The 55,041-nt window shown below is 51.8% G+C and overlaps 2 long non-coding RNA genes across 2 annotated transcripts; both read left to right on the top strand.

Annotated features, from left to right (window-relative positions):
• The first annotated feature begins 19,411 nt into the window (after window positions 1-19,411).
• Window positions 19,412-27,121, top strand: LOC142028403 (uncharacterized). Its single transcript, XR_012649577.1, has 3 exons — window positions 19,412-19,625; window positions 20,649-20,790; window positions 25,769-27,121. It is a non-coding gene; the product is annotated as an uncharacterized LOC142028403 (long non-coding RNA).
• A 13,151-nt stretch (window positions 27,122-40,272) lies between these two features.
• Window positions 40,273-48,245, top strand: LOC142028402 (uncharacterized). The gene is made up of 3 exons (XR_012649576.1): window positions 40,273-40,485; window positions 41,773-41,914; window positions 46,893-48,245. It is a non-coding gene; the product is annotated as an uncharacterized LOC142028402 (long non-coding RNA).
• The last annotated feature ends 6,796 nt before the right edge of the window (window positions 48,246-55,041 follow it).

Below are 55,041 nucleotides of genomic sequence, written 5' to 3'. Positions count from 1 at the left end.
AGTCAACTCCAAGCTAAATGTTTTCCGTTATTAAGAGGGGACCAAAGATCATGTAAAATATTATTATACTTTCTACAAACACATCCCCATCCGAGAGCTTTAGCTACTAGAGAAAGTCGTTGGAGTTTGGGGTCAGAGGAGCTGCAAGTATAAACCTTCATTCAGCTCTGTTTAGGATGTGTGATTTTTCTCTGGTTGTCTAAACCAGTCTGAATTTCCATAGATGGTCCTGACTCTGGGTGGATGGCTCTAACAAGGATCCTGGAACTCCAGGAAATTCTAAACATCGTTTTATATTTTAAATATGATCCCAAGTTCCTTCCTGCACTTGTCTCTACGGTTTTGGCAACTGACAGCCCCAACGGGTGCCTGTACAAGTTTCTCCCGACGGGCGAGTAAATTAATTCTTTTGTCCATGAGGTGGATGGTTTGGTAATGTTATAATTCACAACGCTCTAATTCCTTCTTTCAAATTTAAAAAAAATAATTGCCTTTTAAATCCATCCCATTTAATTTGCTAAAATGATTCTCATTGTTCTGCATCTTTTCTCAAGTTTTGGTTAAATTCAATGTCAGTATTCTCCACGGAACTAGATTTTCATCTGACTTTGGAATCGAAAGGCAGGCTGTTACTGAGGTTCAATTTTGTGTCTTTACAAAACTTTGAATCAGTTACAAAACTAGATTTTTGTTTTTTTAAACCAAATTACAAAAACGGTTAATATCAAGATTAACACAGCTCAAACAATAATTGTTTCATTTTGTTTATCTCATGTTTGGAACCCCTCAAAAAAAAAATACATACACCCTGTAAACACACAAAAAGATTATTGCCCTCGACAATATTCCTAATAGCAACCCCAATATTATAAACTTTACACAACTGTTTTCCCAAATAGATAATGTGAAACTTACTTATAGATTTTCAGTTTTAAAGGGCCAGTTTCTTTAGACTTCCAATTTCCTGTTGGTGCTTTCTTTATTCTTGAATAATGAAGTCAAGGTTCTTCTCCCAGACCTTTACCGCTATAAGGGTTGTTAAAATGACTCGATACGGTCCTTTCCACTTCTCCGTGATTTTATATATATTCAATCTAATCTCCTGGTCGGAAGGGATGCGCTGCTACGTCCAATTCTAAGGGTCCAGCTGTGGAGACATACTGACAAAGTTCCTGAAAAGAATTGCTTAAAGAAATCATAACACCTTTTAAAAACCTATCTCCAAAGGCACTCAAGATGCTCAGAACATAGGACTCTTGATATGGTCTTTCATACAACATTTCATAATGACTTAAATTTTCTTTCTCTTCTGGCTGTACTCTGATTCTTAATAGAGCCACGGGTAATGCTTTAACCCATGTGAGGAGTGAGGTTTCCTGACAAATTTTACTCGACTGTTGCTTAAGGGTATAGTTCATTCTCCCTCTCTCTCTTTTTTTTTTTTTTTTCCCCACTTGCTTGTGGTCTATGTGGGGTGTGATAGTCTCATACTATAGATAATACTTTGCTCAGCTTGTCTCATAATCTTTGCTATAAAATGAGGGCCATTGTCAGATGACATTCTTACAGGCACCCCACATTTTGGTATTATCTCTTTGAGCAAGACTTTGAGTACTTCCCTTGCTTTCTCGGTGCGACAAGGGAAAGCCTCGGGCCACCCAGTAAAGATATCAACTAAAACTAGGATAGATCCTTCTTTTCAAGGCAATTCTATAAAGTCAATTTGCTAATATTCTCCTAAAAAATTTCCTTATTTCATAATCCCAAAGATGATCTTATTACTGATTGGGGGACATTTTTATATATAAATTTCACATCCGCTTCTAATTGTTTAAACAATCTTTGTCGTATTTCACTTTCTGTTCCCCGATATACTTTGTGATGTTCAGCTCGGGCAATTTCTCTTATTATTGTGGGTGGGACTATTATTTGACCTGTCGGTGTTACAGCCTAGCCTGTTTCATTTTGTTAGCCTGCAATCTAATAATTAATTCTTCATCTTTTTCGTTATAATTTGGAGTTTCTTTAGGCAATTTTATACTTTTCTCTGGAACTAGTGCTAGGATGCCTTTTTCCGCAGCCTCTTTAGCAGCTTTATCGGCCAGTCGGTTACCTGCGTTCGGACCGGTCTTACGTAACTGATGTGCTTTACAGTGCATTATCGTGACTGCTGTTGGTTTTTGAATGGTTTCTAACAATTTCAGTATTTGTTCTGCGTGCTGAATGGTGGTTCCTTGCGCAGATAACGGTCCTCTTTCTCTCCGTATCGCTCCATGCGCACGTGCTACTCCAAAAGCATACTTTGAGTCTGTCCAAGTGTTGACTCGCTTTCCTTGACTTAGTTCCAGAGCTCGAATGAGAGCTATCAATTCAGCCTTTTGGGCAGATATCGTCGAAGGCAAAGTTGGCAACACAATTACCTCCTCAGTAGTTATTGTCTATCTTGATAAACGTTTTCCTTCACAGATGGAACCGCTTCCGTCGGCATGTAGTTCCCAATCTGTTTCTTCTAGCGGCACATCTCAGAGATCCAGTCAGCTGGAGTAAACTCTTTCGATTGTCTGCAAGCAGTCACGTTCCAGTTCTCCTCCTTTAACTTGGTCAGTTGTTGAAAACGCAACAGGGTTAGCGGTGGTAGTAGTGTTTAGGTAAACATCATCTTGTTCCAGCAACACCACTTGGTATTTCAGCATCCTGCTAGGGGATACCCAATGCCCCCCTTTCTGTTTTAGCACAACAGTCATCATATGGGAAACGTACAGTAATCCTTTGTCCTCTAATCCTTTGTCCTCAGGTGAACTTACGAGCTTCCTGGATCAGTAGCACAGTTGCAGCGACGGCTCTCGGACGACCAGAGCATCCCAGACTCACATTACCTAATCGCTTCGAGAAGTAGGCCACAGCTCGCCCACTTGGCCCTACATATTGGGCCAGGATACCCAGAGCTATACCTCTTCTTTCACGAGCAAAAAGTTCAAGTGTCTTCTTTGTGAGATCTGGCAGGCCTAGGGCTGGCACCCCTATTACAGCCTGTTTCAGTTCTTGGAAAGTAGCTTTCTCGGCATCGGTCCAATCCGTTGTTTGAGGTTTTGAGCTGCTCCTATAAAGGTCGGGCCAGCAAGCCACAATTTATCATCTACAGGTGACACCACTCGACCATTCCCGGAAACGCTCGTCATTAATTTTTTTCGTCTTAGGTTCGGGGAGACGACAAATTGCCTCTTTTCTCTCAGTTCCCCATTGTCTCTGTCCTTTTAGGATTTTAAAACTCATTTACATAAGTTTCTTCTTTCTGGGTTATTTGGGGTTTTTTTCTTTTGACACTCGATATCCACTGATTCCCCAAAAGTTCAAAAAGTTAATAGTTAACTTTGTGCATTGTTCTTCCGTCTCAGCTACAATTAACAGATCATCCATATATTTCGGCAAGATTTCTTGATTATTTTCTTTCTTCCAAATCTCTAATTCTCGTGCCAATTGATTTCCAAAAATGGTAAGACTATTCTTAAAGCCTTGAGGCAAGACTGTCCACGTATATTGTGTTTTTCTCCCAGTCTCAGGATTTTCCCATTCCAAAGCAAAAACCTCTTGACTACCGGGATCCAAGGGAATACGGAAAAAAGCATCTTTTCGGTCTAACACTGTGAACCATTCTTGTTTCTCCGTTAGGGTTGCTAACAAAGTATAAGGATTTGCTAGTACCGGATGAATATCTTGTACTATTTGATTTATTGCTCTGAGGAGGTCTTGAACTAATCTACCATCTTTTTCATTAGCCTTTTAACAGGCAAGATCGGGGTGTTATATCTGGATTCACATTCTGTTAACAATTTGTATCTTAAAAACGTTTGTATTACCATTACTAACCCTTTCCGACTTTCCGGTCTTAGGGGGTATTGTTTAATTCTTACCGGATTCGATCCTGGCTTTAAATCAACTCTCACAGGTTCTGCTTTTTGGATTTACCGGGAACTTCCCAGTCCAGACGATTGGAATTACAGCATTAGACTTTGACTGGTATAATCTTCTGCTTTCGCTAACCATCCTGTTAACAACAAAGCCACTGCTTCGATACGTTTAGTTTCGTTTCTGGAATTGAAGTTTTAATCTCTCCATTTTTTAATTTAACTTCTGCCTCTAAGTTCTCAAATAGATCTCTCCTTAACAGGGTTTTAGGAGAATCTGGCACATACAAAAACTGCTGAGTGACCCATTGCTTTCCTAATTTCATTGTTAAAGATTTAAAGAAGGGTCTAGTTTCTCGTTCACTTGTTGCACCGACACGACCAATTTCTTCAAAACTTAACTCTCCCTCTAAGGTATTTAAAACTGAAAAGGTGACTCTAGTGTCAATTCAAATTCAGTTTTCTGTTCTCCCGGTTTAGCTGTAACCAGAGGTTCTGCTGGGAGACTCCCCTCCGGTCCCCGTCAGATACGTTCACTTAAAAAGAACAAATCTACCTATGGCACTTTATTCCATTTACTCTCTCTCCTACAAAACAACAGTAATTGCAATATAGTATTGTAACTCAAAGTTCTGTTTGTTTACCATTTTTCCTGCAATTCACCCCAATGTGCCAATAAATGTCCCAACGGTGATGGTTTTGGTAACTTTTCATCAGCGGTTCTATTTCCTGCACTCTTATTCTTAAACAATTTTGCTAATGCCTTTATACTTCTATACATTCAAATACCAAATACCAAACAAATGCAAATGACAGTTGTCCCAAATAATACACAAAGTCCAACCCAGCAATAGCTTTCGCTTATGACTTACGGGCAGACGCCTAGGCTTCCACTGCAGACGGGGACCCTCCAAGCCCCAACCCTGCGAAGCTTTCGCCGCGCCTCACGGGCAGGCTTTCCAAACAAATTCCAAAGAAGCGGCGCCTTACCTTTTTTTCCAGGGAACGCTGCGAGGAGCTTTGCGAGTCGAGGGTGACGGTTCTCCCCGAGAATACCTCGGTGCCGTCCGGAGTTCGATCGACACTCGATCTCGTCCAGTCTCACTCGCAAGGTCCCATCTGGGTCGCCAAAACCGTTCCCGAAATCCGGAATAAAACTCCTTAACACCAACCTGAAGTTAAGAAGCGGGCACTTTGTTTATCGCAGCGCTGGGGACGCGGGGGATCGCTCCTCCAAAGGCGTGTCCCGCTTAGTATCAAAATCCATCAGTTTTTGCAGACTTTTCCTGTCAGGTCATTGTTACCTAAGCTCCTTCCGTAAAAATGCATACTATGCTCGTTCTTAAATTTAACCTTTATAATGATCGGTCCTTTGATTATATAACCTTATCAATATTCTTATTTAAAAACAATCATTGGTCAGTTACACTTAGCTCTGCTGACTGGCATCTTCGATCCTCAAATCGAGATGGGAAGGGTAAGGGGGTTTCCAAGCAGCAAACTGGCGTCCACGACGGTTTCCTTAGTTTCCTGAAACAGAAGGTAGGAGAACCAGTAACTTCCTGGTGAGGTTTCTAGGGTTAGCTCTTTCAAACTTTAACAATATTAAGGTTCCTAGAGTCACGCGTAACACAGCTCCTCCTAAAGTTTCTATGGCTACGTTTCAAACTTAACGATCCTATACGTTATGCTTCACAATTTTACTTCTTAATCAAACCTAACTCTTCTATGTGATTAAATTTTGATTTCTTTACCGGAATATTTGCAACAGCTGGAGCCCAGCAGGAACAGGGGGGACACGGCCCGACCCCCCCAGCGCCTCACCTCCTCCTCCCCTGGGCTCCCTCACGGCCCCTCCACTCGTGCAAAGGGAGCGCAAACGCAGCCCGGAGGGCAAAGGGGACGGGCGGCCAGCGTTTATTCAGTCAGTCGCGTGCCTATCGAGTCCTGCCAGCGAGTCTGCTCCGGGGCTCGGGGCGCCCCCCGGCGCTCCCTCTGCCCCTCGGACACCTCTGGTAGCCTATTTCCATACATTCTGTATGGCACGTCTAAATATTGGGATGGTTTTAATATTTTGTACCAGCTGTGGAAACTGGTTTGCTGCTAGGTGACTGCAAAAGTGAGATTTGGTAAATAATTATTAGAAATCTTATACTAACACTACGATTGAAACAATAGACAAAAGTATAGCCAAGCAATTAACTAGCAGAGGTAGGTACTCCTAAGTTTTGCAGTTCTTTGCTCTTATGACTAGATGTTCCTGTACGCTGGATGAGAACAATGCTGAAACTGACCATGCGTGATTGAACCTGCGTTAAGCTTCAAGATCAAAGAACAAGGACAAGAATAAAGACTTCGAGGACAGCCAGCAAGAACTTCAGATGGGTCGGTGGCTGCAAAAGCAGCCCTTCGTCTCAAATGGATCCTTCATTGCACGTGATCGGACGTAGGCAGTACTCTGATAATCGGTTGCCGTCGTTTTTATGTATATGTATACTAATCTGATTAACATGCAATTAGTTATTCTGTATAACCTGTTTGTGCTAAAGCTGTGGCATGCACGCTAGGTGGAACTATCCCCCGTGCATCCAGCGCTGCAATGAAGAATGCCTGCTTTCTAAAACTCCAAAACGAGTCTTAGGGAGTTTCTTCGACTGGCTTTTCAGTATCAGGGGTACAAGGGAGGAAAGGAGAAAAAAAAAAAAAAAAAGGCAGCGGTGCGGGAAAGAGAGGGGACCAGGGGAAGGGGGAGGGAGGGACCAGAACGCGGAAGAGGGGAGACAGGGCCCCGAGGGCCCGGGGCTCACCGCAGCTCTTGGCACTGCCAGGAGAATTTGCCAGTTCAGACGCTTCTTTCTGCTCCTCTCCCGCTCCCCCCCTCTTCTGTAACTCCGGCGGCGCGGCCGTCCTCCCCCTAGGAGAACACGCGTCTCATAGGTCTTGCAAGACCTCCTAGGCACGGAGCCTCGCTCGCTCGCACGCTACGTGGCCGTACCGCACCGTCGGTGCTGCATCCGGACCCTGCGGTGCACCTCGGCGGTCTGACCTGCTGCGGACTACGAAGAGGGATCCTTCCACACGCGGAGAGGCAGGCTCTCTCTTGCCTGCAGCGGGAGGCAGCTGCCGGCCGGCCAGCCTTCCATTTCTTCTTCTCTACCTTTCTGTGGCCTCTCCAGCTTCAGCCGCAGCAGCTCCTGCCCGCAGCGGGTAAGCGCCCCGCCTGTCCCTTTGCGCTCCCGCGCCGCGAGGAGAGGGAGGCCGGGCAGAGACAGCCCGTGCGAGCTTTCCTTGCCGGCGGCGTTTCCTTACCGGGAGGAAGCAACGAGCGCGGCGGCACCTCCCGCCGGTGCCGCATTGCCGTTACCGTCGGACGGCACGTGCAGGACCGGGGCAGCCCCGCGCACTCGCAGCCTCCGAGCTGCAGTACCGAACATTGGTCGCGGGGTGGCAGCGGCGAGCGCTTGGCACAACGCGCCAGCGCGCATGGGCGGCACCCCAGCTGCAGTACCGAAGTCTGTTCAACAGGCGGCGGAAGAGAGCGCTGGCGAAACGCGCCGCCACCGCGCATGCGCGGCTCCGCGCTGCTGTACCGCGTTTCGGTTGCTAGGCAACAGCAGGAGGGCGGCAAAAGGCGCCACCGCGCATGCGCGGCTCCCGACAGCCAGGGCCCCGTTTTGGTTGCCAGGCAACAGCAGGAGCGCCGTCAACCGCGCCGCCGCGCATGCGCGGTTGCCGAGGCGCCGTGTCGTGCTTTCGTTGCCTGGCAACAGCGGCGAGCGCCGTAAAAGCCGCAGCGCGCATGCGCCCTTGCCGAGCTGCCGTAACGCGTTTCGGTTGCTAGGCAACAGGAGCGGGCCGTAAACCGCGCCGCCGCGCATGCGCGATAGCCGAGGCGTCGTGTCGCGCTCCGGTTGCCAGGCAACAGGGGCCAGCACCGTAAAAGCCGAACCGCGCATGCGCGGTTGCCGAGCAGCCGTAAAGCGCTCCGGTTGCTAGGCAACAGCAGGCGCGCCGTAAACCGCGCCGCCGCGCATGCGCGGTTGCCGAGGCGTCGCGTCGCGTCTTGGTTGCCAGGCAACAGCGGCGAGCGCCGTAAAAGCCGCAGCGCGCATGCGCCCTTGCCGAGCTGCCGTAACGCGTTTCGGCTGCTAGGCAACAGGAGCGGGCCGTAAACCGCGCCGCCGCGCATGCGCGATTGCCGAGGCGTCATGTCGCGGCTCGCTGCCAGGCAACAGGGGCCAGCACCGTAAAAGTCGAACCACGCATGCGCGGTTGCCGAGCAGCCGTAAAGCCCCTCCACCGCCCGGCAACGGCTGGACACACACACACACCCCCCCCCCCCCAACCGACGCACGCCACCGCGCATGCGCCCCTCCCCAACGCCACTTCCCACCTTCGGTCACCGGACAGCAGCATCCGCATCCCCGTAACGATCCTCTTCGGAGCATCAGCTGGATGAGGGACGACTGACAGCTCAGACCAGTAGAGACCAGACACAGGCGGCAACTACTTACTGGGGGCACAGGGCTTACGTTGCCCTGCCCTTTCCCCACTCGCAGCCCGGGCAGTCATCTTCAGCGCCTCCGTTCCAAAAAGCACCCGAGTGGCTGGAGCGTTTACAGCAGTCAAGTGCAAAGAACAGACCATTCGGGTGGTCGCTTCTGCCCCTGCCCTCCCCACCCCATTATCTAGAGAGGAGAAGCAGCACAGGGAACCTGCAAATGGGGGGGGAAGGGGGGGGGGGGCGTCCCCTGGAGCAAGCCCCAGGGACTGCTGTATCCCTCTGCATGTGGCATCAGGGTTGCGGGAGTGACAGCAGCCAGCCAACAGATGCTGGCGAGAGATTTAAAAAAAAAAATAACGCCTGGTTCCGGTGACAGCCTGAAGGCAGGCCACAAGAGACCCAAAGCTGCTCTGTGCCAGAGGGGCAGCTCTGTCCAGCAGGAAACGCCGCGTCCCAGCGCACCAGATGCCCACCTGCAAGCGAGCGATACCCTGGCGACCCTGGGGCTCGGTTGGGGTGGGCGCACCTTTCCTCACCTCTGAGCCATCAGAACTCTGCTCTCCCAATCCTGCACGCACGCAAGGCTTCTTGTGCGGGGCTCGTCTCTTATCGAAGAGACGCTGCACGGTGTTACTTACCGCCCCGCCCTCCGGCGTGCAAAGGAATCAGCCGTGAAGCAGGGATAGCAAAGAGGCCTGTCGGGATATTAGTAGTCCTCAGCAGATGACCGCAGAGCCCTCGAGGTTCCATCTTTGCTCCCTACAGGAGCGCGGCTCCGCACTCCTTGCCGCTCCCGCCGGCAAGCGACACAATTGCCCTTTGCTGCCTGCAACAGGCAGTACCTGCACGGCCCCAGTACTGCCGCTTACAGAGCGAGAGGCGCTCGCTAGAAAGCGGCAATGAAGAACAAGGACGGCCCGTCAAGATGGCAGGAGGAACATAGAGAGCCTCCAGCATTAGCCAGGCAGGGCTTGCAACTCACCTCGTGTCGTGGTTTAACGCCAGCCAGCAACAAAGCCCCACGCGACCGCTCACTCGCTCCCCCGCCCCCAGTGGGACGGGGCGACAATCGGAAGGGCGAAAGTGAGAAAACTCGTGGCTTGAAACGAAAACAGTCTAATCATTTAAAAGAAACAACAACAACAACAACAACTTGTAAGGAAAAGAAGAAAAAAAAATGACAGAGAATGGGGTGCAGGCAGCATGCCAGGGGTCTGGAGCCTGACGGATGATGGGGAGCGGGGGGTGGAATATGGAGGAGGGAAAGGAAGCGGGGGGGGGACGGGGGGGATGGGACAGGAGATAGAAGAGCAGGGGATGCGGGGGGAAACAACTCGCGTGGGTTAAAAACTCGAATGGGTGAAGGGGGAGGGCTGGAGCAGCAGGGGGCATATATGGGGGAGAAACACACGCCGGGGAGAGGGTAGGTGAGGGTACAGAGGTGCATGGGGGGACACGGGGGGGATGACCTACCCCAGGGAGTCCACCCAGGATGATCCACAGCAGGTAACTCACCTGGGATAACCCGCAACAGAGCATCCACACCAGATCATCCACACTGGGAGGACCCCCAGCAACGCCCCTCAAACTGCTTGTGCTTCACCCCCAATCTTCCCCAAACTGGGGAGTTTTTTGCTTTTTCAAAATACTCAGTTTGGGGTGTGTTTCAGTGCTTTTCCACAACATAAAAAGGGGTGATCTTTCGGTTGTGGGTTTGTGCATGAAAATGGGGTGGGTTTTTTGCTTTCCAGCTGCACCAATCCAGGCGGATTTGGCTTTCCCAGGAGTCCCAAAGTCGTTTGTTTTTTCCCGTTGCAGACCCAGAATCAGGGGGTTTGGGGTTGTCCTGGTTTCAGCTGGAATAAAGTTCATTTTCTGCCGAGTAGCTGGTACAGGGCCATTTTGGATTTAGGGCGAGAATAACGTTGACAACACCCCGATGCTGTAGTTGTTGCTAAGCAGTGTTTATACTAAGTCAGGGACCTTCCATCTCCTCATACCGCCCTGCCAGCAGAGGCTGGGGGCGCACAAGAAGAGTCGCTGAGCTAAAGCAGGATTCCAGGTAAACAGGTCAGCTCGAAATACACCGCCTCCTTTAAAAGTTAAGAGCGACTGGAACACTTAAGATCAGCATTTAGGCTAATCGATACCATTTTGAACACCTTCTTAGCATACAAGTAAACACTCTCGCCGGTGTTGGAAAACGTCTCCTCCCTTCCTTACAGCACCGCTGCAGGGAGATAACCCTGGGAGGCTGCGGGACGAGGTCGTACGCAATCAGAATCTACGCTTACGGATCCACCACAACAGCTACAGCCCTTGCGCTGCTGCTGCTGCTGCTTTGCATCTCGCTCGTTTGGTGAATAAAGCTGAAAGTGAAGTGGAAAACTCCAAAGACCAAAAGGAAAAATAAAGAATAAATCTCAATCATTCACTTTACACTAAAAAGGCGTGCCCATGTTTATATACGTCCAATAAAAATACTTATACTGTAAAAGTATTTGATTTTCCTTTCCCATTACCTTAACTTGCACAGCTCTGAATACATACCATTAAATTATCTCTCTCCAAAGTACACAGTTATAATGGGACTAGCGGTTTTTGTGCGTGTTACAGAACGCGGAGGGACACCTGGCCAGCTGAGCTGCCCAAGAGAGGTGCTACTGAACCGCCAGGGAAACGCACCATTGAAAGCCAGACAGAAAGAAAGTACTTCAGAGCACTCCGTCAAAACATCAGGAAAAAAAACCCATAACATTCAGTTGCCTCTCTTTTTAAACGTTTAGAAAAATACCTAACTGCTTACATACACCTAACAAATCATATACTACAGCTATTTGGCAGTTAGTTTAAACAATGCAAGTCAATTTGTAAAATCCCCAGTGCTGCAATACCTCAGACCACCAAAAAGGACTGGCGGGTTTCCTAATGCTTTTGGCAGTACTGAAGCATGCAGAGCAACACGTTTTCATGTTATCTCGACTGTTACAACTGAGAAACCAAAGACCAGTGATGCCATCAACTTTAGGAAGATGGGCTGTGCTTGGGTCTTTGGAAGGAAATTGACTTTTTTTTTTTTTTTCTTTTTTTAAAAGAGAGTGAAAAGTCTCGTTACTGATGACTTCTACTGTCAAGTCGATCACCTCTGAAGATCCACTCTGATGGGAAGTTCCTAAAACAAAATTTCTTTGAGAGAGAAAGACTTCCATTTTGGAAAATCTCTTTCCAACTGAAGTCAAAATTACACACTGTAGGTTAAAGGACAAAATACATTACTGAAGCAGTAACTCATCAAAAACACCTCAGGACTCACTGTCACTAGTTACAAGGCTGCTAACGCTTCCTGGGAAAGCCTGGAAAACACACAGATGCGACGCCCGTTTTGTCCTGTTTTGTCCACGTCTCTTCTTTGACCTTGATTGCTTTTAGTACAGATGCTAATTATCTCCGTAACGTTTTTGACTACTACTGTAAGATATTTAAAAAAAAATCATTGACTGTAAAAGCATAAAGCTTTTATCATGAAAACAAAGTCTGTTTCTTCTGAACAGCTGAACTCCTACGAACAGTTCCTTCCCTCTTTTAGGACAAAATTATTTTCACAGTATCATTTACTAGCAAGCACACAGCAACAGAAGATTATGCTTTCAGGAAGAGAAAATAAACTGCGGGAAGTAAACTTTGTATAGGTGTAACACGCTCCGGAACAGAACTTATTTTTAGTATTTCTGTTAAAATATTTCACGTAAAAAAAAGTAGAAGGAGAGTTGGCACACTCTCAACGTTAAAGTCCGTACCGCAAGTACCTTTGGAAAAATGCAGACACATATCGTAGGCGTACCTTGTACTTGCAGGCCACTACGGAATCTTTCCATCTGTCTCGTACCGTCACGGCAGAAGAAAGGGCAACCACGGCGAAACGGTGCCGGCTGGCATCCAGCTGAGAGAAGAAAAAAAAACATTAGCACAAAGCTGGGTAGGAACCCAAAGCTGCCCTTTTTTTTTTTTTGTGAAGGTTTGTGAAGACAGTACGACTGAGCGGAGGAAGAAGTATTTTTGCGTCATCTTCGGTACAGTTGTTGACGCAGGCCACTAGAGCTTTTGCATTTTTCAGACAAACGTGCCCTTTTTTTTTCCCTTTCTTTTTTGACTCATCGGCAACTTTACTTTCACTAGAACTCGCTTTCCTAGATACACGCAGGTGACAGACATGGAGACCTACCTACATTTTCTCAAGCCTTAGTATAGCCAAGGCTTCATCACCCTATACGTCCCAAGTTGAGTATTTTTGCTAAAGAGCACAGCAACACCTCTGTCCTTGTGAACTGCCTCGTTGCAAAAAAAGGAATCATTTTTTCCAGGCCGTTGCTCCGAACGGGCAAGATCTTTTAAAACCGCAGTTGTGCCACCAAACCCGCTCAGGGTCCCTCCTAGCTTTTGACCGCCCTGAGATTTAACAGGCACACGCTCCATTCCATCTTCCAACAGCAAAAATACGCTAACGCTCTCGGACCCAGAGCGCGACCCTACGGATGTCCACGCACACAGCCTGCCGTTTTGATGAGGAGCCACCCAGCATCCCTGCGAGCACAGCTGCACGCGCCAGATCGGTTTCCCCTACGCCGCGAGTTACCGGTTTCGGTGAACGTAGTTTCTGACGCTTTAAACTGAAAACCGTATCTCGACACTTCGCCACAGCAGAAACGACCCATCGCTAGAACGCTACAAAAACGCAGTAACACCAATTGCAAACCCACAGCAGCAACAGCTCCAGAAATATTTAGACCAGGAACAAGGGAGAAAAATAAAACAGCTTCATCTCACGCACAGGGGAGCGGCAGGCAGAGAAAAGGGTCGGCATTCTGAGCCCTTACAGAAAACGGGCATTCTCCTTCCGTTCCTCAGCCCGTCCGTGAAGGTCTAAATACCGCAACACTACTACGGCAACGTCGAGAGTAGGGAACAGCAGCCCTGCCGCCGGACTTGCCGCTGACCCGTGCTATTTACGTAGCAGGACGCGTAAGCAGAGGGACGCGTTTTGCCACACGCAGCCCTGAACTTCCTGAAAATTTACGTTTACCAAAAAAGCCATTTGGAACATATTGCCAAACAACATTCGGCAAGAAAGCTTTGATGCGTTTGACACACGCAAGTTTTTGGTCACTTGCTATTTGCTTCCTGTTGCTGCTGCTGTTCTTCCTTCAGAAATCCTACTCGTCGCCAAGTTACTCACTGCTGGTTCAAGCATTTGCCTTCCTGGTATTACCAGCACATTCACAGAGGCAAGTAACTTAATTGCTCTTCTACAATTATCCAAACGACAATTACAGCCATGAAAGAGAAGGAGAGGTCAGGCAGCAGAAGAGCTCTGCAGGCTGGCACCAGTCAATATTGCACTCTCTAAAAACAAACAACAACAAAACAAAACCGTGACCCTGTATCCTTCTTTTTTTTCTTTTTTTTTTTCCTTCTTCTTTCAGAGCTCATCCCTGCCTCAGCATTTTGTCTTGTCAGAGCACGAAGCGCAGGTGATCCGTACCCTGATGACTTCTGCGTGTGATGAATGCCTGTTCAGAAATAGTCCAGACCTGCAAGACTGGTGTCATTTCTATGGTTTTAATCATCATAACTCACATTTTATTTACTCACGCATTTGTGAGGAAACTAATTAACTCTTAGACACCGCCTCTCCTTTTTCGGGGGGGGGTGGGGGTGGAAATGTGTTAGAGACTGAAAAACATTACAATTCAGAGCTCCCAACCACGAGGGAGCGGTGGAGAAATCAATGAAAGCAAAGACCAACAGCAGCAACATCAACTGGAAGTTGGCTTTCATTCCGATCACGTACTTAAGCGACTCTCCTTGCAAGTCTATGCCTCGGTCCCAGGAATGACTAGTCCCTTTTTGGAAGGACAAACTTTTTCACTTAAAAGTCCTAGACTGAAGACTCCGCTGAACGGAATGGGGATTGTCCCACGGGACAACATGCCGTCAACACTCTTAATGGGGAAGGAAAAAAAAAAAAACCCAAATAAAAATCAAGTTTAAGTACCAGTTCCCATCACGTTTCACTCATTACATTTCTACTGGCATCTAGGTGCTCAAAAATGAACTACAGGGACACCACATATTCCTAAAAATTCAGTTATACATAAAAAAATAAAAGGCTATTTCCAACTTGCCCATAAAAATCAGTATGAACAGCGAGAAGAGAAACACTCGACCCTGAAGAAGCTAACAGGCAGCTCTGAATTTACCAGACAGGAAATTTCATTCTTTCCCCTGAAACAAAAACACATCAAGGGACCAGTTCAGGAACAGGGCGCGATCTGTTAACAGCAATTTTTCCATCGTCTTTTCTGCACTAGCAGCAAATTTGCCTTCCCTGTGGGTTTAACGTGGAGCATCTGTAGTGCCCTCGAACTCGCAAGTGTTTCTCTCCGCCCCCCCAGCCCGATACGTGCGATTACCTGAGCAGCAGGCGGAATTAACCACGCAGGATTTTCTTCGTGCGACGCGGAAGGTGACACTGGGAGAAGAGGAGACAAAGAAATGAACCTGCTTGTCACACCCAGCCAACGGTGAAAAGACAGGGGAGGATTCTGCCGGAAGGGCTCTGCACCCCAGGAGCTCCCGCCGGCCGGTTTCTCTCCCCTTTGCCCGGTACCGAGGGGATGACGACACCTCGCCCGCATCCCCTCGCGGGGGGCGGGGGGGGGTGGGGGTGGGGGGTGTGCTGCCCCAGGTGAGCCGGAGGACCCCCACCTCGCTTCTGCCCGCGGGAACGGACCGGGAGAGACACTCCACGCAGAGAGAGGAGCGTGGCGTGGATTGCATGCCCGAGGGAAGAGGCCGGGCTCCCCGCTGGCAGAAGGACAACTCGCCTCCCTGCTGCTCGGAGCTGCTTGCTGCGGACAGCCCTGCCTGCGCCCGGCCGCTCTTCCGCCGTGCTGGGAGCGCAGTCCGGCCGACGGACGCCCCAGCGAAAAGACGCTCCAGCTAATCGCGCCTCCTGCTCGTTACAGCTGCAGGTACTTTTGCCTCTGGCTAACGCACGCTCCAGACAGCGGACACCCCGCCTCGTTCCAGCTCCCGCTTGCTACAGTTCTGGCTCCTTGAAGCCCCAGCTCCGCACTGAAGCTCCGGCTGATTTCAGCTGCTTCTCCTTACAAGCTCCAGCTATGTGCAACGGTCTGGGCTTTCCATAAGGTTATCTATCAACTGCTGTCAAAACTGGAGCATTAGGATTAAACATCAGAGTTACACGCCAAGTAAATATCCGTTAGTTTGGGCGATTAATTACTTAACGACTATTCTGAGCGGCGCAGAAAGAAGAGCTGGACTCAAAGAGGGCACGTGGGGTCTGAAAAGCACCTTTCCCCCCCACAGACCATCACAGATGTTGAGTTCGGCCTGCTGCGTGCCGGCCTCCCGAACTTCGGCGTCCGACACAACCAGACCCCCATCTCCGGGGAGGGACCACGCACCCTGCCTGCCCCCCGCTTCCCCCCGCAGCCCCCAACACCCTCCCACCCGCCTGCAAAACCAGCCAAGCCGGCTCCCGCTTTTGGCCCCCACACCAGCTGACTCGGGGCCCATTTGGGAGCCAAAAAACCCGGCTGCTGAGCCTGTTCTCAAGGCCCAAACACGCAGGGCCGGACCTCTGTTTCTGGGCCCAAAGCCGCCCAGCTCGGTCTGTTTCCGAGCCCCCAAATCAGCCACGCGAGCCTGTTGTCAAGCCCCAGGAACAGAAAACTTGTTCTCCATTTCTGACCCTGCAGTGCCCACGGGCGACGCCGAGCGTAGCCACCCCACAGCCCTGCACCCCCGGGGCCCCACACGTAGTTTCGGGGAGTGCTCGGGACCTGCGGAGGGCCCGGCCCCACGCCTCTGCGGGGCAGTCCCAGCACAGGCAGGGCGTCGCTTCACGATTGCCGTTTCAGGCTTTATTTCCCCGCCATCACTGGCACGGCCAGGCCCCCACCCCAACCCCCCCAGCCGAAGCACCCCCACGGGTAGCCGGGCCCAGCCACCCGGAAAACAAGAAAACCAAAGAGGGAACAAGACAGAGACCGTGGGGAAAGGCAAGGAGAAGGACACAGAAACAGAGAGAGCGCGGGAGGGATAGGGAGCAGGACAGAGAGATGGAGCAAGAAAGGAAAAAAGGACGGGAGGCAGAACCAAGGGAAAGAGAGACAAGGACGGGGAGCAGGACAAAGGGACGGAAGAGGGAAAAAAAAATAGCGACGAGCTGCAGGACAGAGATGAAGGGATTCAATAGACACAGGGAGCATGACAGAAGGACAGAGAGGAGACAGACAAAAGGGACAAAGAGCAGGCCAGCATCGGAGGGGAAAAAACCAACTGCGATGGGCAGTGGGAGAGAGATATGGAAAAAAGAAAAAAGTACTGAGGAACAGAAAAAAGAAAGAAGCGACAGCTAGCTGGACAGGGGGACACAGCTAGAAAGGGCGGGAGAGGGAACGGGGCAGAGAAAGACAGACAGAAAAGGTAGCGAAAGAAAGCAAGGCAGAGGGACAGCAAACAGGGCGGGGGGGGAAGGGACAGGGGTCTGGACAGAGATGGAGAAATAAGCAGCAGGGACAGAGAAAAAGAGACAGAAAGAGGGACAGGGAACATGGCAGAGAAGGAAAAATCAGGACAGCGGCAGGACGGAGATCAAAAACTGGGACGGTCCTCAGGACAGAGAGGAATACGAATACGAGCAGGGAGCGGGCCAAAGGGATACAGCGAGAAACGACGGGACAGGAAGCAAGACAGCGCGACAGACAAGAACAATGACAACGAGAGAGAGAGAGAGCGCGCGCGAGAGCGCGCGTGAGAAGCACAGGGGGTTGGGGAATTTAGAAAGAGAGGTATCAGGAGCCCTGCAGAGAGAGGGAGGGTGAATAAAAAAGGGGCAGGAAGCAGCACCAAGGTCACAGAGAGTAAGAGATGAACAGGAAGGAGGACGGGGACAGTGAGATCCAGAATGACAAAAATAAACAGCAACGGCGAGCAAGACAAAGGGATAGAGACAGAAACAGAAAGTAGGAAGAAGAGAGATAGGAAGGCAGGGACACAGAGCGGCACGTACAGGTGCAGAGAGGAAAAGAACACTAGGGGAACAGGCCAGAGAAATTGGGAGGCGGGGAAAGAGGCGGATGCAGATCAGGACAAGGAGATGGAAAAGGAAAAAACAGCGACTGGCTGCAGGACAAAGACGGGGCGGGGGGGGGCGGGGTGGGGAGAGGGAACAGGACAAGAACGCAGAGAGAAAAAGAAAGGGGGGCAGTCGAAGGAAAGTGGGGGGGGGGGGGGGGAGGAAGAGGGAGCCGGACAAGAGAATAGACAGAAGAGGAGAGGTACAGGGAAGCAAAATAAAAATAATAAAAAACAAACAAACAAAAAAAACAAACGTCACAGCAGCAAGAGAAAGCGAGGGGGTCAGGAGAGGGGGAGGGAGGGAGGGACCGGGAGGCACAAGAGGAGCAACAGGGCCCCGGAGGCCCAGGACTCACCAGAGCTCTCGCTCTTGGAGCTGCCAGGAGACCTTGCCAGTTCAGACGCTTCCTTCTCCTTCTCTCCTCCCTTCCTCTTCTGTAACTCCAGTCGCTTGGCTCTCCTCCACATAACGGAACACGCGAGCGTCTCGCGGCTCTTACGAGATGAGGCCTCCTAGACACGTAGCCTCGCTCGCTCGCTCACTACGTGGCCGTACCGCGCTGCTGGTCACGCATACAGACCCTGGCAGCCTGACCTGCTGCGGACTACGAGGAGGGATCCTCCCACACCCAGAGAGGCAGGCTCTCTCTTGCCTGCAGCGGGAAGCAGCTGCCAGCCAGAGGGCCTTCCGTTTCTTCTTCTTTACTTTTCTGTGGCCTCTCCAGCTTCAGCAGCTCCCGTCCACAGCCAGTAAGCGCTCCGCCTGTCCCTCTGTGCTCCCGCGCCGCGAGGAGAGGGAGACCAGGCAGAGACAGCCCACGCGAGCCTGAGGCTGCTGCAGTCAACGGCATCCCCGGGGACGAACGGACAACCGCACTCACAGCGTGGCCTCTGGGAGAGGGAAAGAGGCAGCAGTGACCGTTATTACTGTAGCTCGACCCTGGCCGGAGCCCCTCCTTCCGCAGGGGCTTCCGCAGACGCCGCTCGTTCCCCGCGCCGCTGCTAACGGCACCCACGTTCAGGGAGACTCGAGAACATCGGAGGGCCAGCTTGCTGCCCTCACGACAGGGCTCGGGGGCTGCCTGCGGCTACAGCACAGGCTTCAGGGGAGGGGCTGGAGCTGGGGGCAGCCGCACGGGCCGAGCGGGGCCGGGGGAAGGCGCCGGGGGAGCTCCGGCGACTCGGGGAAGCGCCCGCCGGCCGCGCCTGGGGGGTGCCCGCCTCCGTCCCCTCTTCCCTTCTATCGGCTCTCGGGGAATTGCCCGGCGCTGCCCTGGCCCGGCTCGCCTCCGGCGGACCGGGAGCCTGCCGCGGCGGCCGCTTCGCAGCTTCCCGTCCCGCCAGCGCCCGGCGGCCAGCGGGCAGGAGGCACCCCCCCGCCCCCGCCCCCGCCGGAGGGGATCGCTCGCCTCACCCGCGGTCCCGGCGCTCGCCCGCTGCCGCCCAGACCCGCGCCCTGCGCGCCACCACGCTGCTCGCGGACACCGCGCATGCGCCGGAGGGGCCGCAGCCGACGAGCGAACGCCGGGCTGCCCCACGCGCAGGACGGCGCATGCGCCCGGGACGCGCGTCCGCACGGCTGGTCGGGGAGCAGGTGCAGCGGGAAGCCCGCGGAAAACCACACGAAACCGGCAACGCTCCTGCGTCTGACCTGGTCGGACTCCGGGGGCCGCGGCGGCAGCAAGGACTACGCCGCGCCCGAGAGCCACGCTGCCGCCCGGCCGCCGAGACCGCGAAAACTACAGCTCCCCGCATGCCCCGGGAGGCAGCCTGCCCTGCTGCCTGACCCCGACGGGACGCCGCTTCCGTTTCCGCCCACCCCCACGCCGGCGCAGCCGCAGTTCCCGCCGAGCCCCCAGCGCCGCTCCGGGCAGCTCCGGCGCGCTTTCGCCGCCCGGCTCCGGCACGGCGCGGCGCGGCACCCCCCCGCCCGGCTCCGGCTCCGGGCAGCGGCCGCCGCCGCTCCGTGCGTCCCACACGGACCCCGCCGTCCTCCTCGGGGCTTTCCCCGGAACCCACCGGCCGGCTGCGCAGCCCCGCCACGGGGCCCGGTGAGCACCCCCTCCCGCGCGCGCACGTGGTCCCAGCCGCCCTGCGCCCCCCCCCCCCCCGCGCGCACTTGCTCCCAGCCGCCCTGTGAGCCCACCCCCCCCCCGCGCGCACTTGCTCCCAGCCCCCCTGTGAGCCCCCCCCCCGCGCGCACTTGCTCCCAGCCCCCCTGTGAGCCCACCCCCCCCCGCGCGCACTTGCTCCCAGCCCCCCTGTGAGCCCCCCCCCCGCGCGCACTTCCTCCCAGCCCCCCCGCGCGCACTTGCTCCCAGCCGCCCTGTGAGCCCACCCCCCCCCGCGCGCACTTGCTCCCAGCCGCCCTGTGAGCCCACCCCCCCCCCGCGTGCACGTGGTCCCAGCCGCCCTGTGAGCCCACCCCCCCCCCCGCGCGCACTTGCTCCCAGCCCCCCTGTGAGCCCCCCTCCCGCGCGCACTTGCTCCCAGCCCCCCTGTGAGCCCCCCCCCCGCGCGCACTTGCTCCCAGCCCCCCTGTGAGCCCACCCCCGCGCGCACTTGCTCCCAGCCGCCCTGCGCCCCCCCCGCGCGCACTTGCTCCCAGCACCCCTGTGAGCCCCCCCCCCCGCGCGCACGTGGTCCCAGCCGCCCTGTGAGCCCCCAGGGCTCCCCCCCGGCCTCTGCACCGGCGGCCCCCACCTCCCCCGGGACACCCCCGCCTCCGACGGTCGCCGTCCGAGGGGCGCCCGGCCCCGCTCACCTTCTCCCGAGGGGCAGCCGCAGCCCGGCCACCGCTCCGCTCCTGCCTCGGCTCCCACCGGCCCCTCCCCCGGCAGCCCCCCCTTTCCAGGGAGGGGCCGGCCCCAGCAGCCTCACTGCCCGCACCTGCGGCTCCTCCAGCCCCGGCCCGCAGCTGGGGGACCGAAACCCGGAACAAAACTCCTCAACACCCCTGGGAAGTTAAGCAGCAGGCACTTCCTTGATTGAATGAAAGATGTCAAGAGTCATCTCATTTGGAAGGGGTGTTAACTGGGGTCAAAATACAGATTTTAATACCCATCTTATTTTAGTTCTAAGACTTGGCGATTGCCAGGTATCATCTTTTCGATTTACCCGGGTCCACCAGCGAGGCCACAAGGGAGATTTCTTCCAGAGAGAGGAGAGAGTTATTAAGGCTGAAGTCCACGATTTGCCTTTCTCCTTCATGAAAAGGTGAGTGGATCATATATCATCACTAGTCACCCAAACAGTTAACCCTGAACTTTTCACCTGTCCTTTAATACAGTCAACTCCAAGCTAAATGTTTTCCGTTATTAAGAGGGGACCAAAGATCATGTAAAATATTATTATACTTTCTACAAACACATCCCCATCCGAGAGCTTTAGCTACTAGAGAAAGTCGTTGGAGTTTGGGGTCAGAGGAGCTGCAAGTATAAACCTTCATTCAGCTCTGTTTAGGATGTGTGATTTTTCTCTGGTTGTCTAAACCAGTCTGAATTTCCATAGATGGTCCTGACTCTGGGTGGATGGCTCTAACAAGGATCCTGGAACTCCAGGAAATTCTAAACATCGTTTTATATTTTAAATATGATCCCAAGTTCCTTCCTGCACTTGTCTCTACGGTTTTGGCAACTGACAGCCCCAACGGGTGCCTGTACAAGTTTCTCCCGACGGGCGAGTAAATTAATTCTTTTGTCCATGAGGTGGATGGTTTGGTAATGTTATAATTCACAACGCTCTAATTCCTTCTTTCAAATTTAAAAAAAATAATTGCCTTTTAAATCCATCCCATTTAATTTGCTAAAATGATTCTCATTGTTCTGCATCTTTTCTCAAGTTTTGGTTAAATTCAATGTCAGTATTCTCCACGGAACTAGATTTTCATCTGACTTTGGAATCGAAAGGCAGGCTGTTACTGAGGTTCAATTTTGTGTCTTTACAAAACTTTGAATCAGTTACAAAACTAGATTTTTGTTTTTTTAAACCAAATTACAAAAACGGTTAATATCAAGATTAACACAGCTCAAACAATAATTGTTTCATTTTGTTTATCTCATGTTTGGAACCCCTCAAAAAAAAAATACATACACCCTGTAAACACACAAAAAGATTATTGCCCTCGACAATATTCCTAATAGCAACCCCAATATTATAAACTTTACACAACTGTTTTCCCAAATAGATAATGTGAAACTTACTTATAGATTTTCAGTTTTAAAGGGCCAGTTTCTTTAGACTTCCAATTTCCTGTTGGTGCTTTCTTTATTCTTGAATAATGAAGTCAAGGTTCTTCTCCCAGACCTTTACCGCTATAAGGGTTGTTAAAATGACTCGATACGGTCCTTTCCACTTCTCCGTGATTTTATATATATTCAATCTAATCTCCTGGTCGGAAGGGATGCGCTGCTACGTCCAATTCTAAGGGTCCAGCTGTGGAGACATACTGACAAAGTTCCTGAAAAGAATTGCTTAAAGAAATCATAACACCTTTTAAAAACCTATCTCCAAAGGCACTCAAGATGCTCAGAACATAGGACTCTTGATATGGTCTTTCATACAACATTTCATAATGACTTAAATTTTCTTTCTCTTCTGGCTGTACTCTGATTCTTAATAGAGCCACGGGTAATGCTTTAACCCATGTGAGGAGTGAGGTTTCCTGACAAATTTTACTCGACTGTTGCTTAAGGGTATAGTTCATTCTCCCTCTCTCTCTTTTTTTTTTTTTTTTCCCCACTTGCTTGTGGTCTATGTGGGGTGTGATAGTCTCATACTATAGATAATACTTTGCTCAGCTTGTCTCATAATCTTTGCTATAAAATGAGGGCCATTGTCAGATGACATTCTTACAGGCACCCCACATTTTGGTATTATCTCTTTGAGCAAGACTTTGAGTACTTCCCTTGCTTTCTCGGTGCGACAAGGGAAAGCCTCGGGCCACCCAGTAAAGATATCAACTAAAACTAGGATAGATCCTTCTTTTCAAGGCAATTCTATAAAGTCAATTTGCTAATATTCTCCTAAAAAATTTCCTTATTTCATAATCCCAAAGATGATCTTATTACTGATTGGGGGACATTTTTATATATAAATTTCACATCCGCTTCTAATTGTTTAAACAATCTTTGTCGTATTTCACTTTCTGTTCCCCGATATACTTTGTGATGTTCAGCTCGGGCAATTTCTCTTATTATTGTGGGTGGGACTATTATTTGACCTGTCGGTGTTACAGCCTAGCCTGTTTCATTTTGTTAGCCTGCAATCTAATAATTAATTCTTCATCTTTTTCGTTATAATTTGGAGTTTCTTTAGGCAATTTTATACTTTTCTCTGGAACTAGTGCTAGGATGCCTTTTTCCGCAGCCTCTTTAGCAGCTTTATCGGCCAGTCGGTTACCTGCGTTCGGACCGGTCTTACGTAACTGATGTGCTTTACAGTGCATTATCGTGACTGCTGTTGGTTTTTGAATGGTTTCTAACAATTTCAGTATTTGTTCTGCGTGCTGAATGGTGGTTCCTTGCGCAGATAACGGTCCTCTTTCTCTCCGTATCGCTCCATGCGCACGTGCTACTCCAAAAGCATACTTTGAGTCTGTCCAAGTGTTGACTCGCTTTCCTTGACTTAGTTCCAGAGCTCGAATGAGAGCTATCAATTCAGCCTTTTGGGCAGATATCGTCGAAGGCAAAGTTGGCAACACAATTACCTCCTCAGTAGTTATTGTCTATCTTGATAAACGTTTTCCTTCACAGATGGAACCGCTTCCGTCGGCATGTAGTTCCCAATCTGTTTCTTCTAGCGGCACATCTCAGAGATCCAGTCAGCTGGAGTAAACTCTTTCGATTGTCTGCAAGCAGTCACGTTCCAGTTCTCCTCCTTTAACTTGGTCAGTTGTTGAAAACGCAACAGGGTTAGCGGTGGTAGTAGTGTTTAGGTAAACATCATCTTGTTCCAGCAACACCACTTGGTATTTCAGCATCCTGCTAGGGGATACCCAATGCCCCCCTTTCTGTTTTAGCACAACAGTCATCATATGGGAAACGTACAGTAATCCTTTGTCCTCTAATCCTTTGTCCTCAGGTGAACTTACGAGCTTCCTGGATCAGTAGCACAGTTGCAGCGACGGCTCTCGGACGACCAGAGCATCCCAGACTCACATTACCTAATCGCTTCGAGAAGTAGGCCACAGCTCGCCCACTTGGCCCTACATATTGGGCCAGGATACCCAGAGCTATACCTCTTCTTTCACGAGCAAAAAGTTCAAGTGTCTTCTTTGTGAGATCTGGCAGGCCTAGGGCTGGCACCCCTATTACAGCCTGTTTCAGTTCTTGGAAAGTAGCTTTCTCGGCATCGGTCCAATCCGTTGTTTGAGGTTTTGAGCTGCTCCTATAAAGGTCGGGCCAGCAAGCCACAATTTATCATCTACAGGTGACACCACTCGACCATTCCCGGAAACGCTCGTCATTAATTTTTTTCGTCTTAGGTTCGGGGAGACGACAAATTGCCTCTTTTCTCTCAGTTCCCCATTGTCTCTGTCCTTTTAGGATTTTAAAACTCATTTACATAAGTTTCTTCTTTCTGGGTTATTTGGGGTTTTTTTCTTTTGACACTCGATATCCACTGATTCCCCAAAAGTTCAAAAAGTTAATAGTTAACTTTGTGCATTGTTCTTCCGTCTCAGCTACAATTAACAGATCATCCATATATTTCGGCAAGATTTCTTGATTATTTTCTTTCTTCCAAATCTCTAATTCTCGTGCCAATTGATTTCCAAAAATGGTAAGACTATTCTTAAAGCCTTGAGGCAAGACTGTCCACGTATATTGTGTTTTTCTCCCAGTCTCAGGATTTTCCCATTCCAAAGCAAAAACCTCTTGACTACCGGGATCCAAGGGAATACGGAAAAAAGCATCTTTTCGGTCTAACACTGTGAACCATTCTTGTTTCTCCATTAGGGTTGCTAACAAAGTATAAGGATTTGCTAGTACCGGATGAATATCTTGTACTATTTGATTTATTGCTCTGAGGAGGTCTTGAACTAATCTACCATCTTTTTCATTAGCCTTTTAACAGGCAAGATCGGGGTGTTATATCTGGATTCACATTCTGTTAACAATTTGTATCTTAAAAACGTTTGTATTACCATTACTAACCCTTTCCGACTTTCCGGTCTTAGGGGGTATTGTTTAATTCTTACCGGATTCGATCCTGGCTTTAAATCAACTCTCACAGGTTCTGCTTTTTGGATTTACCGGGAACTTCCCAGTCCAGACGATTGGAATTACAGCATTAGACTTTGACTGGTATAATCTTCTGCTTTCGCTAACCATCCTGTTAACAACAAAGCCACTGCTTCGATACGTTTAGTTTCGTTTCTGGAATTGAAGTTTTAATCTCTCCATTTTTTAATTTAACTTCTGCCTCTAAGTTCTCAAATAGATCTCTCCTTAACAGGGTTTTAGGAGAATCTGGCACATACAAAAACTGCTGAGTGACCCATTGCTTTCCTAATTTCATTGTTAAAGATTTAAAGAAGGGTCTAGTTTCTCGTTCACTTGTTGCACCGACACGACCAATTTCTTCAAAACTTAACTCTCCCTCTAAGGTATTTAAAACTGAAAAGGTGACTCTAGTGTCAATTCAAATTCAGTTTTCTGTTCTCCCGGTTTAGCTGTAACCAGAGGTTCTGCTGGGAGACTCCCCTCCGGTCCCCGTCAGATACGTTCACTTAAAAAGAACAAATCTACCTATGGCACTTTATTCCATTTACTCTCTCTCCTACAAAACAACAGTAATTGCAATATAGTATTGTAACTCAAAGTTCTGTTTGTTTACCATTTTTCCTGCAATTCACCCCAATGTGCCAATAAATGTCCCAACGGTGATGGTTTTGGTAACTTTTCATCAGCGGTTCTATTTCCTGCACTCTTATTCTTAAACAATTTTGCTAATGCCTTTATACTTCTATACATTCAAATACCAAATACCAAACAAATGCAAATGACAGTTGTCCCAAATAATACACAAAGTCCAACCCAGCAATAGCTTTCGCTTATGACTTACGGGCAGACGCCTAGGCTTCCACTGCAGACGGGGACCCTCCAAGCCCCAACCCTGCGAAGCTTTCGCCGCGCCTCACGGGCAGGCTTTCCAAACAAATTCCAAAGAAGCGGCGCCTTACCTTTTTTTCCAGGGAACGCTGCGAGGAGCTTTGCGAGTCGAGGGTGACGGTTCTCCCCGAGAATACCTCGGTGCCGTCCGGAGTTCGATCGACACTCGATCTCGTCCAGTCTCACTCGCAAGGTCCCATCTGGGTCGCCAAAACCGTTCCCGAAATCCGGAATAAAACTCCTTAACACCAACCTGAAGTTAAGAAGCGGGCACTTTGTTTATCGCAGCGCTGGGGACGCGGGGGATCGCTCCTCCAAAGGCGTGTCCCGCTTAGTATCAAAATCCATCAGTTTTTGCAGACTTTTCCTGTCAGGTCATTGTTACCTAAGCTCCTTCCGTAAAAATGCATACTATGCTCGTTCTTAAATTTAACCTTTATAATGATCGGTCCTTTGATTATATAACCTTATCAATATTCTTATTTAAAAACAATCATTGGTCAGTTACACTTAGCTCTGCTGACTGGCATCTTCGATCCTCAAATCGAGATGGGAAGGGTAAGGGGGTTTCCAAGCAGCAAACTGGCGTCCACGACGGTTTCCTTAGTTTCCTGAAACAGAAGGTAGGAGAACCAGTAACTTCCTGGTGAGGTTTCTAGGGTTAGCTCTTTCAAACTTTAACAATATTAAGGTTCCTAGAGTCACGCGTAACACAGCTCCTCCTAAAGTTTCTATGGCTACGTTTCAAACTTAACGATCCTATACGTTATGCTTCACAATTTTACTTCTTAATCAAACCTAACTCTTCTATGTGATTAAATTTTGATTTCTTTACCGGAATATTTGCAACAGCTGGAGCCCAGCAGGAACAGGGGGGACACGGCCCGACCCCCCCAGCGCCTCACCTCCTCCTCCCCTGGGCTCCCTCACGGCCCCTCCACTCGTGCAAAGGGAGCGCAAACGCAGCCCGGAGGGCAAAGGGGACGGGCGGCCAGCGTTTATTCAGTCAGTCGCGTGCCTATCGAGTCCTGCCAGCGAGTCTGCTCCGGGGCTCGGGGCGCCCCCCGGCGCTCCCTCTGCCCCTCGGACACCTCTGGTAGCCTATTTCCATACATTCTGTATGGCACGTCTAAATATTGGGATGGTTTTAATATTTTGTACCAGCTGTGGAAACTGGTTTGCTGCTAGGTGACTGCAAAAGTGAGATTTGGTAAATAATTATTAGAAATCTTATACTAACACTACGATTGAAACAATAGACAAAAGTATAGCCAAGCAATTAACTAGCAGAGGTAGGTACTCCTAAGTTTTGCAGTTCTTTGCTCTTATGACTAGATGTTCCTGTACGCTGGATGAGAACAATGCTGAAACTGACCATGCGTGATTGAACCTGCGTTAAGCTTCAAGATCAAAGAACAAGGACAAGAATAAAGACTTCGAGGACAGCCAGCAAGAACTTCAGATGGGTCGGTGGCTGCAAAAGCAGCCCTTCGTCTCAAATGGATCCTTCATTGCACGTGATCGGACGTAGGCAGTACTCTGATAATCGGTTGCCGTCGTTTTTATGTATATGTATACTAATCTGATTAACATGCAATTAGTTATTCTGTATAACCTGTTTGTGCTAAAGCTGTGGCATGCACGCTAGGTGGAACTATCCCCCGTGCATCCAGCGCTGCAATGAAGAATGCCTGCTTTCTAAAACTCCAAAACGAGTCTTAGGGAGTTTCTTCGACTGGCTTTTCAGTATCAGGGGTACAAGGGAGGAAAGGAGAAAAAAAAAAAAAAAAAGGCAGCGGTGCGGGAAAGAGAGGGGACCAGGGGAAGGGGGAGGGAGGGACCAGAACGCGGAAGAGGGGAGACAGGGCCCCGAGGGCCCGGGGCTCACCGCAGCTCTTGGCACTGCCAGGAGAATTTGCCAGTTCAGACGCTTCTTTCTGCTCCTCTCCCGCTCCCCCCCTCTTCTGTAACTCCGGCGGCGCGGCCGTCCTCCCCCTAGGAGAACACGCGTCTCATAGGTCTTGCAAGACCTCCTAGGCACGGAGCCTCGCTCGCTCGCACGCTACGTGGCCGTACCGCACCGTCGGTGCTGCATCCGGACCCTGCGGTGCACCTCGGCGGTCTGACCTGCTGCGGACTACGAAGAGGGATCCTTCCACACGCGGAGAGGCAGGCTCTCTCTTGCCTGCAGCGGGAGGCAGCTGCCGGCCGGCCAGCCTTCCATTTCTTCTTCTCTACCTTTCTGTGGCCTCTCCAGCTTCAGCCGCAGCAGCTCCTGCCCGCAGCGGGTAAGCGCCCCGCCTGTCCCTTTGCGCTCCCGCGCCGCGAGGAGAGGGAGGCCGGGCAGAGACAGCCCGTGCGAGCTTTCCTTGCCGGCGGCGTTTCCTTACCGGGAGGAAGCAACGAGCGCGGCGGCACCTCCCGCCGGTGCCGCATTGCCGTTACCGTCGGACGGCACGTGCAGGACCGGGGCAGCCCCGCGCACTCGCAGCCTCCGAGCTGCAGTACCGAACATTGGTCGCGGGGTGGCAGCGGCGAGCGCTTGGCACAACGCGCCAGCGCGCATGGGCGGCACCCCAGCTGCAGTACCGAAGTCTGTTCAACAGGCGGCGGAAGAGAGCGCTGGCGAAACGCGCCGCCACCGCGCATGCGCGGCTCCGCGCTGCTGTACCGCGTTTCGGTTGCTAGGCAACAGCAGGAGGGCGGCAAAAGGCGCCACCGCGCATGCGCGGCTCCCGACAGCCAGGGCCCCGTTTTGGTTGCCAGGCAACAGCAGGAGCGCCGTCAACCGCGCCGCCGCGCATGCGCGGTTGCCGAGGCGCCGTGTCGTGCTTTCGTTGCCTGGCAACAGCGGCGAGCGCCGTAAAAGCCGCAGCGCGCATGCGCCCTTGCCGAGCTGCCGTAACGCGTTTCGGTTGCTAGGCAACAGGAGCGGGCCGTAAACCGCGCCGCCGCGCATGCGCGATAGCGAGGCGTCGTGTCGCGCTCCGGTTGCCAGGCAACAGGGGCCAGCACCGTAAAAGCCGAACCGCGCATGCGCGGTTGCCGAGCAGCCGTAAAGCGCTCCGGTTGCTAGGCAACAGCAGGCGCGCCGTAAACCGCGCCGCCGCGCATGCGCGGTTGCCGAGGCGTCGCGTCGCGTCTTGGTTGCCAGGCAACAGCGGCGAGCGCCGTAAAAGCCGCAGCGCGCATGCGCCCTTGCCGAGCTGCCGTAACGCGTTTCGGCTGCTAGGCAACAGGAGCGGGCCGTAAACCGCGCCGCCGCGCATGCGCGATTGCCGAGGCGTCATGTCGCGGCTCGCTGCCAGGCAACAGGGGCCAGCACCGTAAAAGTCGAACCACGCATGCGCGGTTGCCGAGCAGCCGTAAAGCCCCTCCACCGCCCGGCAACGGCTGGACACACACACACCCCCCCCCCCCCCCAACCGACGCACGCCACCGCGCATGCGCCCCTCCCCAACGCCACTTCCCACCTTCGGTCACCGGACAGCAGCATCCGCATCCCCGTAACGATCCTCTTCGGAGCATCAGCTGGATGAGGGACGACTGACAGCTCAGACCAGTAGAGACCAGACACAGGCGGCAACTACTTACTGGGGGCACAGGGCTTACGTTGCCCTGCCCTTTCCCCACTCGCAGCCCGGGCAGTCATCTTCAGCGCCTCCGTTCCAAAAAGCACCCGAGTGGCTGGAGCGTTTACAGCAGTCAAGTGCAAAGAACAGACCATTCGGGTGGTCGCTTCTGCCCCTGCCCTCCCCACCCCATTATCTAGAGAGGAGAAGCAGCACAGGGAACCTGCAAATGGGGGGGGAAGGGGGGGGGGGGCGTCCCCTGGAGCAAGCCCCAGGGACTGCTGTATCCCTCTGCATGTGGCATCAGGGTTGCGGGAGTGACAGCAGCCAGCCAACAGATGCTGGCGAGAGATTTAAAAAAAAAAATAACGCCTGGTTCCGGTGACAGCCTGAAGGCAGGCCACAAGAGACCCAAAGCTGCTCTGTGCCAGAGGGGCAGCTCTGTCCAGCAGGAAACGCCGCGTCCCAGCGCACCAGATGCCCACCTGCAAGCGAGCGATACCCTGGCGACCCTGGGGCTCGGTTGGGGTGGGCGCACCTTTCCTCACCTCTGAGCCATCAGAACTCTGCTCTCCCAATCCTGCACGCACGCAAGGCTTCTTGTGCGGGGCTCGTCTCTTATCGAAGAGACGCTGCACGGTGTTACTTACCGCCCCGCCCTCCGGCGTGCAAAGGAATCAGCCGTGAAGCAGGGATAGCAAAGAGGCCTGTCGGGATATTAGTAGTCCTCAGCAGATGACCGCAGAGCCCTCGAGGTTCCATCTTTGCTCCCTACAGGAGCGCGGCTCCGCACTCCTTGCCGCTCCCGCCGGCAAGCGACACAATTGCCCTTTGCTGCCTGCAACAGGCAGTACCTGCACGGCCCCAGTACTGCCGCTTACAGAGCGAGAGGCGCTCGCTAGAAAGCGGCAATGAAGAACAAGGACGGCCCGTCAAGATGGCAGGAGGAACATAGAGAGCCTCCAGCATTAGCCAGGCAGGGCTTGCAACTCACCTCGTGTCGTGGTTTAACGCCAGCCAGCAACAAAGCCCCACGCGACCGCTCACTCGCTCCCCCGCCCCCAGTGGGACGGGGCGACAATCGGAAGGGCGAAAGTGAGAAAACTCGTGGCTTGAAACGAAAACAGTCTAATCATTTAAAAGAAACAACAACAACAACAACAACTTGTAAGGAAAAGAAGAAAAAAAAATGACAGAGAATGGGGTGCAGGCAGCATGCCAGGGGTCTGGAGCCTGACGGATGATGGGGAGCGGGGGGTGGAATATGGAGGAGGGAAAGGAAGCGGGGGGGGGACGGGGGGGATGGGACAGGAGATAGAAGAGCAGGGGATGCGGGGGGAAACAACTCGCGTGGGTTAAAAACTCGAATGGGTGAAGGGGGAGGGCTGGAGCAGCAGGGGGCATATATGGGGGAGAAACACACGCCGGGGAGAGGGTAGGTGAGGGTACAGAGGTGCATGGGGGGACACGGGGGGGATGACCTACCCCAGGGAGTCCACCCAGGATGATCCACAGCAGGTAACTCACCTGGGATAACCCGCAACAGAGCATCCACACCAGATCATCCACACTGGGAGGACCCCCAGCAACGCCCCTCAAACTGCTTGTGCTTCACCCCCAATCTTCCCCAAACTGGGGAGTTTTTTGCTTTTTCAAAATACTCAGTTTGGGGTGTGTTTCAGTGCTTTTCCACAACATAAAAAGGGGTGATCTTTCGGTTGTGGGTTTGTGCATGAAAATGGGGTGGGTTTTTTGCTTTCCAGCTGCACCAATCCAGGAGGATTTGGCTTTCCCAGGAGTCCCAAAGTCGTTTGTTTTTTCCCGTTGCAGACCCAGAATCAGGGGGTTTGGGGTTGTCCTGGTTTCAGCTGGAATAAAGTTCATTTTCTGCCGAGTAGCTGGTACAGGGCCATTTTGGATTTAGGGCGAGAATAACGTTGACAACACCCCGATGCTGTAGTTGTTGCTAAGCAGTGTTTATACTAAGTCAGGGACCTTCCATCTCCTCATACCGCCCTGCCAGCAGAGGCTGGGGGCGCACAAGAAGAGTCGCTGAGCTAAAGCAGGATTCCAGGTAAACAGGTCAGCTCGAAATACACCGCCTCCTTTAAAAGTTAAGAGCGACTGGAACACTTAAGATCAGCATTTAGGCTAATCGATACCATTTTGAACACCTTCTTAGCATACAAGTAAACACTCTCGCCGGTGTTGGAAAACGTCTCCTCCCTTCCTTACAGCACCGCTGCAGGGAGATAACCCTGGGAGGCTGCGGGACGAGGTCATACGCAATCAGAATCTACGCTTACGGATCCACCACAACAGCTACAGCCCTTGCGCTGCTGCTGCTGCTGCTTTGCATCTCGCTCGTTTGGTGAATAAAGCTGAAAGTGAAGTGGAAAACTCCAAAGACCAAAAGGAAAAATAAAGAATAAATCTCAATCATTCACTTTACACTAAAAAGGCGTGCCCATGTTTATATACGTCCAATAAAAATACTTATACTGTAAAAGTATTTGATTTTCCTTTCCCATTACCTTAACTTGCACAGCTCTGAATACATACCATTAAATTATCTCTCTCCAAAGTACACAGTTATAATGGGACTAGCGGTTTTTGTGCGTGTTACAGAACGCGGAGGGACACCTGGCCAGCTGAGCTGCCCAAGAGAGGTGCTACTGAACCGCCAGGGAAACGCACCATTGAAAGCCAGACAGAAAGAAAGTACTTCAGAGCACTCCGTCAAAACATCAGGAAAAAAAACCCATAACATTCAGTTGCCTCTCTTTTTAAACGTTTAGAAAAATACCTAACTGCTTACATACACCTAACAAATCATATACTACAGCTATTTGGCAGTTAGTTTAAACAATGCAAGTCAATTTGTAAAATCCCCAGTGCTGCAATACCTCAGACCACCAAAAAGGACTGGCGGGTTTCCTAATGCTTTTGGCAGTACTGAAGCATGCAGAGCAACACGTTTTCATGTTATCTCGACTGTTACAACTGAGAAACCAAAGACCAGTGATGCCATCAACTTTAGGAAGATGGGCTGTGCTTGGGTCTTTGGAAGGAAATTGACTTTTTTTTTTTTTTTCTTTTTTTAAAAGAGAGTGAAAAGTCTCGTTACTGATGACTTCTACTGTCAAGTCGATCACCTCTGAAGATCCACTCTGATGGGAAGTTCCTAAAACAAAATTTCTTTGAGAGAGAAAGACTTCCATTTTGGAAAATCTCTTTCCAACTGAAGTCAAAATTACACACTGTAGGTTAAAGGACAAAATACATTACTGAAGCAGTAACTCATCAAAAACACCTCAGGACTCACTGTCACTAGTTACAAGGCTGCTAACGCTTCCTGGGAAAGCCTGGAAAACACACAGATGCGACGCCCGTTTTGTCCTGTTTTGTCCACGTCTCTTCTTTGACCTTGATTGCTTTTAGTACAGATGCTAATTATCTCCGTAACGTTTTTGACTACTACTGTAAGATATTTAAAAAAAAATCATTGACTGTAAAAGCATAAAGCTTTTATCATGAAAACAAAGTCTGTTTCTTCTGAACAGCTGAACTCCTACGAACAGTTCCTTCCCTCTTTTAGGACAAAATTATTTTCACAGTATCATTTACTAGCAAGCACACAGCAACAGAAGATTATGCTTTCAGGAAGAGAAAATAAACTGCGGGAAGTAAACTTTGTATAGGTGTAACACGCTCCGGAACAGAACTTATTTTTAGTATTTCTGTTAAAATATTTCACGTAAAAAAAAGTAGAAGGAGAGTTGGCACACTCTCAACGTTAAAGTCCGTACCGCAAGTACCTTTGGAAAAATGCAGACACATATCGTAGGCGTACCTTGTACTTGCAGGCCACTACGGAATCTTTCCATCTGTCTCGTACCGTCACGGCAGAAGAAAGGGCAACCACGGCGAAACGGTGCCGGCTGGCATCCAGCTGAGAGAAGAAAAAAAAACATTAGCACAAAGCTGGGTAGGAACCCAAAGCTGCCCTTTTTTTTTTTTTGTGAAGGTTTGTGAAGACAGTACGACTGAGCGGAGGAAGAAGTATTTTTGCGTCATCTTCGGTACAGTTGTTGACGCAGGCCACTAGAGCTTTTGCATTTTTCAGACAAACGTGCCCTTTTTTTTTCCCTTTCTTTTTTGACTCATCGGCAACTTTACTTTCACTAGAACTCGCTTTCCTAGATACACGCAGGTGACAGACATGGAGACCTACCTACATTTTCTCAAGCCTTAGTATAGCCAAGGCTTCATCACCCTATACGTCCCAAGTTGAGTATTTTTGCTAAAGAGCACAGCAACACCTCTGTCCTTGTGAACTGCCTCGTTGCAAAAAAAGGAATCATTTTTTCCAGGCCGTTGCTCCGAACGGGCAAGATCTTTTAAAACCGCAGTTGTGCCACCAAACCCGCTCAGGGTCCCTCCTAGCTTTTGACCGCCCTGAGATTTAACAGGCACACGCTCCATTCCATCTTCCAACAGCAAAAATACGCTAACGCTCTCGGACCCAGAGCGCGACCCTACGGATGTCCACGCACACAGCCTGCCGTTTTGATGAGGAGCCACCCAGCATCCCTGCGAGCACAGCTGCACGCGCCAGATCGGTTTCCCCTACGCCGCGAGTTACCGGTTTCGGTGAACGTAGTTTCTGACGCTTTAAACTGAAAACCGTATCTCGACACTTCGCCACAGCAGAAACGACCCATCGCTAGAACGCTACAAAAACGCAGTAACACCAATTGCAAACCCACAGCAGCAACAGCTCCAGAAATATTTAGACCAGGAACAAGGGAGAAAAATAAAACAGCTTCATCTCACGCACAGGGGAGCGGCAGGCAGAGAAAAGGGTCGGCATTCTGAGCCCTTACAGAAAACGGGCATTCTCCTTCCGTTCCTCAGCCCGTCCGTGAAGGTCTAAATACCGCAACACTACTACGGCAACGTCGAGAGTAGGGAACAGCAGCCCTGCCGCCGGACTTGCCGCTGACCCGTGCTATTTACGTAGCAGGACGCGTAAGCAGAGGGACGCGTTTTGCCACACACAGCCCTGAACTTCCTGAAAATTTACGTTTACCAAAAAAGCCATTTGGAACATATTGCCAAACAACATTCGGCAAGAAAGCTTTGATGCGTTTGACACACGCAAGTTTTTGGTCACTTGCTATTTGCTTCCTGTTGCTGCTGCTGTTCTTCCTTCAGAAATCCTACTCGTCGCCAAGTTACTCACTGCTGGTTCAAGCATTTGCCTTCCTGGTATTACCAGCACATTCACAGAGGCAAGTAACTTAATTGCTCTTCTACAATTATCCAAACGACAATTACAGCCATGAAAGAGAAGGAGAGGTCAGGCAGCAGAAGAGCTCTGCAGGCTGGCACCAGTCAATATTGCACTCTCTAAAAACAAACAACAACAAAACAAAACCGTGACCCTGTATCCTTCTTTTTTTTCTTTTTTTTTTTCCTTCTTCTTTCAGAGCTCATCCCTGCCTCAGCATTTTGTCTTGTCAGAGCACGAAGCGCAGGTGATCCGTACCCTGATGACTTCTGCGTGTGATGAATGCCTGTTCAGAAATAGTCCAGACCTGCAAGACTGGTGTCATTTCTATGGTTTTAATCATCATAACTCACATTTTATTTACTCACGCATTTGTGAGGAAACTAATTAACTCTTAGACACCGCCTCTCCTTTTTCGGGGGGGGTGGGGGTGGAAATGTGTTAGAGACTGAAAAACATTACAATTCAGAGCTCCCAACCACGAGGGAGCGGTGGAGAAATCAATGAAAGCAAAGACCAACAGCAGCAACATCAACTGGAAGTTGGCTTTCATTCCGATCACGTACTTAAGCGACTCTCCTTGCAAGTCTATGCCTCGGTCCCAGGAATGACTAGTCCCTTTTTGGAAGGACAAACTTTTTCACTTAAAAGTCCTAGACTGAAGACTCCGCTGAACGGAATGGGGATTGTCCCACGGGACAACATGCCGTCAACACTCTTAATGGGGAAGGAAAAAAAAAAAAACCCAAATAAAAATCAAGTTTAAGTACCAGTTCCCATCACGTTTCACTCATTACATTTCTACTGGCATCTAGGTGCTCAAAAATGAACTACAGGGACACCACATATTCCTAAAAATTCAGTTATACATAAAAAAATAAAAGGCTATTTCCAACTTGCCCATAAAAATCAGTATGAACAGCGAGAAGAGAAACACTCGACCCTGAAGAAGCTAACAGGCAGCTCTGAATTTACCAGACAGGAAATTTCATTCTTTCCCCTGAAACAAAAACACATCAAGGGACCAGTTCAGGAACAGGGCGCGATCTGTTAACAGCAATTTTTCCATCGTCTTTTCTGCACTAGCAGCAAATTTGCCTTCCCTGTGGGTTTAACGTGGAGCATCTGTAGTGCCCTCGAACTCGCAAGTGTTTCTCTCCGCCCCCCCAGCCCGATACGTGCGATTACCTGAGCAGCAGGCGGAATTAACCACGCAGGATTTTCTTCGTGCGACGCGGAAGGTGACACTGGGAGAAGAGGAGACAAAGAAATGAACCTGCTTGTCACACCCAGCCAACGGTGAAAAGACAGGGGAGGATTCTGCCGGAAGGGCTCTGCACCCCAGGAGCTCCCGCCGGCCGGTTTCTCTCCCCTTTGCCCGGTACCGAGGGGATGACGACACCTCGCCCGCATCCCCTCGCGGGGGGCGGGGGGGGGTGGGGGTGGGGGGTGTGCTGCCCCAGGTGAGCCGGAGGACCCCCACCTCGCTTCTGCCCGCGGGAACGGACCGGGAGAGACACTCCACGCAGAGAGAGGAGCGTGGCGTGGATTGCATGCCCGAGGGAAGAGGCCGGGCTCCCCGCTGGCAGAAGGACAACTCGCCTCCCTGCTGCTCGGAGCTGCTTGCTGCGGACAGCCCTGCCTGCGCCCGGCCGCTCTTCCGCCGTGCTGGGAGCGCAGTCCGGCCGACGGACGCCCCAGCGAAAAGACGCTCCAGCTAATCGCGCCTCCTGCTCGTTACAGCTGCAGGTACTTTTGCCTCTGGCTAACGCACGCTCCAGACAGCGGACACCCCGCCTCGTTCCAGCTCCCGCTTGCTACAGTTCTGGCTCCTTGAAGCCCCAGCTCCGCACTGAAGCTCCGGCTGATTTCAGCTGCTTCTCCTTACAAGCTCCAGCTATGTGCAACGGTCTGGGCTTTCCATAAGGTTATCTATCAACTGCTGTCAAAACTGGAGCATTAGGATTAAACATCAGAGTTACACGCCAAGTAAATATCCGTTAGTTTGGGCGATTAATTACTTAACGACTATTCTGAGCGGCGCAGAAAGAAGAGCTGGACTCAAAGAGGGCACGTGGGGTCTGAAAAGCACCTTTCCCCCCCACAGACCATCACAGATGTTGAGTTCGGCCTGCTGCGTGCCGGCCTCCCGAACTTCGGCGTCCGACACAACCAGACCCCCATCTCCGGGGAGGGACCACGCACCCTGCCTGCCCCCCGCTTCCCCCCGCAGCCCCCAACACCCTCCCACCCGCCTGCAAAACCAGCCAAGCCGGCTCCCGCTTTTGGCCCCCACACCAGCTGACTCGGGGCCCATTTGGGAGCCAAAAAACCCGGCTGCTGAGCCTGTTCTCAAGGCCCAAACACGCAGGGCCGGACCTCTGTTTCTGGGCCCAAAGCCGCCCAGCTCGGTCTGTTTCCGAGCCCCCAAATCAGCCACGCGAGCCTGTTGTCAAGCCCCAGGAACAGAAAACTTGTTCTCCATTTCTGACCCTGCAGTGCCCACGGGCGACGCCGAGCGTAGCCACCCCACAGCCCTGCACCCCCGGGGCCCCACACGTAGTTTCGGGGAGTGCTCGGGACCTGCGGAGGGCCCGGCCCCACGCCTCTGCGGGGCAGTCCCAGCACAGGCAGGGCGTCGCTTCACGATTGCCGTTTCAGGCTTTATTTCCCCGCCATCACTGGCACGGCCAGGCCCCCACCCCAACCCCCCCAGCCGAAGCACCCCCACGGGTAGCCGGGCCCAGCCACCCGGAAAACAAGAAAACCAAAGAGGGAACAAGACAGAGACCGTGGGGAAAGGCAAGGAGAAGGACACAGAAACAGAGAGAGCGCGGGAGGGATAGGGAGCAGGACAGAGAGATGGAGCAAGAAAGGAAAAAAGGACGGGAGGCAGAACCAAGGGAAAGAGAGACAAGGACGGGGAGCAGGACAAAGGGACGGAAGAGGGAAAAAAAAATAGCGACGAGCTGCAGGACAGAGATGAAGGGATTCAATAGACACAGGGAGCATGACAGAAGGACAGAGAGGAGACAGACAAAAGGGACAAAGAGCAGGCCAGCATCGGAGGGGAAAAAACCAACTGCGATGGGCAGTGGGAGAGAGATATGGAAAAAAGAAAAAAGTACTGAGGAACAGAAAAAAGAAAGAAGCGACAGCTAGCTGGACAGGGGGACACAGCTAGAAAGGGCGGGAGAGGGAACGGGGCAGAGAAAGACAGACAGAAAAGGTAGCGAAAGAAAGCAAGGCAGAGGGACAGCAAACAGGGCGGGGGGGGAAGGGACAGGGGTCTGGACAGAGATGGAGAAATAAGCAGCAGGGACAGAGAAAAAGAGACAGAAAGAGGGACAGGGAACATGGCAGAGAAGGAAAAATCAGGACAGCGGCAGGACGGAGATCAAAAACTGGGACGGTCCTCAGGACAGAGAGGAATACGAATACGAGCAGGGAGCGGGCCAAAGGGATACAGCGAGAAACGACGGGACAGGAAGCAAGACAGCGCGACAGACAAGAACAATGACAACGAGAGAGAGAGAGAGAGCGCGCGAGAGCGCGCGTGAGAAGCACAGGGGGTTGGGGAATTTAGAAAGAGAGGTATCAGGAGCCCTGCAGAGAGAGGGAGGGTGAATAAAAAAGGGGCAGGAAGCAGCACCAAGGTCACAGAGAGTAAGAGATGAACAGGAAGGAGGACGGGGACAGTGAGATCCAGAATGACAAAAATAAACAGCAACGGCGAGCAAGACAAAGGGATAGAGACAGAAACAGAAAGTAGGAAGAAGAGAGATAGGAAGGCAGGGACACAGAGCGGCACGTACAGGTGCAGAGAGGAAAAGAACACTAGGGGAACAGGCCAGAGAAATTGGGAGGCGGGGAAAGAGGCGGATGCAGATCAGGACAAGGAGATGGAAAAGGAAAAAACAGCGACTGGCTGCAGGACAAAGACGGGGCGGGGGGGGGCGGGGTGGGGAGAGGGAACAGGACAAGAACGCAGAGAGAAAAAGAAAGGGGGGCAGTCGAAGGAAAGTGGGGGGGGGGGGGGGGGAGGAAGAGGGAGCCGGACAAGAGAATAGACAGAAGAGGAGAGGTACAGGGAAGCAAAATAAAAATAATAAAAAACAAACAAACAAAAAAAACAAACGTCACAGCAGCAAGAGAAAGCGAGGGGGTCAGGAGAGGGGGAGGGAGGGAGGGACCGGGAGGCACAAGAGGAGCAACAGGGCCCCGGAGGCCCAGGACTCACCAGAGCTCTCGCTCTTGGAGCTGCCAGGAGACCTTGCCAGTTCAGACGCTTCCTTCTCCTTCTCTCCTCCCTTCCTCTTCTGTAACTCCAGTCGCTTGGCTCTCCTCCACATAACGGAACACGCGAGCGTCTCGCGGCTCTTACGAGATGAGGCCTCCTAGACACGTAGCCTCGCTCGCTCGCTCACTACGTGGCCGTACCGCGCTGCTGGTCACGCATACAGACCCTGGCAGCCTGACCTGCTGCGGACTACGAGGAGGGATCCTCCCACACCCAGAGAGGCAGGCTCTCTCTTGCCTGCAGCGGGAAGCAGCTGCCAGCCAGAGGGCCTTCCGTTTCTTCTTCTTTACTTTTCTGTGGCCTCTCCAGCTTCAGCAGCTCCCGTCCACAGCCAGTAAGCGCTCCGCCTGTCCCTCTGTGCTCCCGCGCCGCGAGGAGAGGGAGACCAGGCAGAGACAGCCCACGCGAGCCTGAGGCTGCTGCAGTCAACGGCATCCCCGGGGACGAACGGACAACCGCACTCACAGCGTGGCCTCTGGGAGAGGGAAAGAGGCAGCAGTGACCGTTATTACTGTAGCTCGACCCTGGCCGGAGCCCCTCCTTCCGCAGGGGCTTCCGCAGACGCCGCTCGTTCCCCGCGCCGCTGCTAACGGCACCCACGTTCAGGGAGACTCGAGAACATCGGAGGGCCAGCTTGCTGCCCTCACGACAGGGCTCGGGGGCTGCCTGCGGCTACAGCACAGGCTTCAGGGGAGGGGCTGGAGCTGGGGGCAGCCGCACGGGCCGAGCGGGGCCGGGGGAAGGCGCCGGGGGAGCTCCGGCGACTCGGGGAAGCGCCCGCCGGCCGCGCCTGGGGGGTGCCCGCCTCCGTCCCCTCTTCCCTTCTATCGGCTCTCGGGGAATTGCCCGGCGCTGCCCTGGCCCGGCTCGCCTCCGGCGGACCGGGAGCCTGCCGCGGCGGCCGCTTCGCAGCTTCCCGTCCCGCCAGCGCCCGACGGCCAGCGGGCAGGAGGCACCCCCCCGCCCCCGCCCCCGCCGGAGGGGATCGCTCGCCTCACCCGCGGTCCCGGCGCTCGCCCGCTGCCGCCCAGACCCGCGCCCTGCGCGCCACCACGCTGCTCGCGGACACCGCGCATGCGCCGGAGGGGCCGCAGCCGACGAGCGAACGCCGGGCTGCCCCACGCGCAGGACGGCGCATGCGCCCGGGACGCGCGTCCGCACGGCTGGTCGGGGAGCAGGTGCAGCGGGAAGCCCGCGGAAAACCACACGAAACCGGCAACGCTCCTGCGTCTGACCTGGTCGGACTCCGGGGGCCGCGGCGGCAGCAAGGACTACGCCGCGCCCGAGAGCCACGCTGCCGCCCGGCCGCCGAGACCGCGAAAACTACAGCTCCCCGCATGCCCCGGGAGGCAGCCTGCCCTGCTGCCTGACCCCGACGGGACGCCGCTTCCGTTTCCGCCCACCCCCACGCCGGCGCAGCCGCAGTTCCCGCCGAGCCCCCAGCGCCGCTCCGGGCAGCTCCGGCGCGCTTTCGCCGCCCGGCTCCGGCACGGCGCGGCGCGGCACCCCCCCGCCCGGCTCCGGCTCCGGGCAGCGGCCGCCGCCGCTCCGTGCGTCCCACACGGACCCCGCCGTCCTCCTCGGGGCTTTCCCCGGAACCCACCGGCCGGCTGCGCAGCCCCGCCACGGGGCCCGGTGAGCACCCCCTCCCGCGCACGCACGTGGTCCCAGCCGCCCTGCGCCCCCCCCCCCCCGCGCGCACTTGCTCCCAGCCGCCCTGTGAGCCCACCCCCCCCCCGCGCGCACTTGCTCCCAGCCCCCCTGTGAGCCCCCCCCCCGCGCGCACTTGCTCCCAGCCCCCCTGTGAGCCCACCCCCCCCCGCGCGCACTTGCTCCCAGCCCCCCTGTGAGCCCCCCCCCCGCGCGCACTTCCTCCCAGCCCCCCCGCGCGCACTTGCTCCCAGCCGCCCTGTGAGCCCACCCCCCCCCGCGCGCACTTGCTCCCAGCCGCCCTGTGAGCCCACCCCCCCCCCCGCGTGCACGTGGTCCCAGCCGCCCTGCGGCCCCCCCCCTCGCGCGCACTTGCTCCCAGCCCCCCTGTGAGCCCCCCCCGCGCGCACTTGCTCCCAGCCGCCCTGTGAGCCCACCCCCCCCCCGCGCGCACTTGCTCCCAGCCGCCCTGTGAGCCCACCCCCCCCCCCGCGCGCACTTGCTCCCAGCCCCCCTGTGAGCCCCCCTCCCGCGCGCACTTGCTCCCAGCCCCCCTGTGAGCCCCCCCCCCCCGCGCGCACTTGCTCCCAGCCCCCCTGTGAGCCCCCCCCCCGCGCGCACTTGCTCCCAGCCCCCCTGTGAGCCCCCCCCCGCGCGCACTTGCTCCCAGCCGCCCTGTGAGCCCACCCCCCCCCGCGCGCACTTGCTCCCAGCCGCCCTGTGAGCGCCCCCCCCCCCCCCCGCGTGCACGTGGTCCCAGCCGCCCTGCGCCCCCCCCCCCCCCCCCCGCGCGCACTTGCTCCCAGCACCCCTGTGAGCCCCCCCCCCCGCGCGCACGTGGTCCCAGCCGCCCTGTGAGCCCCCAGGGCTCCCCCCCGGCCTCTGCACCGGCGGCCCCCACCTCCCCCGGGACACCCCCGCCTCCGACGGTCGCCGTCCGAGGGGCGCCCGGCCCCGCTCACCTTCTCCCGAGGGGCAGCCGCAGCCCGGCCACCGCTCCGCTCCTGCCTCGGCTCCCACCGGCCCCTCCCCCGGCAGCCCCCCCTTTCCAGGGAGGGGCCGGCCCCAGCAGCCTCACTGCCCGCACCTGCGGCTCCTCCAGCCCCGGCCCGCAGCTGGGGGACCGAAACCCGGAACAAAACTCCTCAACACCCCTGGGAAGTTAAGCAGCAGGCACTTCCTTGATTGAATGAAAGATGTCAAGAGTCATCTCATTTGGAAGGGGTGTTAACTGGGGTCAAAATACAGATTTTAATACCCATCTTATTTTAGTTCTAAGACTTGGCGATTGCCAGGTATCATCTTTTCGATTTACCCGGGTCCACCAGCGAGGCCACAAGGGAGATTTCTTCCAGAGAGAGGAGAGAGTTATTAAGGCTGAAGTCCACGATTTGCCTTTCTCCTTCATGAAAAGGTGAGTGGATCATATATCATCACTAGTCACCCAAACAGTTAACCCTGAACTTTTCACCTGTCCTTTAATACAGTCAACTCCAAGCTAAATGTTTTCCGTTATTAAGAGGGGACCAAAGATCATGTAAAATATTATTATACTTTCTACAAACACATCCCCATCCGAGAGCTTTAGCTACTAGAGAAAGTCGTTGGAGTTTGGGGTCAGAGGAGCTGCAAGTATAAACCTTCATTCAGCTCTGTTTAGGATGTGTGATTTTTCTCTGGTTGTCTAAACCAGTCTGAATTTCCATAGATGGTCCTGACTCTGGGTGGATGGCTCTAACAAGGATCCTGGAACTCCAGGAAATTCTAAACATCGTTTTATATTTTAAATATGATCCCAAGTTCCTTCCTGCACTTGTCTCTACGGTTTTGGCAACTGACAGCCCCAACGGGTGCCTGTACAAGTTTCTCCCGACGGGCGAGTAAATTAATTCTTTTGTCCATGAGGTGGATGGTTTGGTAATGTTATAATTCACAACGCTCTAATTCCTTCTTTCAAATTTAAAAAAAATAATTGCCTTTTAAATCCATCCCATTTAATTTGCTAAAATGATTCTCATTGTTCTGCATCTTTTCTCAAGTTTTGGTTAAATTCAATGTCAGTATTCTCCACGGAACTAGATTTTCATCTGACTTTGGAATCGAAAGGCAGGCTGTTACTGAGGTTCAATTTTGTGTCTTTACAAAACTTTGAATCAGTTACAAAACTAGATTTTTGTTTTTTTAAACCAAATTACAAAAACGGTTAATATCAAGATTAACACAGCTCAAACAATAATTGTTTCATTTTGTTTATCTCATGTTTGGAACCCCTCAAAAAAAAAATACATACACCCTGTAAACACACAAAAAGATTATTGCCCTCGACAATATTCCTAATAGCAACCCCAATATTATAAACTTTACACAACTGTTTTCCCAAATAGATAATGTGAAACTTACTTATAGATTTTCAGTTTTAAAGGGCCAGTTTCTTTAGACTTCCAATTTCCTGTTGGTGCTTTCTTTATTCTTGAATAATGAAGTCAAGGTTCTTCTCCCAGACCTTTACCGCTATAAGGGTTGTTAAAATGACTCGATACGGTCCTTTCCACTTCTCCGTGATTTTATATATATTCAATCTAATCTCCTGGTCGGAAGGGATGCGCTGCTACGTCCAATTCTAAGGGTCCAGCTGTGGAGACATACTGACAAAGTTCCTGAAAAGAATTGCTTAAAGAAATCATAACACCTTTTAAAAACCTATCTCCAAAGGCACTCAAGATGCTCAGAACATAGGACTCTTGATATGGTCTTTCATACAACATTTCATAATGACTTAAATTTTCTTTCTCTTCTGGCTGTACTCTGATTCTTAATAGAGCCACGGGTAATGCTTTAACCCATGTGAGGAGTGAGGTTTCCTGACAAATTTTACTCGACTGTTGCTTAAGGGTATAGTTCATTCTCCCTCTCTCTCTTTTTTTTTTTTTTTTCCCCACTTGCTTGTGGTCTATGTGGGGTGTGATAGTCTCATACTATAGATAATACTTTGCTCAGCTTGTCTCATAATCTTTGCTATAAAATGAGGGCCATTGTCAGATGACATTCTTACAGGCACCCCACATTTTGGTATTATCTCTTTGAGCAAGACTTTGAGTACTTCCCTTGCTTTCTCGGTGCGACAAGGGAAAGCCTCGGGCCACCCAGTAAAGATATCAACTAAAACTAGGATAGATCCTTCTTTTCAAGGCAATTCTATAAAGTCAATTTGCTAATATTCTCCTAAAAAATTTCCTTATTTCATAATCCCAAAGATGATCTTATTACTGATTGGGGGACATTTTTATATATAAATTTCACATCCGCTTCTAATTGTTTAAACAATCTTTGTCGTATTTCACTTTCTGTTCCCCGATATACTTTGTGATGTTCAGCTCGGGCAATTTCTCTTATTATTGTGGGTGGGACTATTATTTGACCTGTCGGTGTTACAGCCTAGCCTGTTTCATTTTGTTAGCCTGCAATCTAATAATTAATTCTTCATCTTTTTCGTTATAATTTGGAGTTTCTTTAGGCAATTTTATACTTTTCTCTGGAACTAGTGCTAGGATGCCTTTTTCCGCAGCCTCTTTAGCAGCTTTATCGGCCAGTCGGTTACCTGCGTTCGGACCGGTCTTACGTAACTGATGTGCTTTACAGTGCATTATCGTGACTGCTGTTGGTTTTTGAATGGTTTCTAACAATTTCAGTATTTGTTCTGCGTGCTGAATGGTGGTTCCTTGCGCAGATAACGGTCCTCTTTCTCTCCGTATCGCTCCATGCGCACGTGCTACTCCAAAAGCATACTTTGAGTCTGTCCAAGTGTTGACTCGCTTTCCTTGACTTAGTTCCAGAGCTCGAATGAGAGCTATCAATTCAGCCTTTTGGGCAGATATCGTCGAAGGCAAAGTTGGCAACACAATTACCTCCTCAGTAGTTATTGTCTATCTTGATAAACGTTTTCCTTCACAGATGGAACCGCTTCCGTCGGCATGTAGTTCCCAATCTGTTTCTTCTAGCGGCACATCTCAGAGATCCAGTCAGCTGGAGTAAACTCTTTCGATTGTCTGCAAGCAGTCACGTTCCAGTTCTCCTCCTTTAACTTGGTCAGTTGTTGAAAACGCAACAGGGTTAGCGGTGGTAGTAGTGTTTAGGTAAACATCATCTTGTTCCAGCAACACCACTTGGTATTTCAGCATCCTGCTAGGGGATACCCAATGCCCCCCTTTCTGTTTTAGCACAACAGTCATCATATGGGAAACGTACAGTAATCCTTTGTCCTCTAATCCTTTGTCCTCAGGTGAACTTACGAGCTTCCTGGATCAGTAGCACAGTTGCAGCGACGGCTCTCGGACGACCAGAGCATCCCAGACTCACATTACCTAATCGCTTCGAGAAGTAGGCCACAGCTCGCCCACTTGGCCCTACATATTGGGCCAGGATACCCAGAGCTATACCTCTTCTTTCACGAGCAAAAAGTTCAAGTGTCTTCTTTGTGAGATCTGGCAGGCCTAGGGCTGGCACCCCTATTACAGCCTGTTTCAGTTCTTGGAAAGTAGCTTTCTCGGCATCGGTCCAATCCGTTGTTTGAGGTTTTGAGCTGCTCCTATAAAGGTCGGGCCAGCAAGCCACAATTTATCATCTACAGGTGACACCACTCGACCATTCCCGGAAACGCTCGTCATTAATTTTTTTCGTCTTAGGTTCGGGGAGACGACAAATTGCCTCTTTTCTCTCAGTTCCCCATTGTCTCTGTCCTTTTAGGATTTTAAAACTCATTTACATAAGTTTCTTCTTTCTGGGTTATTTGGGGTTTTTTTCTTTTGACACTCGATATCCACTGATTCCCCAAAAGTTCAAAAAGTTAATAGTTAACTTTGTGCATTGTTCTTCCGTCTCAGCTACAATTAACAGATCATCCATATATTTCGGCAAGATTTCTTGATTATTTTCTTTCTTCCAAATCTCTAATTCTCGTGCCAATTGATTTCCAAAAATGGTAAGACTATTCTTAAAGCCTTGAGGCAAGACTGTCCACGTATATTGTGTTTTTCTCCCAGTCTCAGGATTTTCCCATTCCAAAGCAAAAACCTCTTGACTACCGGGATCCAAGGGAATACGGAAAAAAGCATCTTTTCGGTCTAACACTGTGAACCATTCTTGTTTCTCCGTTAGGGTTGCTAACAAAGTATAAGGATTTGCTAGTACCGGATGAATATCTTGTACTATTTGATTTATTGCTCTGAGGAGGTCTTGAACTAATCTACCATCTTTTTCATTAGCCTTTTAACAGGCAAGATCGGGGTGTTATATCTGGATTCACATTCTGTTAACAATTTGTATCTTAAAAACGTTTGTATTACCATTACTAACCCTTTCCGACTTTCCGGTCTTAGGGGGTATTGTTTAATTCTTACCGGATTCGATCCTGGCTTTAAATCAACTCTCACAGGTTCTGCTTTTTGGATTTACCGGGAACTTCCCAGTCCAGACGATTGGAATTACAGCATTAGACTTTGACTGGTATAATCTTCTGCTTTCGCTAACCATCCTGTTAACAACAAAGCCACTGCTTCGATACGTTTAGTTTCGTTTCTGGAATTGAAGTTTTAATCTCTCCATTTTTTAATTTAACTTCTGCCTCTAAGTTCTCAAATAGATCTCTCCTTAACAGGGTTTTAGGAGAATCTGGCACATACAAAAACTGCTGAGTGACCCATTGCTTTCCTAATTTCATTGTTAAAGATTTAAAGAAGGGTCTAGTTTCTCGTTCACTTGTTGCACCGACACGACCAATTTCTTCAAAACTTAACTCTCCCTCTAAGGTATTTAAAACTGAAAAGGTGACTCTAGTGTCAATTCAAATTCAGTTTTCTGTTCTCCCGGTTTAGCTGTAACCAGAGGTTCTGCTGGGAGACTCCCCTCCGGTCCCCGTCAGATACGTTCACTTAAAAAGAACAAATCTACCTATGGCACTTTATTCCATTTACTCTCTCTCCTACAAAACAACAGTAATTGCAATATAGTATTGTAACTCAAAGTTCTGTTTGTTTACCATTTTTCCTGCAATTCACCCCAATGTGCCAATAAATGTCCCAACGGTGATGGTTTTGGTAACTTTTCATCAGCGGTTCTATTTCCTGCACTCTTATTCTTAAACAATTTTGCTAATGCCTTTATACTTCTATACATTCAAATACCAAATACCAAACAAATGCAAATGACAGTTGTCCCAAATAATACACAAAGTCCAACCCAGCAATAGCTTTCGCTTATGACTTACGGGCAGACGCCTAGGCTTCCACTGCAGACGGGGACCCTCCAAGCCCCAACCCTGCGAAGCTTTCGCCGCGCCTCACGGGCAGGCTTTCCAAACAAATTCCAAAGAAGCGGCGCCTTACCTTTTTTTCCAGGGAACGCTGCGAGGAGCTTTGCGAGTCGAGGGTGACGGTTCTCCCCGAGAATACCTCGGTGCCGTCCGGAGTTCGATCGACACTCGATCTCGTCCAGTCTCACTCGCAAGGTCCCATCTGGGTCGCCAAAACCGTTCCCGAAATCCGGAATAAAACTCCTTAACACCAACCTGAAGTTAAGAAGCGGGCACTTTGTTTATCGCAGCGCTGGGGACGCGGGGGATCGCTCCTCCAAAGGCGTGTCCCGCTTAGTATCAAAATCCATCAGTTTTTGCAGACTTTTCCTGTCAGGTCATTGTTACCTAAGCTCCTTCCGTAAAAATGCATACTATGCTCGTTCTTAAATTTAACCTTTATAATGATCGGTCCTTTGATTATATAACCTTATCAATATTCTTATTTAAAAACAATCATTGGTCAGTTACACTTAGCTCTGCTGACTGGCATCTTCGATCCTCAAATCGAGATGGGAAGGGTAAGGGGGTTTCCAAGCAGCAAACTGGCGTCCACGACGGTTTCCTTAGTTTCCTGAAACAGAAGGTAGGAGAACCAGTAACTTCCTGGTGAGGTTTCTAGGGTTAGCTCTTTCAAACTTTAACAATATTAAGGTTCCTAGAGTCACGCGTAACACAGCTCCTCCTAAAGTTTCTATGGCTACGTTTCAAACTTAACGATCCTATACGTTATGCTTCACAATTTTACTTCTTAATCAAACCTAACTCTTCTATGTGATTAAATTTTGATTTCTTTACCGGAATATTTGCAACAGCTGGAGCCCAGCAGGAACAGGGGGGACACGGCCCGACCCCCCCAGCGCCTCACCTCCTCCTCCCCTGGGCTCCCTCACGGCCCCTCCACTCGTGCAAAGGGAGCGCAAACGCAGCCCGGAGGGCAAAGGGGACGGGCGGCCAGCGTTTATTCAGTCAGTCGCGTGCCTATCGAGTCCTGCCAGCGAGTCTGCTCCGGGGCTCGGGGCGCCCCCCGGCGCTCCCTCTGCCCCTCGGACACCTCTGGTAGCCTATTTCCATACATTCTGTATGGCACGTCTAAATATTGGGATGGTTTTAATATTTTGTACCAGCTGTGGAAACTGGTTTGCTGCTAGGTGACTGCAAAAGTGAGATTTGGTAAATAATTATTAGAAATCTTATACTAACACTACGATTGAAACAATAGACAAAAGTATAGCCAAGCAATTAACTAGCAGAGGTAGGTACTCCTAAGTTTTGCAGTTCTTTGCTCTTATGACTAGATGTTCCTGTACGCTGGATGAGAACAATGCTGAAACTGACCATGCGTGATTGAACCTGCGTTAAGCTTCAAGATCAAAGAACAAGGACAAGAATAAAGACTTCGAGGACAGCCAGCAAGAACTTCAGATGGGTCGGTGGCTGCAAAAGCAGCCCTTCGTCTCAAATGGATCCTTCATTGCACGTGATCGGACGTAGGCAGTACTCTGATAATCGGTTGCCGTCGTTTTTATGTATATGTATACTAATCTGATTAACATGCAATTAGTTATTCTGTATAACCTGTTTGTGCTAAAGCTGTGGCATGCACGCTAGGTGGAACTATCCCCCGTGCATCCAGCGCTGCAATGAAGAATGCCTGCTTTCTAAAACTCCAAAACGAGTCTTAGGGAGTTTCTTCGACTGGCTTTTCAGTATCAGGGGTACAAGGGAGGAAAGGAGAAAAAAAAAAAAAAAAAGGCAGCGGTGCGGGAAAGAGAGGGGACCAGGGGAAGGGGGAGGGAGGGACCAGAACGCGGAAGAGGGGAGACAGGGCCCCGAGGGCCCGGGGCTCACCGCAGCTCTTGGCACTGCCAGGAGAATTTGCCAGTTCAGACGCTTCTTTCTGCTCCTCTCCCGCTCCCCCCCTCTTCTGTAACTCCGGCGGCGCGGCCGTCCTCCCCCTAGGAGAACACGCGTCTCATAGGTCTTGCAAGACCTCCTAGGCACGGAGCCTCGCTCGCTCGCACGCTACGTGGCCGTACCGCACCGTCGGTGCTGCATCCGGACCCTGCGGTGCACCTCGGCGGTCTGACCTGCTGCGGACTACGAAGAGGGATCCTTCCACACGCGGAGAGGCAGGCTCTCTCTTGCCTGCAGCGGGAGGCAGCTGCCGGCCGGCCAGCCTTCCATTTCTTCTTCTCTACCTTTCTGTGGCCTCTCCAGCTTCAGCCGCAGCAGCTCCTGCCCGCAGCGGGTAAGCGCCCCGCCTGTCCCTTTGCGCTCCCGCGCCGCGAGGAGAGGGAGGCCGGGCAGAGACAGCCCGTGCGAGCTTTCCTTGCCGGCGGCGTTTCCTTACCGGGAGGAAGCAACGAGCGCGGCGGCACCTCCCGCCGGTGCCGCATTGCCGTTACCGTCGGACGGCACGTGCAGGACCGGGGCAGCCCCGCGCACTCGCAGCCTCCGAGCTGCAGTACCGAACATTGGTCGCGGGGTGGCAGCGGCGAGCGCTTGGCACAACGCGCCAGCGCGCATGGGCGGCACCCCAGCTGCAGTACCGAAGTCTGTTCAACAGGCGGCGGAAGAGAGCGCTGGCGAAACGCGCCGCCACCGCGCATGCGCGGCTCCGCGCTGCTGTACCGCGTTTCGGTTGCTAGGCAACAGCAGGAGGGCGGCAAAAGGCGCCACCGCGCATGCGCGGCTCCCGACAGCCAGGGCCCCGTTTTGGTTGCCAGGCAACAGCAGGAGCGCCGTCAACCGCGCCGCCGCGCATGCGCGGTTGCCGAGGCGCCGTGTCGTGCTTTCGTTGCCTGGCAACAGCGGCGAGCGCCGTAAAAGCCGCAGCGCGCATGCGCCCTTGCCGAGCTGCCGTAACGCGTTTCGGTTGCTAGGCAACAGGAGCGGGCCGTAAACCGCGCCGCCGCGCATGCGCGATAGCCGAGGCGTCGTGTCGCGCTCCGGTTGCCAGGCAACAGGGGCCAGCACCGTAAAAGCCGAACCGCGCATGCGCGGTTGCCGAGCAGCCGTAAAGCGCTCCGGTTGCTAGGCAACAGCAGGCGCGCCGTAAACCGCGCCGCCGCGCATGCGCGGTTGCCGAGGCGTCGCGTCGCGTCTTGGTTGCCAGGCAACAGCGGCGAGCGCCGTAAAAGCCGCAGCGCGCATGCGCCCTTGCCGAGCTGCCGTAACGCGTTTCGGCTGCTAGGCAACAGGAGCGGGCCGTAAACCGCGCCGCCGCGCATGCGCGATTGCCGAGGCGTCATGTCGCGGCTCGCTGCCAGGCAACAGGGGCCAGCACCGTAAAAGTCGAACCACGCATGCGCGGTTGCCGAGCAGCCGTAAAGCCCCTCCACCGCCCGGCAACGGCTGGACACACACACACACCCCCCCCCCCCCAACCGACGCACGCCACCGCGCATGCGCCCCTCCCCAACGCCACTTCCCACCTTCGGTCACCGGACAGCAGCATCCGCATCCCCGTAACGATCCTCTTCGGAGCATCAGCTGGATGAGGGACGACTGACAGCTCAGACCAGTAGAGACCAGACACAGGCGGCAACTACTTACTGGGGGCACAGGGCTTACGTTGCCCTGCCCTTTCCCCACTCGCAGCCCGGGCAGTCATCTTCAGCGCCTCCGTTCCAAAAAGCACCCGAGTGGCTGGAGCGTTTACAGCAGTCAAGTGCAAAGAACAGACCATTCGGGTGGTCGCTTCTGCCCCTGCCCTCCCCACCCCATTATCTAGAGAGGAGAAGCAGCACAGGGAACCTGCAAATGGGGGGGGAAGGGGGGGGGGGGCGTCCCCTGGAGCAAGCCCCAGGGACTGCTGTATCCCTCTGCATGTGGCATCAGGGTTGCGGGAGTGACAGCAGCCAGCCAACAGATGCTGGCGAGAGATTTAAAAAAAAAAATAACGCCTGGTTCCGGTGACAGCCTGAAGGCAGGCCACAAGAGACCCAAAGCTGCTCTGTGCCAGAGGGGCAGCTCTGTCCAGCAGGAAACGCCGCGTCCCAGCGCACCAGATGCCCACCTGCAAGCGAGCGATACCCTGGCGACCCTGGGGCTCGGTTGGGGTGGGCGCACCTTTCCTCACCTCTGAGCCATCAGAACTCTGCTCTCCCAATCCTGCACGCACGCAAGGCTTCTTGTGCGGGGCTCGTCTCTTATCGAAGAGACGCTGCACGGTGTTACTTACCGCCCCGCCCTCCGGCGTGCAAAGGAATCAGCCGTGAAGCAGGGATAGCAAAGAGGCCTGTCGGGATATTAGTAGTCCTCAGCAGATGACCGCAGAGCCCTCGAGGTTCCATCTTTGCTCCCTACAGGAGCGCGGCTCCGCACTCCTTGCCGCTCCCGCCGGCAAGCGACACAATTGCCCTTTGCTGCCTGCAACAGGCAGTACCTGCACGGCCCCAGTACTGCCGCTTACAGAGCGAGAGGCGCTCGCTAGAAAGCGGCAATGAAGAACAAGGACGGCCCGTCAAGATGGCAGGAGGAACATAGAGAGCCTCCAGCATTAGCCAGGCAGGGCTTGCAACTCACCTCGTGTCGTGGTTTAACGCCAGCCAGCAACAAAGCCCCACGCGACCGCTCACTCGCTCCCCCGCCCCCAGTGGGACGGGGCGACAATCGGAAGGGCGAAAGTGAGAAAACTCGTGGCTTGAAACGAAAACAGTCTAATCATTTAAAAGAAACAACAACAACAACAACAACTTGTAAGGAAAAGAAGAAAAAAAAATGACAGAGAATGGGGTGCAGGCAGCATGCCAGGGGTCTGGAGCCTGACGGATGATGGGGAGCGGGGGGTGGAATATGGAGGAGGGAAAGGAAGCGGGGGGGGGACGGGGGGGATGGGACAGGAGATAGAAGAGCAGGGGATGCGGGGGGAAACAACTCGCGTGGGTTAAAAACTCGAATGGGTGAAGGGGGAGGGCTGGAGCAGCAGGGGGCATATATGGGGGAGAAACACACGCCGGGGAGAGGGTAGGTGAGGGTACAGAGGTGCATGGGGGGACACGGGGGGGATGACCTACCCCAGGGAGTCCACCCAGGATGATCCACAGCAGGTAACTCACCTGGGATAACCCGCAACAGAGCATCCACACCAGATCATCCACACTGGGAGGACCCCCAGCAACGCCCCTCAAACTGCTTGTGCTTCACCCCCAATCTTCCCCAAACTGGGGAGTTTTTTGCTTTTTCAAAATACTCAGTTTGGGGTGTGTTTCAGTGCTTTTCCACAACATAAAAAGGGGTGATCTTTCGGTTGTGGGTTTGTGCATGAAAATGGGGTGGGTTTTTTGCTTTCCAGCTGCACCAATCCAGGCGGATTTGGCTTTCCCAGGAGTCCCAAAGTCGTTTGTTTTTTCCCGTTGCAGACCCAGAATCAGGGGGTTTGGGGTTGTCCTGGTTTCAGCTGGAATAAAGTTCATTTTCTGCCGAGTAGCTGGTACAGGGCCATTTTGGATTTAGGGCGAGAATAACGTTGACAACACCCCGATGCTGTAGTTGTTGCTAAGCAGTGTTTATACTAAGTCAGGGACCTTCCATCTCCTCATACCGCCCTGCCAGCAGAGGCTGGGGGCGCACAAGAAGAGTCGCTGAGCTAAAGCAGGATTCCAGGTAAACAGGTCAGCTCGAAATACACCGCCTCCTTTAAAAGTTAAGAGCGACTGGAACACTTAAGATCAGCATTTAGGCTAATCGATACCATTTTGAACACCTTCTTAGCATACAAGTAAACACTCTCGCCGGTGTTGGAAAACGTCTCCTCCCTTCCTTACAGCACCGCTGCAGGGAGATAACCCTGGGAGGCTGCGGGACGAGGTCGTACGCAATCAGAATCTACGCTTACGGATCCACCACAACAGCTACAGCCCTTGCGCTGCTGCTGCTGCTGCTTTGCATCTCGCTCGTTTGGTGAATAAAGCTGAAAGTGAAGTGGAAAACTCCAAAGACCAAAAGGAAAAATAAAGAATAAATCTCAATCATTCACTTTACACTAAAAAGGCGTGCCCATGTTTATATACGTCCAATAAAAATACTTATACTGTAAAAGTATTTGATTTTCCTTTCCCATTACCTTAACTTGCACAGCTCTGAATACATACCATTAAATTATCTCTCTCCAAAGTACACAGTTATAATGGGACTAGCGGTTTTTGTGCGTGTTACAGAACGCGGAGGGACACCTGGCCAGCTGAGCTGCCCAAGAGAGGTGCTACTGAACCGCCAGGGAAACGCACCATTGAAAGCCAGACAGAAAGAAAGTACTTCAGAGCACTCCGTCAAAACATCAGGAAAAAAAACCCATAACATTCAGTTGCCTCTCTTTTTAAACGTTTAGAAAAATACCTAACTGCTTACATACACCTAACAAATCATATACTACAGCTATTTGGCAGTTAGTTTAAACAATGCAAGTCAATTTGTAAAATCCCCAGTGCTGCAATACCTCAGACCACCAAAAAGGACTGGCGGGTTTCCTAATGCTTTTGGCAGTACTGAAGCATGCAGAGCAACACGTTTTCATGTTATCTCGACTGTTACAACTGAGAAACCAAAGACCAGTGATGCCATCAACTTTAGGAAGATGGGCTGTGCTTGGGTCTTTGGAAGGAAATTGACTTTTTTTTTTTTTTTCTTTTTTTAAAAGAGAGTGAAAAGTCTCGTTACTGATGACTTCTACTGTCAAGTCGATCACCTCTGAAGATCCACTCTGATGGGAAGTTCCTAAAACAAAATTTCTTTGAGAGAGAAAGACTTCCATTTTGGAAAATCTCTTTCCAACTGAAGTCAAAATTACACACTGTAGGTTAAAGGACAAAATACATTACTGAAGCAGTAACTCATCAAAAACACCTCAGGACTCACTGTCACTAGTTACAAGGCTGCTAACGCTTCCTGGGAAAGCCTGGAAAACACACAGATGCGACGCCCGTTTTGTCCTGTTTTGTCCACGTCTCTTCTTTGACCTTGATTGCTTTTAGTACAGATGCTAATTATCTCCGTAACGTTTTTGACTACTACTGTAAGATATTTAAAAAAAAATCATTGACTGTAAAAGCATAAAGCTTTTATCATGAAAACAAAGTCTGTTTCTTCTGAACAGCTGAACTCCTACGAACAGTTCCTTCCCTCTTTTAGGACAAAATTATTTTCACAGTATCATTTACTAGCAAGCACACAGCAACAGAAGATTATGCTTTCAGGAAGAGAAAATAAACTGCGGGAAGTAAACTTTGTATAGGTGTAACACGCTCCGGAACAGAACTTATTTTTAGTATTTCTGTTAAAATATTTCACGTAAAAAAAAGTAGAAGGAGAGTTGGCACACTCTCAACGTTAAAGTCCGTACCGCAAGTACCTTTGGAAAAATGCAGACACATATCGTAGGCGTACCTTGTACTTGCAGGCCACTACGGAATCTTTCCATCTGTCTCGTACCGTCACGGCAGAAGAAAGGGCAACCACGGCGAAACGGTGCCGGCTGGCATCCAGCTGAGAGAAGAAAAAAAAACATTAGCACAAAGCTGGGTAGGAACCCAAAGCTGCCCTTTTTTTTTTTTTGTGAAGGTTTGTGAAGACAGTACGACTGAGCGGAGGAAGAAGTATTTTTGCGTCATCTTCGGTACAGTTGTTGACGCAGGCCACTAGAGCTTTTGCATTTTTCAGACAAACGTGCCCTTTTTTTTTCCCTTTCTTTTTTGACTCATCGGCAACTTTACTTTCACTAGAACTCGCTTTCCTAGATACACGCAGGTGACAGACATGGAGACCTACCTACATTTTCTCAAGCCTTAGTATAGCCAAGGCTTCATCACCCTATACGTCCCAAGTTGAGTATTTTTGCTAAAGAGCACAGCAACACCTCTGTCCTTGTGAACTGCCTCGTTGCAAAAAAAGGAATCATTTTTTCCAGGCCGTTGCTCCGAACGGGCAAGATCTTTTAAAACCGCAGTTGTGCCACCAAACCCGCTCAGGGTCCCTCCTAGCTTTTGACCGCCCTGAGATTTAACAGGCACACGCTCCATTCCATCTTCCAACAGCAAAAATACGCTAACGCTCTCGGACCCAGAGCGCGACCCTACGGATGTCCACGCACACAGCCTGCCGTTTTGATGAGGAGCCACCCAGCATCCCTGCGAGCACAGCTGCACGCGCCAGATCGGTTTCCCCTACGCCGCGAGTTACCGGTTTCGGTGAAC

This window comes from Buteo buteo, unplaced genomic scaffold (genome assembly GCF_964188355.1).
Source record: "Buteo buteo unplaced genomic scaffold, bButBut1.hap1.1 HAP1_SCAFFOLD_340, whole genome shotgun sequence".
Taxonomy (NCBI): domain Eukaryota; kingdom Metazoa; phylum Chordata; class Aves; order Accipitriformes; family Accipitridae; genus Buteo; species Buteo buteo.
Note: the sequence above shows the minus strand (reverse complement) of the source record. Positions and strands in the feature narration are given on the sequence as shown.